This window comes from Strongylocentrotus purpuratus, unplaced genomic scaffold (genome assembly GCF_000002235.5).
Source record: "Strongylocentrotus purpuratus isolate Spur 01 unplaced genomic scaffold, Spur_5.0 spur5_scaffold_10, whole genome shotgun sequence".
NCBI lineage: Eukaryota > Metazoa > Echinodermata > Echinoidea > Camarodonta > Strongylocentrotidae > Strongylocentrotus > Strongylocentrotus purpuratus.
The window spans coordinates 18450740-18522828 of NW_022145595.1; the positions used below are offsets into that span (position 1 = coordinate 18450740).

General features: G+C 39.9%; 1 protein-coding gene across 1 annotated transcript; it reads left to right on the top strand.

Moving 5' to 3' along the window:
* The first annotated feature begins 20520 nt into the window (after positions 1 to 20520).
* On the top strand, positions 20521 to 59870 carry LOC105441111 (sushi domain-containing protein 2-like). Its single transcript, XM_030979138.1, has 17 exons — positions 20521 to 20524; positions 21545 to 21725; positions 23403 to 23670; positions 26635 to 26794; positions 28342 to 28469; positions 29085 to 29384; positions 29826 to 29963; positions 33343 to 33480; positions 34392 to 34590; positions 38584 to 38890; positions 47661 to 47936; positions 48500 to 48632; positions 51830 to 51968; positions 53104 to 53238; positions 57284 to 57457; positions 58704 to 58961; positions 59602 to 59870. The coding sequence occupies exons 1-17, from the start codon at positions 20521 to 20523 to the stop codon at positions 59868 to 59870; spliced, it is 3207 nt and encodes a 1068-aa protein (XP_030834998.1).
* The last annotated feature ends 12219 nt before the right edge of the window (positions 59871 to 72089 follow it).

Here is a 72089-nt window from a genome sequence, read left to right on the forward strand (position 1 = left end):
AATTATTCAATGATGTTTCTAAATTAATTAATTATGTTTTTGCCCTTAACATTTACTATTTCGATGAAAGTTGATGCGATTCTTCTGATGTGAACATCCACACTTGGTTTGAAATTGAACTCGTCATTAATGTATAAAGCAACCCCACCTCCTCTTCCCGGTGCATGATCTGCTCGACTCAGTGTAATTTTCTTAATTAATTAAGGGCGGGGAATTTTTAATCAGCCATGTTTCGGAGATGGTAACTACAGTTAAGGGAAGAAAATCTAGGGTGCGTAGGAAAGTCTCAATGAATTCATTTTTGCATCGAGGCTTCTTGCATAACAGTGTAGGATACTGAATAAGGTTTTTCTACTGGCATTGTCAATGAATTGGGATACAACAATTTCTGGAGCATAAAAGTCAAGTTGCGATTGATCGCAACTCAGTTCAAACGCAAATATCATAGGCAACTTGCAATCGAACGCAACTGCGCATTGCATAGAAAGAGTTGCGATTGAAATCAAACGCAACTTTACGTTTGGTCATATATATTTATCATTAGATTGCGTTTGCTCTGGAAAAAATTGCGCTTGAAAGTTGCGTTTGAAATCAAACGCAACTCATTATGCAATAGATTTGCAATCAAACGCAAAGTTGCATTTGATTGTTAGGACTTTTGATTGCGTTTGATTTTCTGAGTTGTGTTTAAACGCAACTCGTTAGGCAAAAGGGCTAGGTAGCAGTATTTTAGTTGGATCAACGCTTCCGACGATAAGGGAAGTTTCCTTCGAAACATCTTTTACGGTGACTGTTAGTTTTGTGTAAGGTATCTTCTTGAGTTGAGAGTGATAGTATTGCAGAAGGAGATTAGCTGTCCAGAATGAAGGAAGTACAGTGTTAAGGCACGTGTAGAAATATGTAGATGAAGATGAAATGAAGAGGAAAAGTAAATAACTAAAATTCAAAAGGAATTTCATTTTCCTATTTCCTGGATGTTTAACATATATATTGGTCTCCCCTAATATAACATATAACATATAATTCGCCTTTGAATACTGAAAGTAAATAAATGAACTATTGCGATATAGGCAATATTTTTATAAGATGGCCAGTGGTGTTTCCTGATGTAAAATTCATCATAATTGGAAAGAGGAGAAAAACGAAAACGGAGGGGGAAAATAATATGATTAGTCGAGTTCACATCTTATACACCACTCCAAATTTCATAGTGACGAGTATGATAACAGACATGGTGAAACCGATTACTAGTGAGTTAAACCGCGTATTCCCTAATCAGATGCCCATATTTAGGTTATTGGGTTGTACGACCTGTTTAAACTATCTTACATTTAATCAAAACATATATGTATAAAAATATATATTTAAAATGCCATTTCCAAGTTCTTTAAAGCCGTCTCCGAAGATTATTTGAGACTCGAGAGTCCGTACACAAGTCAATGAAAGAGACATTATTATTGGTGGTGTGATCGAGCTGTATGGTTAGTGTAATTCTTGTATCTGTATTTTATTAATCTCACTGGTGTGACAGGGTGTAAGCGAATAGTTAAAGTTGCGATTTGGAAATTGTATTGTTAACGTGGCACGATATTCTGCCGCAATAAATATGGGGTTTCCCCTCAGCATTTTCCTTATCAGTTTGAAAGGAAAATAAGTATAGTTGTCATGATAACCAAACAGGAGGTCCTACGTCAACACCTCTAGTTCTTTCTGCAGGCTTTGTGACTTACTTTGTATCTATCCAGGGGTAAAACTTCGGCTTTCTCATCCCTTTTGTAAGGGTATTCATCGCATGCCCTTTTTCTTCTTTTCCCATCATGTATTTGTCTCTTCTATCGCCTGTAATGATATACGCTTGTATATAATTACAATGGACCATTTTCGGCGTGATTTCTTATTTGTGCATGTTTGTCCCGGAGAGTCCTCTGACGTGCGAGCTCATTCGACTATGCCGGTTATATGTGTCTCTTTTGTCGGGGCTTGTTTGTTGTACAATAATTCATACTGCTGGTTGCTAAGTCAGATAAGCCTAGAGCTTGTTTGACCTGACAACGGTAGACTGATCAATGTATGCGGAATGAGCCCCGGTGGTAGAGACCCGGGGATCTGAGGCGGGCGGGCGGGTGCGTCTGGGGTCTCTCTGGAAGCAGGCATGCGCAAGATTTGATACGCCCTGATGATAGTCTAATTTATACTGGGAATCTCGCTCAACAAGCCTAGCTTTCCAGAGATTCCCTTTTTGTTCCACTGTTAGTAATACCAAGCAATATTAGATATTTTGTCTTATTCTCAAACTTAAAGGTAGAGAACGGTAGTGGTAAAATTGCAGTTCAAGGGTTTTGGATGTAAAATATCCATTTAATATTGTTTAAATATTGCCTTCAGAGGTTTAGATGGCCATATTTCAACGTAAATTCGCAAAATAAAAAAAAAATATATGCCCAAATGTCTAATGTTGAAGTGCACTCGCGACATCTATCCAGGCCGGATCGATATGATCATTTACCAAATATATCACTTAATAGGCGGTATCCCGGCAAAATGTGTATTATCACGTATTTCATAGTCAAAACATATTCTTACACCTGATTGATAATAAGACCTTCCATTTCTTTGTTTTAGAGGAGGGGGGGCGGGAGTATCCAACACTGGTCTATACCTTTAAATGTACTGTGTAAACTTACTTTGTTTCTTAGAAATATACTCATAAATATTCGTTACTTGTATAATTTATTTATTTTATTATATATTTTTATACTGTATGGTTTATATATGTTATTTTAATTTTGAAAATTTGAGCGGGAACAAAATAATATCAAATCAAATCAAATCAAATCGAATCAAACAGCCAACTGACGATGTTATCCGAAGTGGGAACTTACTTTTTGACGACACAAATCTGCCGAAACGTATGGTAGTACTATACACACATGGGAAATTTAAATACTGATCCATCATTATCCCTCATTTCAAGAAATAAAATGTTATAATACAAGCACGCATGATGGGTAGGGCACTTGGTACTATTGTTCAGATGAGAGAAAATGGTTCTGAGGTTGTGACTTCAATGCTATAAATGTACAATTACAGTAAACTGAAAGTTCGACTGAAAACAGACTATTGTTGATGATAAAAATTGAAGAAAACTGATCTGATCGATTCCTCAGTTCTCCCAACTGTATCATTATAATCTAATTTAATTTTGTAATCATCATCACAAAGCAATGGATTGGCTCTACGTATCATTTCAAACATGTAAGTCTTAAAAGATTGTTAAAAGCCTGTTCAACGTCTTATTTTCATGGGAAAACGGTTGGAAAAATTCAAAAGTTGGTTGGGCGACTTTACTGTTAGAGGGTGCCGCACAGTGACGGCTTCAAATGAAACCATAAAAATGACGTGGTTTGAGAAATTATTTAGTTAGAGGGTCAGTATAGTAGAAATAATATGATAGGTTACATTTCATACACAGATTACGCAGTTTTTTCATCAACCCTCAACAATGTTACCGGTTCACTTAAGGAATATCAATTACATGTACACTGTACATGATAATAGCACATGTAAATAAAAAAACAAGGACAGCTACATATAGCCAATGTTTACGGATTTGTAATATTAATTTTTAACAGCACCTCATTTTGCCATTTTACCAGGTGTCATAAGAACGATATTTTAACCTTCTTACAAGACAATTATGACATTCTATATGTTTGGGGTGATTTGTCGTAATAGTTTTGAGCCAAATGTGTTATTTTCTACCATATATTAAAAAAATATGACTTTCGCCAAAATTCATATGTTTTATCTATATTCAAAAAGTAATAATCACTAATGCAGAGGCGTCGCTCTCACGGGTTGCTGCTGTGATAAATATGCTATCCAATTTTGTCTATTCATGCAATTCCTAACTCGGATGACTGAACACCAGGGTTTTAACAAAAAGTGCCCCTTGTTTCCCCTTTGATCTGATCCCATTTGTACCTTATAAAACATATCGTACTTCATCTTTGATGAATGACCTGTTTCGGTATGAGCAATACCCATTTTCAGCTCTGATAAATGCCCCTTCTTAATAGACAGGTGCCCCCCCCCCCCATCCTTTTTAATCAACGTTTATAAAGTGAGATGAAAAATAGAATATATCGCGAGTAGATACTATCATTATGCAGACGAAAATTTGATAGTGATCTACAGTGCGTATCAAAAAAAGTTTACCCAACTTTGGTATCTTCATTAAAAAAAGCTACATTTTTTGTGGTCATGAATAATATTAAATATCATCCCCTCGTCCCTTAAGTTTTAGGTGTGAACAAATGGCAACCACCGAGTAGGACTTGGGCAATGCAACAGTTACCGTATTAGTTATCACTCTCAATCAGATGCGTTCACAGTTTTCACACCTTTTAAAAAATGTTTCTGGAATTCATATAATGATACATGTATTGTGTTTATTATTTATCTAATGAATTCTTTAATTTCCTCAGCCAAATCCTTTCTCAAATATAAAATTAATAAGAATGTGTACAGGCTTACCTTGAAATAACTGAAGAGACAAACGGCCACTGTAAAGGCCCGGTCACACAGGGAGGACGCATGGGGAACGCACGGCCAGCGCATTGGAAATTTGCAATTTGGGCCAGTGCGTTGTCGTTCGCTAGGCGTGCGTCATCATTCGTTACTCGTTCGTCGAGCGCGCTGGACCAACGCTGGACCAGCGCTATGCATGCGTCGTCATTCACTGTGTGCGTCGGGATTTTTTGAGCATGCTCAAAAACGTGCGCCGAGCTCGACGCATGAATATACACGCCAAAGGCACGCCAGACATGCGCCGGAGCGCGCTAGACCAGCGCCAGACATGCGTGGAGCGCGCTAGACCAGCGCCAGACAAACGCGGAGCACACGCCCTGTATACGCACAGCGCGCTAGCTACACGCCGTGCATTTTGTGTCAGCTCGCTAGCTTTTCCAAAATTATGACAAAAGTTAGGCACACGTTCTTTTCCGATTTCCAATGCGCTGGCCGTGCGTCGTAGAACGCGGTGCATGCGTGGACCATTCGTCCAGCGCGCTAGCAACACGCTGTGCATTCGTGGAAGTTGTTTTCATGTGCGCTCTGTGTGCGCCCTGTGTGCGCCCTGTGTGCGCCCTGTGTGCGCCCTGTATACGCCCTGTATGCGTCCAGCGCGCTATGCATTTGGTGTCAGCTAGCTGTATAGCTTTGACAAAAGTTGGGCGCACGACAACGCACTGGCCAAAATTGCAAATTTTCCATGCGCCGGCCGTGCGTCCCCCATGCGTCCCCTCTGTGTGACCGGGCCTTAAGTCTTGAACACGCCAGGTCTGGAACTTCAGTCTTCATCTACCCCCCCCCCCCTCCCACACTCCGGGGTCGGAGGGACCGCATACGCGTTCCTAAAATCTCCAGGAAAGGGGTATTTTTTTCGCGCGACAAAATCCAGCCCGAGAATTGTAAAAAAAGGGGGTGTATTTGACTTTTCACCCCAAGATTTCTTTAAAAAGGGGGTGGGTTTTTTCTCTCTCTCTTTGGACTCCTGAGAAATGTAAAAAGGGGGTTATAAAATATCTTGAATATCATAGAAAAATTGATGCTAGCTTTGAAAGCTCATTCAGGATTATTTCATTTTGAAAAGTAAAAACATTGGCCCCAAGCCCCCCAGTCCCCCTCGATCGACTAGACCTCACCTGAAATTTGGGGGGGGGGGTCTCCAAGGCAGGAAAAGCCAGCGAAAAGCCGGCGAAAAGGGGATTCAGAAATGTTGGCAGTCCTGAGATAGAGGTGGGGGTGCTTTCAAAGGGAGGGAAGGAGCATACGCGTACCCTAAATAACACTGAGTGGGGGGGAGCCGGGCATCTACTGTACATGATTGCATTTTTTAAGCGCTCGCGCGCTGGCGCACTTTACGTCTAGGCTATAATAATACCTTGCAAAATAACGAAAAATTATTCTGAAGTTTTTGAAGTGCTTGTTCGCGCACGTCGCGCAACTACTCTTAATGATCGTGACATACTGTATACGTGTAGGCTATACAGTTATACATACATTTAAACAAAACTCATTTCTCATGCATTATGCTGAAAGTGAAACCATCATTTTTTTTTCTTCTTCTTCCTTTTTTTTTTCCTCTTTTTTTTTGGGTGTAATCTCAGGGGGGATGATTGTACAGGCCATCCCCCCTACTTCAGGCCAGGGGGATGCAGCCTCGCACCCCCCCCCCCCGGGATTTACGCCCCTGAGCTCAATGTACAGAGGGATAACACATAGTTGTAATGTGTGCACTGAAGGTGCATTGGGTAGAGTTGGGACTTTTCTCCATAAAACAGCGTTCAATAATCTCATCTCTTCTTTTTTATTTAAATGTGAACATCACTGTTCAACAATACAGCCAATGTAATTATCGTTGACATAAACAAATGCAGGTTCATTGACACTTGGTCTTTATCTCAGATCGTCTAACTTGAGTGTGGGTAATGTCAGAGTATACATGTATAATTTACGATTATACCATTTTGTATTATTTTGGGGGGATATTTTTTTGGACAAACTTACCAATGGCATGGACTTGTCCGGGGACTTGACAATAACAGATCCAGATCCATGAGTCATGACACTGGTTCAATGAATCTCACTCAGTCACAGCGCATTGCCAGCCAGTGCGATGCAGATACACAAACGTAGCAGTGGCGATGAAACTCCCTGTGCAGACATGGTGCGTTCTCAGTCCTAGTCATGGCGTGATATGACGGCATGACTCTCTATGCTGTGGTATTTGTTTGTATGTAAACCCCCCCCCCCATAACCCCCCTTCCCCCCCCCCCCTCAACGAAGCAAAATGTCAAATTTTCAAATTTCGAGACCCCCCCCCCCAAAAAAAAAAGTGTCCTCTTACCCCCCCCCCCCCCCCCCCCCCCCTTCAAAGTGCATGGTTATTTCTCTTATTCTTATCTATGACATTTTTAGTGCCCTTTTAGAACCTAAAATTACTATGAAGGTAATTTTAGACCCCAAAATGTGTGAAATTTTGCCAATACGATCATACCAATTCAGCTCCACTGTCAAAACAACACGGTGACCGTTAATTAATTATTTAATTAAAAATAACAATACATGGACTGGCTGGTTGTGCGTAATATAAGCAACACGAAAATGCCAACAAAAAATCCAACATCGGCATTGGCTGGAATACGACGTAAAAGGCATTATTTCGTTTTGTTAACGGTTTTTTCAAATTTTTCAAAATATCTAATATTTGTGGTGGTACACATTAGAAAACTTTACATTTCAGCCGTCTCTGAACCGATTTTGACCAAACAAAGATGATTTTGTCATTTAAATATTATGTTCTTTCAAATTTGAGTTTTTCATTATCTAACGAACAAAAAATATTTTGTGTAGCGCCCTCTGCAACAGAACTCAAATATCCTTTTAAGGTTTATGTATGGGGTGCAGATTATATTTATTCACATGATTCCTCATTTTTCAGCTTAGATTCAAGCGCTAGTTCTGTTACTGTGTTGGATACTCAAATCTGTGTGTAATGCAATTATAATATTGGCGTGAAGTCATGTACCGCCATGGTAAAATGATACATGTAGAAATGACAGAATCCCATGTTAAATAAAAGCCACGAAAAATGCATAATTCAAACGGTTTCGTCGTAATCGGAGTTGCTAGGCATTAATGATTTAGCTTTTTTTATGACTTCAGCAGCACCAGTTGGTTCGAGAAAAAAAAAAACTTTTTGCAAGTGGGTTGAAAAGAAATTACTTTTTGAGTTATCGCTTTCAATGTTGGCAGATAGCTTAGGCCAATGTTCATAAAGTATGAACTAACATATTGCTGCCCCAGTAGGGTCTGAGATTTAACGGCCATTTTTATATAACTTTGTAGTGCTCGAGTGTGAGTTTGAGTTTGAGTTTGAAGTTTATTATCCAAACAAAAAGTACATAACAATCAATTGGAATGGTTAACATTGAGAGGATAAATGGGACCAGAAAACAGCATTTAATGCTAATCATGTCTGGTACCACTAACACATAAACGTATCGCAGCAATGTAATGAATTAGAATGTAATGAATAAATATGAATGACTATTGAATGCATACTTAAACTACAAGCTATTCTAGGGTAAATATGTTCTGTTATTAAATACAAAGCCTTGGTATTTTACACTAAATAAAAGATTTTAAAAAAGTATATAACATAATATTTACAAAAAGGCAAGAACCTTGGTTCAAAGTTAAAAACAACTACTCTATTGACATTTGTGAGATTAGAGTTCTACGAAAGCAAGACACTGATGCTTTTTCCCGTACAGATAGGGGTAGATCATTCCAATAGCGTGTGCCTCTGAATGACATGGACAATTTACCCTGCGTTTTCCTTACTTTAGGCACACTCAACTTCTTACTTTATATTTTTCTAGTGATTAGTTTTCTTCACAATAATCCCATTCATTATATTCAATGTTGATTATATATTCCATACCGATTAGTGGATGTAATACATGGAAAGATAATAGCTCAATCAGAGTTGCATTAGCGTCGGTTTTTAGGGAAGGCAACATTTCTACATTAAAATCACCCATTGATATATTTCCTTTTTTTCTTGAGATCGTATATTCGATGATGTTTCTAAACTGTCATCAAGTGATTCAAAGTAGTTGTTTGGAGGTTTGTGTATTGCACCGATAATCATGTTTTTGCACTTTATAATTGTTTTCAATTTCACTGAAAGTTGATTTGATTCCTTCAATGTGAACATCGACTCTTGGTTTAAAATTGAACTCGTCATTAATGTATAAAGCATCCCACCTCCTCTTCCTAATGCACGATCTGCTCGAATCATAGTATAATGTTCTAAATTATTTAAGGGTGGGGAATTTGTATCAAGTCATGTTTCGGAGATAGTAATTACAGAGAAGGGAAGGAAGTCGAGTGTGTATAGGAGAGTCAAAAACAAATTCACTTTTTTATTGAGGCTTCTTGCATTACAGTGCAGGATACTGAGTGAGGTCTTTCTACTGGGATTGTCAATGAATTGCGATACAACATTTTCTGGAGTATGATATTGACAGTCCTGTTAATTACCAGGTAGCAGTATCTTAGTTTGATAAACGCTCGCGACGATAAAGGGAATTTCCTTTCATTTTGGTGAAAAGTATCTCCCTAAGGTACGGTATTGCAGAAGGAGATATAGCACTAAGGCACGTGTAGAAGTACATAGATGAAGATGAAGCGAATATGAAAAGTAAAAGACTAAAATTGTAAAGGAATTTTCTGGATGTTAACATATACATTGGTCTCCCCTTACGTAGCCAAAGAGCAAGATATAAATGTAAATCGCTTTTTAAAAATATATATATATTAGTAAAAAAAAAAAAAAAAAAAAAAAAAAAAAAAAAAAATATGCATGATGGCTGACGAACATGCAACAACTCTTCATGGAATGTAAAGGATATGAACGTGACAATAGTAAACATTTAGAAATAGATCAATGGACGCCATCACGCCATGTATAACCAATGTTAAACGATTATATTTTTGTTTGTAGTTGACTTTTTGTTAAATTAATTTTTAACAGCAGTTCAATTTACCAAGCTATGAGGTGACGTATGAGCAAAATGTTAACCCTTCAGCCAGATAATGAATTGTATTCAAAACTGTGGGGGATGATTTCTTTCCAATTTTGAGTCAAAATTGTAATTTTTTACCATACATTCAAAAAATTCAATTTTCGCTAAAAATTGTTTTATCAAAAGGAATTATCACTAATGCAGAGGCGTAGCTCCGCTTAGGAGGGGGGTAGCTGGGTTGGTATTTGTAGTGTAATTGTTGCACGATATTATGTTGCAATAAAAAGGGAATATTTTTGTTCCTATAAATCACCGCATACAAGTATTGTCATTTTCAGTTTCAAAGTTGAGTAAGGATAGTTGTCATGAGAACAAAACACCAGGTACTACATAAATTTTTCTATTTGTTCTCTTTGCGGGGAACTCCTACACACAGGCTTTCTAAATATCTTTTCATCTGCCTGACAGTGTTGGCCAAGGCGGGAAGTTACCTTTTGACTACACAAATCTGCCTAAACTTAGAAAAGTATTATGCACATATGAGAAATGTAAATACTGATGCATTATCATATGCATGATGACTAGGGAACGTGCAACAACTCTTCATGTAATGTTAATTATATGTAATACTATTTGAAAATAATTAGTATTTAGAACTAGAACAATGACGTCATCATGCCATGTACAACCTTTTTTTGTGTAGAGTAAACTGTTTAAGTATGAGCAATGCCCTTAATTTTCAGCTCTGACAAATGCCCCTTTTACCATGACAAGTGCCGCTGTTCCTATTTAATTCAGATTAGTGCCCATATTACCTTTCTACACTGTCACTCATAAAGTTGAAATATATTTTTTGTTTTTCCCCAGTTTATGGAATTATTTAAAAAATAATTTAAAAATAATAGATCTAGATAATAGTATACATTCTTAGATTTTATTGAATAATAATTTGACAATGTGTGTTTTGCGTGACTGCTAAAGCATGTGTATGCTACTATGCTTATCAACTAGGGGACCTACGTCATTAAGTCATAAATGACAGTAATGAGGATTAATGCCCCACAAAATGGCACTAATAGCACATCGACACGGTTTTGATCATGGGGCCTCACAGTTACGAGGCCATTGCTTTGTCACTGAACCATGACTGTTCGCAGTGGGGGCTAGGGTAGGGGGCAGTTTCCAAAAATATTTAAAAAAAACAGAAAATGCAATACACTTTCAATAATTTATTGCACTTTACCTCGGTCCAACGTAAACAAATCCTCTCGGCGGCCATGCATTATGGCTCAAGGCATGGGCACACAAATATGTCAACTAATGTATCACTAGAAAACTGGTAAGCTAACAGATGGCCATCGTACAAGTTTTAGGTCAACTACATATCGGGTGATTTATAAAAATACAAATACAACCACCTCCATAGCAGCCGGGATATACTAGAGATTCGCCGGAAAATAACGATGTTTTAATGACGTCACTATATGGACCAACACTACCCAAGCAGACGACATCCCATAGAGAATGAACATAATTGCAAAGCTATTATTTCTCAAATTATAATGAGTTTAGTGTATATCAATGTAATGGCACGTCAAACCATTCAAAAGGGGATAAGACCGGATTCTGATAACTAAAATCTTTTGCTTCTAAATACACAGGATAGGGGTTAATTAACAATCAAAGAAAGCAGACTTTCAAATTGAAAACCCCCCAGAATGATATTAGGGACGGCATTTGTTCCCTCTTGAAACGCCGAACATACCCTGGTGTGTGCAGCTGAATATACAATGGGGTCTTATTTTGTTTACAAGCGACAGATTTCTTTATTTTTGTATCGCTGCATTTGTCATCAAAATAAAAACATGCGCGGGGTTTAGAGTGAGGCAGTAGATTATATCATTTAGCCTGACGGTAGTGAAGGAAGAGAAAGAACTCAAGAGAAGATGAAAACACAGGCACTGAAAATGTGTGAGATGTCATGGGACATCGTCTGCTTGTGCAAGTCATGTCCATACTGTGATCTCACACATGTCAGCAGCGTTCGGAGAGCTCTTCATGCTAGGAGTCCACTGGGCCGGCGCCAGTTGGTGCCAGTTCGCGCCAAAGATTATGTGAATGGCGCGTAGTGGCTCGCTGTGGCGCCGAATTAATGTTCGCTCGGCATGTGTCGCCAAGTGGAATAAACTGGGTGCCATATGGCGTGCGCCAAATGCCACCCGGCTTGCTCCAAAATGTTAATAATAATAAAGTAATTTTTATAAAGCGCATAATAATAAATTCTCTATGCGCTTTACAACAATCAAATATACAATAAATTACTTGATTGATCTAAAGATTTAATTATACATGAATTAACAGAAATACATATCGTATACAATGATGACAAAATAAGATATAATATAAATGATATAAACTTATGAACACAATTATAATAGTTAAATAATTACGATCTTTTATTGTAAGGAAATAACATTATTTGACATAAACTAGCATATATATATAATTACAGACTATTGGGTAAACATAAATGTTTTCAGAAGTGATTTGAATGAGTCGACTGTCGGGGCGTTACGAATATTGAGGGGGAGGTTGTTCCATAGAGTGGGTCCATAGTAGCTGAGGGATCTTTCGCCGTAGAATTGAGTATGGGTGTGTGGGACTTGTACGAGACTTTGTTGCTGAGATCGGAGAGTGCGGGCAGGAACATAAGGATGGATTATCTCACATAGATATGACGGGGCTTTGCCGTGGAGTATTTTGTATGTGAGAAGTAGAACTTTTAAGTCTATTCGTTTTTGTACAGGTAACCAGTGGAGACGAAGGAGGATGGGTGATATGTGGTCTGACCGTCGGGATTGCTCTATCATTCTGGCTACGGTATTCTGGATGCGATGTAGTTTGTTGATTTCTGAGTCTGGCAGGCGACAGAGTAGGGAGTTGCATGAGTCTAGTCGTGAAATGACGAATGCATGGACGAGTTTCTTCGTTGTTTTAGTGTCGAGGTACATCCGGATCTGTCCGATTTTGCGGATGGCGCCAGTTTGCGCCAGTTCGCGCCATTACACGGCCATTTGATTCCAAAATTCACCCTGTTGGCGCCATTCGCGCCAATAGACGGCTACTTTGCGCCACTTGGTGATTAGTTTGTGCCAAAGGTCGCCAAATTGGTTTGAACTTGCCGCTGCCTCGCGCTACTTGCCGACTATATAAATACCGGCCATCGGCTACCTGGTTCAGACCCTCCTCAGCTGCTGTATGAACAACATCTCTACTAAATATTTACAATTTTGATATGTCTGAGGCTTTTGATAATGTTGGAGTGATGATGCTGTTCCATCAGAAGATGATGAGAGATGCTGAGGTGGCCACTGCCTATCAACTTATGCTGGCCAATCCTGAAGAAGAAGAGCCTCCTAAAAAGAAAAGGAAGCACAACTGGTGGTTTAGACTCATGCTCCACCCACAGTTGAGGGCCGAACGTGGACAGGACCACACTTTGATGGAAGAGCTGAGGGAGAATGACAGGAGGAAGTTCAAGAACTACACCAGGGTGTCCCCAGAGATGTTTGATGACCTGTTGGTCAGGCTTACACCCCACTTGCAGAAGAAGGACACCCACATCAGGAAGGCCATTCCCCTGGTCTCAAGTTGTCCGTCTTCCTGCGCCATCTCGCCACCGTGGGGCCACCTATGCCGAGCTGTCTTACAACTTCCGAGTGGGCAAGGAAACCATCCAGAAGTTTGTCCCTGATGTAGCCAGAGCGATAGTGGATGAGTATGTTGTAGAAGGCATCTCCCTCCCCACAACCAATGAAGGCTGGCTTGAGGTTGCAGGTGATTTTGAAGCCAGATGGAATCTTCCTCACTGTCTGGGAGCCTATGATGGAAAGCACATCCGTCTCCAGAAGCCCAACAAATCAGGCAGCCTTTACTTCAACTACAAGCAGTTCTTCTCGGTTGTCCTGATGGCTTTGGTAGATTCAAAGTACCAGTTCCAGTGGATCGATATGGGTGGGGTTGGCCATCAGTCTGATGCCCAGATCTACAACAACAGTGAACTGAAGGAGTGCATTGAAGCTGGCACTTTAGGCATCCCAGATCTAGCTCCTCTTCCCCATGATGATGAAGAGCACCCTATGCCTTACTTCTTCGTGGGAGACGATGTTTTCGCCATGAGGACGTTCATGATGAAGCCCTATGGCCGTCGTAACATGGACCAACAGCAGAAGATCTTCAACTGCAGGCTGTCCAGGGCAAGGCGTGTGGTTGAAAATGCCTTTGGTATTCTGTCTCTGTGGTTCCAGTGCTTCTTGGCCAGATGAGACAGGAACCAGACACAGTCCGCCTGCTCATTGAAGCTGCCGTCATGCTGCACAACCTCATCAGGAAGCGCTATCAGGAACTGGACGTCGGCATGTTGGACCAGGAGGATGCCCAGCACAACCTCATCCCTTGAGCTTGGAGAACTGCCGTCATCACTGTGAGAAAGTCCTGCGATGCCGCCCTGCTGTTATAGGCGGCAAGTGGCGCCGAATGGCGGGCAACCAGGTGGCATTTGGCGCGAAGTAGTCACCAATCGGGTGCCGTTTGGCTCGCGTAGTGGCGCAAACAAGGTGCCCCTTGGCGCCAAGTGGCGCCATGTGGCGCGAAATCTCATTGGCGCAACGTGGCGCGCGCCATTACATTCCAGTGGATTCCAATAGGCGGATTGTTTGCGCCAAAGGGCGATATGTTCGCGCCATTTGGTGCCACTTGGCGGACACTTGGCGCTGATTGCTCGATGCAAGTGGCGCGACGAAAATTTCAAACATTTTGAAATTTTCTTGCCGCCACATTCAAATTTGGTGCCGTTATGCTAGGAGTCTACTGGGCCGGCGCCAGTTGGTGCCAGTTCGCGCCAAAGATTATGTGATTGGCGCGTAGTGGCTCGCTGTGGCGCCGAATTAATTTCCGCTCGGCATGTGTCGCCAAGTAGAATAAACTGGGTGCCATATGGCGTGCGCCAAATGCCCCCCGGCTTGCTCCAAAATGTTGCGCCAGTTCGCGCCAATTTGCGCCATTACACGGCCATTTGATTCCAAAATTCACCCTGTTGGCGCCATTCGCGCCAATAGACGGCTACTTTGCGCCACTTGATGATTAGTTTGTGCCAAAGGTCGCCAAAGTGGCTTGAACTTGCCGCCGCTTGGCGCTACTTGCCGACTAAATAAATACCGGCCATTGGCTACCTGGTTCAGACCCTCCTCAGCTGCTGTATGAACAACATCTCTACTAAATATTTACAATTTTGATATGTCTGAGGCTTTTGATAATGTTGGAGTGAAGATGCTGCTCCATCAGAAGATGATGAGAGATGCTGAGGTGGCCACTGCCTATCAACTTATGCTGGCCAATCCTGAAGAAGAAGAGCCTCCTAAGAAGAAAAGGAAGCACAACTGGTGGTTTAGACCCATGCTCCACCCACAGTTGAGGGCCGAACGTAAACAGTACCACACTTTGATGGAAGAGCTGAGGGAGAATGACAGGAGGAAGTTCAAGAACTACACCAGGGTGTCCCCAGAGATGTTTGATGACCTGTTGGGCAGGCTCACAACCCACTTGCAGAAGAAGGACACCCACATCAGGAAGGCCATTCCCCTGGTCTCAAGTTGTCCGTCTTCCTGCGCCATCTCGCCACTGGGGCCACCTATGCCGAGCTGTCTTACAACTTCCGAGTGGGCAAGGAAACCATCCAGAAGTTTGTCCCTGATGTAGCCAGAGCGGTAATGGATGAGTATGCTGCAGAAGTCATCTCCCTCCCCACAACCATAAAGGCTGCCTTGAGGTTGCAGGTGATTTTGAAGCCAGATGGAATCTTCCTCACTGTCTGGGAGCCTATGATGGAAAGCACATCCGTCTCCAGAAGCCCAACAAATCAGGTAGCCTTTACTTCAACTACAAGCAGTTCTTCTCGGTTGTCCTGATGGCTCTGGTAGATTCAAAGTACCAGTTCCTGTGGATTGATGTGGGTGGGGTTGGCCATCAGTCTGATGCCCAGATCTACAACAACAGTGAACTGAACGAGTGCATTGAAGCTGGCACTTTAGGCATCCCAGATCCAGCTCCTCTTCCCCATGATGATGAAGAGCACCCTATGCCGTACTTCTTCGTGGGAGACGATGCCTTCGCCATGAGGACGTACATGATAAAGCCCTATGGCCGTCGTAACATGGACCAACAGCAGAAGATCTTCAACTACAGGCTGTCTAGGGCAAGGCGTGTGGTTGAAAATGCCTTTGGTATTCTGGCTCTGCGGTTCCAGTGCTTACTTGGCCAGATGAGACAGGAACCAGACACAGTCCGCCTGCTCATTGAAGCTGCCGTCATGCTGCACAACCTCATCAGGAAGCACTATCAGGCACTGGACGTCCGCATGTTGGACCAGGAGGATGCCCAGCACAACCTCATCCCTTGAGCTTGGAGAACTGCCGTCATCACTGTGAGAAAGTCCTGCGATGCCGCCCTGCTGTTATAGGCGGCAAGTGGCGCCGAATGGCGGGCAATCAGGTGGCATTTGGCGCGAAGTAGTCACCAATCGGGTGCCGTTTGGCTCGCGTAGTGGCGCAAACAAGGTGCCCCTTGGCGCCAAGTGGCGCCATGTGGTGCGAAATCTCATTGGCGCAACTTGGCGCGCGCCATTACATTCCAGTGGATTCCAATATAAGGAGGATTTGCGCCAAAGGGCGATATGTTCGCGCCATTTGGTGCCACTTGGCGGACACTTGGCGCTGATTGCTCGATGCAAGTGGCGCGACGAAAATTTCAAACATTTTGAAATTTTCTTGCCGCCACATTCAAATTTGTTGCCATTACGGGCCACCACGAGCCAGTTGGGAGGCAGTTTGAGCCACTACACGCCACTAAGCACCTCATTGGCGACACTAGGCGCCACAGTAAATTGCATTGGCGCAAACTGGCGCCGGCCCAGTGGACTCCTAGCATTACGGGCCACCACGAGCCAGTTGGGAGGCAGTTTGAGCCACTACACGCCACTAGGCACCTTATTGGCGACACTAGGCGCCACAGTAAATTGCATTGGCGCAAACTGGCGCCAACTGGCGCCGGCCCAGTGGACTCCTAGCATCACAGACCAGGTAGCAACAGAGGATGCTATCATCAAGTTAGGAAATGTCTTGCGTTTTCCGGAAAAGAACGAGGGATAGAGGTATAAATTCTGACCCCCAACTGTGCAGTATCTCTCAGTTGAATACTGTGTCCTATCTTTGGAACTCTGGGCCCCGTCTGAGGAGTCTAATATTCATTGTGCGAACTTCTTGAAATCAACACTAAACTTACTTTACTGAGTATTGAATATGACGCCTAGTGCTATAATGAAAACTACGACCCCCCCCCCCCTACCTTATCTATGTAAATTTACAGGCGAGGCTAAGGAAATTTGCAAGGGAGCGCAGTAAACGAGTGGTAGGCCAATGTTGTGTTATGCATTTTGGAAATTGATAAGTGGTTTTATATTCATTCCTTCTGCATATGGTAAAGACAATTAACAAAAACTGATAGTACGAAGTCTGCGTATCCCTTATTGATTTCGTCAAGATTTTTTTTATTTTTTATTATTTATTAATTTGCCATTATTTTGTTCTCAGGATATCTCAAGACTGAATAAAGTCAAAGTCTTCGAGACGTCATTAAGGCGCCATTTTGCGAAAATCAACTTATGATCATATCTTCATTACGTAAAGTAATATTTTATTCATATTTATCATGATTAAGATAAATATCCGTCTGGTCAATTTTAGGTCAATAAACGTGCGCAAACGCGCGCGTACGCGTTCGTCCGCGCGTTTACGCGCGCGTACACATTTAAAATGCTCCAAATCATCCCAATTTTTTTTTGCATACGTTTCAGGCCATTTGAAGCATTCCACACAAAAAAAAAGCGCACACGCGCATGCGCGCGCGTTTTCGCGCGTACTGGCATTTTGCAACATTGAATCGCCAAATTTTCTCTTTCATCATATTTGGCATATTTTTTCAAGCATGTTGATAACTTGTTCACCTTTTAATAACGCAATGGACGTTCGTCAAATTTGACAGCACGCGCGGATCTGCGTTATCTGTATCCACAATACATGGGCAAAACATGCCTATACAAAATTCATTGTAACTCGTCAGAATGGATGGGAACTCCCAATATCTCTTCATATTTGGATATATTATGAGTTGGAGATATGATTTTATGTCTCATTTAACCGTCAATTTACTCATGACGTCATCATAATGGCCTCCGAACTCAAAATTTCAATTTGCATATTATGACGTAAGCATATTTTTGGAAAATTGATTGTATCTCTGTAAATATTGATCTTTTTTCTTCCAAATTTTGATATGTTTTAGCTGAGACAATTTTCTACAAATACAGTTATCATGATTTTTTAATTTTTACAAAGGCATCATGGCGTATTTTTGCGATTAAAGGAGACGTGTCAATTTTTCACATTTTGCGTGTATTCTCTATGGGACATGACTTTTTCTCAAAACTGGATTCTACATTTTCGTGTTTCGCGAGCAATATCTCCCTTGTCTGAGCTTGTTGTAGCTGAGACAACAAGCTATCTCTAGTGTGCACTTTATTGTTCGATCAGATGCCGGGATCATGCTCATATTTCACTTGCAAAGTGGGATTTGAGAATTCCATTTTCCGTTTACGTGTAATCGCTAAGGGAAATGTTTTGGTATATCGGTAACGTACTTGACTTCCGACCTTGTGATCCCTGGTTCGAGTCCAGGCGTCTCCAACAATTTTTGTCTTCACTTTTTTTTTTCTTTTTGACCTTTCACTGTACCATCTCATTTGATTATTAAAACAAGCAGAATCGTCAATAATGTAATAAGCAACCCTATTTACTTTATTATTACCCTATTTACACTTAATCTTTTTGCGTGTAATCCCCATGGGAGATGACTTTTTCTCAAATCTGGATTGTACATTCCTGTCTTTTGTGAGCGATATCGCCGTTATTTCTGCTTGGATTTTGTTGATGTTTGAGTATGTTGTAGCTGAGACAAGTTCCCACAAGATTTATGTAGGCCATTTAGCATTATCATGATGTTATCAAAGTAAGAAAATCAATCATAGGTAACATGTCAGAATTTTCACAATTTGCGTTTTATGCCTATGGGAGGTGACTTTTGCTCAAATCCTGATTCTACATTCCAGTTTTGTTCGAGCAATATCTCAATTAATTTCGCCGTTGGTTTTTTGTCAGATCTGGATGTGTTGTAGCTGGGAAAATTCTCTACAAGGAGGGTGACCTTTATTGCTTAATCAGATGTTGGGATCATGGTGATATTTTAACTACAAAATGTGATTTGAGAATCCCATTTTCCGTTTACGTGTAATGTCTATGGAAATATTTTGGTCCAAGTTGGTTGAAGCACTTGCCTTTTATTCAATCGACCAAAGTTCGAAGGTTCGATTACCGGTGGGTCAATATTTTTTGTATGTGTTGTTGTTGTTGGTTCTGTTTTATGATTTCATCAACCTTTTCAACTTTCATTAGATATACTATTACAAACAATTAAAATGCCTAATTGTGTGAGCTTTTACTGTGTGTAATAAACCTAAAGAGTAGGTCTATTGTAAATATTTCTAAAAATATTATACATGAAATTAATAACGGAATATTATATCATGGATTATTTATGGACCTATCTAAGGCATTTGACACCATCGACCACCATATTTTACTTTAAAAACTGAACCATCACGGTGTACGGGGTATACCTCATCAGTGGTTTTCTGATTATTTGTATAATAGAAAACAATATGTGGTGGTCGATGGTGTCGAATCTGATTATATGGATGTAAATAATGGAGTTCCGCAAGGATCGGTTCTAGGACTACTTTTGTTTATCATATGAATGATATTATTAGCTCATCCGAATTACTTTGGTTTTCATTATTTGCTGATGATACAGTTGTTTATTTTCTCATTCCAATGTAACATGCTTAGTTTCTATTTTTAATGAATAGTTAATAAAATTGAATGATTGGTTTAAATGTAATTTAAACAAATTGAATTAATAATCCAAAAAATAAATATGTAGGCCTAATTTTTCACACAAAGAAAAGGAAAGTTCCACATTTCACCAATCCTGATTTTTTTTTTCTCTCTCTCTGTCTTTCTACACTTTCACTGCCATGCATATTAACACTCATTTCTAGATTGAACACCTTATAGATGTTGAGTTATGGATGGGTAAAATATTAGTGTCTTACTCATATTTTTTATTAAATCAAACTAAATAAATCACTGTGTACATGTTTTAATAAAAAGAAAAGTGTTAAAAACTTTATTTGCTTGTTACCTCAAGACTTGACAGATGGCAAACGGAAGAATTGACATCCATAGTGCGTCAAAACGCTATTAAAATGGTAGATCTTTCTTTCCAATACGGCACGGTCAATATCGTCATCGACATAGGCACACTTTCATGATCGTAATTTAAGAGCCTAATTATGCTAGAAATAGTGAGGCATCTCCTCCCCCCCCCCCCCCTCCTCTGTCTCTTGCTCTGTTTTCCTACACCTCTTCTGTTCTGCCCCTCTCCTTCTCTTGGTCTCTCTCTCTCTGCATCTCTCTTTTTCGATCTCTTTTTACATTTTTACCCTCTTCTTCTCTCTGTGTTTCCCTCTCCCTCTCTTGCTCTGTCTCCCTTTGTCTCTGTGTCTCTTTTTCTACTCTCTCTCTCTCTCCTCTTTCTCCCTGCATCATCTCAGCTTGTATAATTTATTAGTTTACTTCATGTATAACCATTACATCAAAACAAAGTTGAGGCAATTTCTATCGTTTAGCCATTCACTGCCATGCAAACTAACCACCATTTATAGATTTAACATCTTATAGATGTTGGGTTATGGATGGGTACAATATTAATATATTACTCATATGTTATATTAAATTAGAACTAAATAAATCACTTTGTACATTTTGTAATATTTATTAAAAAAGTGTTTTGAGCTTGTTTATTATAAGTAAACAGTTTAATCCTCTATCGAAAACCTGAAGGGGGCGCTGTGCCACTTTCAATCATGGTCAACATTCTAATATCGTCATCATCGTATTCATGAACATAATCGTCAACACTTTCATGATCAGTATTCAAAAGAGCTTATCTGTGCTAGAAATATGGAAGGCATTGTTCTCAATTGCATATCTCTCTCTCCTCTGTCTTGCTCTGTTTCCTTTCTCCTCTCATGTTATGCCCCTCTCCTTCTCTTGGTCTGTCTCTGCATCTCTCTCTCTCTACTCTTTCACCCTCTCCATCTCTCTCTCTCTCTCTCTTGCCTCTCCTCTCTCTTATTCTCTTGCCTTGCCTCCCTCTTATTCTATTGCTCTGTCTCCCTTTGCCCTACACAGTTGAAACTTGACTCATGGATACACCATAATGGGAGTAGTATTTTATAACATAAGATGAAATCGTGAAAATGCGTTCTTCATTATGTTACAAATGAGCATACGTATCACCTAATTCGTCAAAGTGACGAATTAAAGTCTAGTATTATTATTATAATCATTATTTTATCAGGCCTCCATCTCACTTCGCATACATAACTCGATTCACCAGTCCTTCTCAGGACTTCTCTCACGAAAGAAGAACTCTCTCATACATTTATCTACCTCTATCCGTACAATACCAAATAATTCTCCACATGACAAAACAAAAATAATAACTCACTCTCACTCTCTTTTTTGTCTATCCCTTTTCAAACCCAAACAGTTCTATTAGGACTATCCGTATGGTGAAACTGCAAAGTTATGAATTTATGATAAATAATTATTCTAAGAATACCGGTAAGTTACGAAGCAAAAAGGTCGTTTCGTATAACCCTTGACTCTTGGCTGTAATTTATATCTTTTGCAACATAATTAATTTCTTCACAGATCTGCTTGATACCAGTATCTGCGGGACACACCCTGCCTATGCACCCGACCAATCCAGGATTGTTGGTGGTATCAATGCACGCCCAGGGGAATTCCCTTGGATTGGATATTTGGGGGGTAAAGTCTTATGCGGGGCTACTTTGATTACCTCACAATGGGTGCTAACGGCAGCCCATTGCATGTAAGTATTACACAAGAATGTCCCTCTGTTCTAACACCCATCTTTCTCAACATCCTTATATCCTATACCCCTTTAACCTCACACCCATAAACATTAATACTTCATGAAAGTTCACCTTTATTGGTGATCAGGGGTGGCCGAGCGACTTCCTAAGTGGGGGCACCTAGAAAAGGGGCACTTTCTGGAAAAAAGGGCACCTACAAAGGGAAATCTCAAAGTGAAAATATACAATTTGTTAGACATTGGTATAAACCCCTACATTGTGATTACAATTACCAGGGATGCTTTCAATACTTTCTAACTTTGTACACCAAACAAGATACGGCTTATGCATCATGTTTTGCATTTGGGTTTGATTGTCTGCGAATGTTTGCGAGCGAGGACAAATTTAAAGATGTGTGCTGTCGAAGTGCGAAAAATTACATCTTATCAAGAGGTAAAACCCAATCCTAATGGGGTTATAACCACATTCTAATAACGGAAGACTGAAAAGACCTTTGATAAGTAACGTAAGTATATCATCTATACAGTCGCGTACGCAGGGGGGGGGTTAACCCCCCCCCCTTCAGTTTTTGTTATGTGTATTTTTTTTTGAGAACCCCCCCCCCCCTTTGAGGGTTTTTTGTTTTTGTTTTTGTTTTTGTTTTTAGTTATATTACAACAAAAATGACCTTAAAAAAGATGACCTCCCCCCCCCCCCCCGACGGAACAGAATGTCGATCGGTCAAATTTTGGGGGCCGATGTCTTCTTACCCCACCCCCCCCCCCCCACTCGCTTATTCAGTCTTGGAAATACACCTGTATCTTGTTTTAGAATTAACCATGCCTTAAATACCAGATTGGGTTAAAGTTGAATTTACACGGTAAATCATGAAATTAGAATTAGTACATCAGTACCTTCAATTTCAAAAATCAGTGCCTTCAATTTCGCCTCGCCTCGTAGCGAAATGAAAGTTTTCTAACGTACTACCGTGTCTGCTAAAAAGCAAAAAAAAAAGCAAAGCGGAGATTTACGGTATGTCATATAAATATGTTTGAAATAGTTGATTTGTTGCTTTCGTGTTTGATTGAAAGAAAGAAAAAAAATCATTTTAGTAATTGGCGTATGGGTTAAGTGCCTTCACACGTTCAATCACCGCAGGAATAACGCTGTCGAAGTGACGCATCGTGTGCCGTTGGCGGATCCAGGGGGGGGGGGGGGGGGGGCCCGGGGGGCCCGGGGGCCCCCCGGCCCCCCGCCCCCCCCCCCCCCCCTTGAGAAAAAAATCATGTAAATCACGTGATTTTTTACCTTTTTGGGGGGTGGGCCCCCCCCCCCTGGCGCTCAAGGGGGGGAGGGGTGCAAATTGAAATTTTTTTGAGGATCAAAAAAAAAAAAAATGCTCACTACCCCCCCCCCCCCCCCCCCCCCCCCCCTGAGCGAATTTTTGGCCGGCGCGTTTTTCGAATTTTCGGGAGCAAAAAAAAAAAAAGTTGGGCCCCCTCCCCTAAGAAGTCCTGGATCCGCGCCTGTCGTGTGCAACGGTTATACCGACGAAAAAATCGTTTTTTATTAGGTTTGATTATCATATAACAACGAGGTGACAATGGCGTCTCGCGTGCAACGCGCATTATGGTTTAATCGCAATTATGCCATAGGTGCTGAATTGCTCTTTACTTTTTATATTTTCCTCCCAGAAACGGCTCAATTGATCAGGTGATCTTCGGAAGCCTTCAGCTGTCAGTTGGGTCCGAGTACGAAGTGATTGCCGAAGTGGACGCTACGATTATCCATCCCGACTACAACGCCGTGTCCAACGACAAGGACATCGCTCTACTGCGCCTGACTGAGCCGGTGTCTTTCAGTGATTACGTCAGGCCAGCATGTATAGCCTCATCGTCAAATGAATCGAGTGATTATCATCGATGCCTCGTCGCTGGTTGGGGGGATACCTCTGAAGGGGAAGTACGGCATTTTAATGTTTGATTTTTTAACGTTGATGAGCCTATGTTCTAAAAAAGCCTACGTTCCAGCAATATGTATGTGACTGCATGCATTGATAAGTTTTGCGTAGACCGGCCCATAGAAGAATTGGTTAATTTAGCAAGTGCTTGCGCGGCCTGTGTTGTACGCAAGGCGACACATGGGGTCGTTGGAACAGATGGATGTCGTATGCCATATGTAATAGGAGAGCGGTCGGCAGGTGCGGATCCAGGGGGGCGAGCGGGCCTTGCCCCCCCCCCCCCCGCAAAAATAAGGAGAGAGAGAAGGAAAAGAAGGGAAAGGGAAAGAAGAGAGAAAGGGAAACAAAGAAAGAGGAAGAAGAAAAGAAAAGAGGGAAGAAGGAGATCGGGGGGCAAAAGGACCTGCCTTCCAGGCTGTTGTCTCCCCCCCCCCCCTTCCCCCAATCAAAAAATAAAAGAGAAGGAAGGAAAGGGAAATAAAAAATAAAAAGAGGAGATAAAGGGAAAGACAAAAGAGGAAGAAGAAAAGAAGAGAAGGGGGATATCAGTTGCAATTTTCCCGCCAACAAGTTGTGGATCGGGGGGGGGGCAAAAGGCCCTAGCCTCCCCCCCCCCCACCCCTCCGTCCACGATAAAAAAAAGAGAAAGAAGGAAGGAAAAGGAAAAGAGGAGAGCTAAAAGGGAACAAAGAAGAGGAAGAAAAAAGAAAAGGGAGAAAAGAAGCGGAGATCAGTTGCGGTTAATCCCGCCAACAATGTGTGGAGCGGGGTGGGGACCAAAATGACTACCCCCCCCCCCCCCCAGCAAACCTAAAAGAGATATAAGGAGGGGAAGTGAAAGGGAAAGAGGAGAGAAAGGTACAGAAAAAAAAAGAGAATGAAGAAATGTAAGGAATATCACTTGCAATTTTCCCGCCAACAAGGTGTAGATCGGAGGGGGGGGGCACTGGCGCACTGATAGGGGAGGGGGGTTTGGAGAAATAGAATTCAAACGTGGTTTATTTCTAATTCCATAACGGTGGTTTACAAATAATGCTGAAATGAGATAATTTTCCGAGATTTGTCCTCACTTTATGCGTTTGTTGGAAAATGCCAAATTCCTAAATTTACAGCCAGGCAAGAAAATTCTTCTTGAGATGCCTACATATCAGGGCCCGCGAAACGGCGGGGATCGGGATCCTCGGCCCCCCCCCCCCCCACCTCCACACATCTTCCGGGGGCTCTGCCCAATGGACCCAACCAAGAGCCCTTAGGAGGGCCCCTTGATACTCATCTGACCGTAATTGAGTGCCTAAAACCCTTGAGATTCCGGGGCTCCGCCCCCTGAACCCCAAGCCAATTAGTGACCTTCCACTGTAACAATTAGGTATCAAAATAATGCTCATCTGACCGTAATTAAATGCCTAAAACTCCTGAACTTCCGGGGCCCTGCCCACCTGGACCCCGCTTAGGGCCCTAAGGCGGACCCCTGAATGCTTATCTGACCGTAAATTAAAACCTTAAACCCCTGAGCTTCCGGGGCAGACAAGGTATCAACATATGTTCATCTGACCGCAGGCGTGTAGCCAGAGGGCGGTGGGGTGGTCCCCCCATAAACGCCGGCCAAAAAAAGAGAGGAGTGAAAAGGAAGAGGAAATAGGAAAAAAGGGAATAGACAAAGAACATTTTTGAAATTCAGACTAGGATTAAGGGTCATAACGGTACAACGAATCGTCTTCTTTCCCTAATGATTTAATGAAACGTAAAAGCTTTCACGCTTCTCGCGAGATGGGGGGAAACATAATTCAGACGAGGATTATTTGGGGGAATGGTACCACGAATCGTCTTCTTTCTCTAATAATTTATTTAAATGTCAAAGCTTCCGCGCTTCGCGGAGGAGGGAGGGGGAAAACTCGCCCCTCCCTGCACCCACCCACCCCTAATTACGTCAGTGCTGGTCACCATTACGTATCAATATTTGGCTCGCATAATTTCAAATTTGCCCCCCCCCCCTAAGAAATCCTGGATCCGCGCCTGGCGGTCGGAACGTAGGGGGTAAAAGAGGACCGCATGGGTAAGCCCATACCACGTAGGGGAAGGGAAAGGGGAGTAAACTGAAACATAGGGACGGAAAACATAGGGATTACGAAGAATGGGGGTAATAAAACGGGGGTTACGTAACTTAGGAATTTCAAACATATAGGGTTGTCGAAACGTAGGGATGTCGAAATATAGGGTTGTCAAAACATAGGTTGTCGAAACATAGGGATGTTGAAACTTAATGTTGTTATTGTAACCGACCTTTTGTTGAGTGATAATACAACAAAAATACGAACAGTTTCGTAATATGGAAACATGGATCATTTTATTTACTCATCAGAATGATCAAGAAGGCTAAGTTTATGAATTTTGTATACAGATTGGTCGGAGACTTTACAAATAGCGGTGGTAAACCTTCTGGACCAAAAATGGTGCAATTCCTCCACTTCCGCCTTTTACAACGGTAGACTGACGGATAACATGATATGTGCTGGGTTCAAACAAGGAATGATTGATACCTGTCAGGTAAAATAAATCGCAAATTACTATAATTCGTAAAAAAAGAGGGATAATTTTTCGCAGTCTCCTATGATATACATGACCCTACGTCTGAATAGTCCAGATCTAAGAACGAGGAGGTGACGGGAGATGTTGAAGAATGAAGAGTACGATGAGGAAGGAGTGGAGAGGAGGATAACAGTCAGCAACAACTTACATACACCCCAATTGAGAGACGAATGCACACATGACAAATGTCTATGTATGTTCAAAGTGACAAGGCGGAAGGAAGAGGATTGGAAAAAATGAGGGGTAGAGGAGGAAGAGAACGAGGAAGAAGGGGATGAGGAGGGGACGAGGAGGAATAGGAGGAGAAGGAGTAGAGTAGAAAGAGGGGAGGAGGAAAACATTCTTTATTTCCAATAACATTGTTTATCATATGTCGCCAGGGCGACAGCGGTGGGCCTTTGACCTGTGAAGGTGATGATGGTCGATGGTATCTGGTCGGAGCAACAAGCTTTGGAGATGGATGTGCAAGAAAAAGCTCCCCGGGTGTCTATACCCGAATCTCAAAGTTCCAAGATTTTATTACAGCTACGGTTTCGAATGGTAAGTATATAGTCGGGGCTGTTAAGGTTATATAGGGGATATTTGGTGCATATTCTTCTAAAAGCACCAAATTTGGCCCAGAGGTAGCTTATACCATACTATTACGATTTCTGCGGGCGCCCAAAAAAGCGTCCTCTGCAAATCCAAAATGGCCGCCATCTGAGTTACAGGTCAAGCGTAGTTCCAAAAGGAAAACGGCTTGTATGATAATAGTTTATATATTTTGGCGTATAATCGCAAATAATGTAATAAACAACCCTATTTACTCTATTATTACCCTATTCATCTATTACTTTTTGCGTGTAATCCCTAGGGGAGATGACTTTTTCAATTGCATCTCTCCCCTCTCTCTCTTTTCTCTCTTGCTCTGTCTCCCTTCACCTAGTCTTGTTCTGCCCCTCTCCTTCTCTTGGTCTCTCTCATCTGCATCTCTCTAGTTCTATCCCTCTCTCTTACACTTGCACCCTCTCCCCCTCACTGTTTCCCTTTCCCTCTTCCTCTCTTGATCTGTCTCCTTCTGTCTCTGCCTCTCTTTCTGTCTCTACTCTCTCCCCTTTCTCTCTGCATCATCTCAGCTTGTCTCATTTATATATATAACAATTTAATCCAAGGAAATTCGAGGCAATTTCTATTGTTTGGCCATTCACTGCCATGCATACTAACAATCGTTTCTAGATTTAACATTATAGATGTTGGGTTATGGATGAATGGGGCGCTGTGCCACTTTCAATCATGGTCACCATTCTAATATCGTCATCATCGTATTCATGAACATAATCTTTTTTTTTTTTAATTAACTGTCATGATCAGTGTTCACAAGAGCTTATTTATGCTAGAAAATATGGAAGGCATTGTTCTCAATTGCATCTCTCTCTCTCTCTCCTCTCTCTTGCTCTGTTTCCCTTCTCCTCCTATGTTCTGCCCCTCTCCCTTTTATGGTCTGTATCTGCATCTATCTCTCTCTCTCTACTCTACTCTTTCACCCCCCCCCCCCCTCTCTTTCTCTCTCTCTCTCTCTCTTGCCTCGCCCCCTCTTATTCTATTCAGGCATAAGCACTTATTTATCAATTACATTTTCATTTCTTTGAATAAGATAAAAATCGTCAAAATGCGTTCGTCATGATGTAAATTAGAGTCAAAGGTGTAACTGGTTACTGCACAGAGTCAATGATCATATATTGTCTCAATCTATCTTCCCTAGATCCATAATGATCAAGGGATCGACACATTTTAAACTTGACATATGGATAGATCATAATGGGAGAAGCATTTTATAAAATAATATGATATCGTGTAATGCATTCTTCGTTATGTAAACCAATATCATACGTATCACCTAATTCGTCTAAGTTACGAATTCAAGTCTAGTTATTATTATTATTATACCTATTATTATTATATTTGACACGTGGTATTTTTTTCAGCCCGAGGCGTGCGAACCCTAAAAGTTTTTTAAATTTCAAAGGATTTCCTTACTTAAATTATAATATAAAGTATAATCATAGTTGTTATTAATATTCCCCCCCCCCATGTTCCCCATTGTTCAGGTCTGTTTTTTCCATATGGATTAAATGAAGGGGACGAATTCCTACCAGCCAACGATGATGGTTCTACAAACGAGCTACCAATTTCCGTCGCCTTCCCGTTCTTCGATCACGACCATACTAGTCTTTTTGTAAGTCCCTCGTTGCTTGAACCACAATATTTTGTTTAAAAGAAATCTGTCGAACCCGTTACTTGATATCACATTTAGGAACACATATCATAGATAAGATTTACGTCACATTTTGGTACATAATCATCTGGACACAATCGATGTCCCATAAACATGATAAAGATATCGAAGGCTAACAATTCTTTAACTTATTTTAAATTTTAAAAGGAAATACAATTTTTAAATAATCCCAGCGTATTTTACATCCAGGACTTGCTGCGATTGTTACCCCCTAGTGCAGTCAAAGGACTAAGGCATCGTCAACAACTCCTACGTTCGGCCCCCCCCCCCTCCTCTCTCTCTCTCTCCCTCTCTATGTGTGTGTCTGCGTGCGTGTGCGTGTGTGTATATCAGTATGACCTGATTAATCTGTTTTCTTTTTAATTATTATATCACCGTTCGTCTTTTTCAACTTTCCAGATGAATTGGCCATATTTATACTTAATACCGCCTTCACTATCTGTCTCCCCATTTCTTTGTTTTCGTTTATGTGCTTTCCTTCTAATTCTCTCTATGATATCCCAGCCTTGTCACTAAAATTTACTACCAATCGCTTTTCTATAAACGTTGATGCAGGTCAACAATAACGGTGTCATCTCTTTCTTGGAAAGAGTTCCTCAATATACCCCCGATCCGTTTCCACTCGCTCTTGGCCGACGGCTTTTGACTCCATTCTGGGCTGATGTCGACACGACTAATGGTGGGACTCTATCCTATCGACAAGTCTTACGATTCGCCCAAAACGACGCCACATTCCTCGAAGCTGATGGAGTGATAAGAGCAAAATTTGTTGACATGAGAGATTTTGTGTCGTCATGGATGTACATCGCGACCTGGGACAAAGTAGCTTTCTTCCTTGCTTCTGATACCTCTATCGTAAGTAATAATCTATTGTTCGCCGCTGACCCTATTCATATTGATCATCTGTCGCCACTGTATTATAGATTTCTGGTACTGCGTCATGTTATGGCAATGTAATTAAAAAAATACCCCGACGAATTTCCACGAGAATAAAAATAAATCGGCATTTCTTATGACATCTTGCATCATACTAGACGACATTCGCCTTTTGGAAGTCATGTCGGCCAATTTGCAAACACGATAAAAGGATTACAGCAGATATTAGACCCAAGTACAAACCTCCTGGAAATCAAGCTGATCAAACATCTGACAATGTGTAAAACACGTCTTTATCTTTCACTAAAATTACTAACAATTAATAGTTATTTCATTCACCATCCTATCGTGCTATCCATTTTGTTTTAATGAAATATCATTTAATATTCATATCAAGATAATTTTGATATTTTACTTCAGAGGAATTCTTTTCAAGCTGTGATGGTGACAGATGGCCGATATTCCTTCGCCATCTTTAATTACGGTGATATCAACTGGACAACAGGAGCTGCCAGTGGTGGTAATAGTGATACTGGTCTTGGTGGTACCCCAGCTCAGGTAAATCATTAAATCGTTTGGTTTGTAGCTCCCTCTTTTTATAAAATGGATACACGCTTATAAATACGAGCTCATGTATTACATTTGCCCCTCCCAATTCTATGAAATAATACATCAGTCAAACCGCCAAACCGACTCCAAGTCGAGTCCAGACCGAGTAATCCTCCAACATTTGGTGTAATGTCATTTTTTGGTCAGTTTGATGTCGGTCACGTCGGTTGTGACTTTCGTACTAGGGTCTTAATTTTGAAAGATCCTTTTCACAATTTTGGTTTTAGTTTAGTCAGGAAGGCAAGTAGCCTCTTGTCGATGCCCTCGCGCTGTTGGAGTCTCTAAATTCTGACGAGCGAAGCGAGTCAGAGAAACCGAGGCGCTTGCGCGGAGGAGCCTCTTGTCGATGCCCTCGCGCTGTTGGAGTCTCTAAGGGTGCGTTTAATCGACACTTTTTCACCCTAGAATCACGGTTTCTAAAGACGTTTAGTTTAAAACGCAATGCGTTCAAGCGATTTTTTCGTCGGTCGTAAAAATAAACGTGTTTGAAAACACAAACATGAAACGCTGAAGAAGATGCGTTTTGTATCATGATTCAAAAGAATCACGGTCGCTAAAATTCGATTGAACGGACGGAGTTCTCAATCATGATTGTATGACGAAGCCTCTTCCGGTTTGGGAAAAACCGCGCGCCCGCTTTGCATGCAATTTGCGTTCACTATACCATCGTGGCCTGTTCCGTTATGTTATTCATTGTTTTTCCTTCTATCATTTTCTCTTTCTGTCTTTCCTTATGTTATTCTTTGTTTCTTCCTTCTATTCTTATGTTATTCTTTGTTTTTTTTCCTTCTATCACCTTTTCTTATGTTATTCTTTGTTTTTATCATTCTATCATTTGCTCTTTCTGTCTTTCCTTATGTTATTCTTTGTTTCTTCCTTCTATACTTATGTTATTCTTTGTTTTTTCCTTCTATCACCTTTTCTTATGTAATTCTTTGTTTTTATCATTCTATCATTTGCTCTTTCTGTCTTTCCTTATGTTATTCTTTGTTTCTTCCTTCTATACTTATGTTATTCTTTGTTTTTTCCTTCTATCACCTTTGCTTATGTAATTCTTTGTTTTTATCATTCTATCATTTGCTCTTTCTGTCTTTCCTTATGTTATTCTTTGTTTCTTCCTTCTATACTTATGTAATTCTTTGTTTTTATCATTCTATCATTTTCTCTTTCTGTCTTTCCTTATGTTATTCTTTGTTTCTTCCTTCTATTCTTATGTTATTCTTTGTTTTTATCATTCTATCATTTGTTCTTTCTGTCTTTCCTTATGTTATTCTTTGTTTCTTCCTTCTATACTTATGTTATTCTGTTTTTTCCTTCTATCACCTTTTCTTATGTAATTCTTTGTTTTAAGCATTCTATCAATTTCTCTTTCTGTCTTTCCTTATGTTATTCTTTGTTTCTTCCTTCTATCATCTTCTCTTATGTTATTCTTTGTTTTTATAATTCTATCACTTTCTCTTATGTTATTCTTCGTTTTAATCATTCTGTTACTTTCTCTTTCTATCTTTCCTTATGTTATTCTTTGATTCTTCCTTCTTTCACCTTCTCTTATGTTATTCTTTGTTTTAATCATTCTATCAATTTCTCTTTCTGTTCTTCCTTATGTCATTCTTTGTTCCTTCCTTTTTCACATTCTCTTTCTGTCTTTCCTTATGTTATTCTTTGTTTCTTCCTTCTATTTTTATGTTATTCTTTGTTTTTTCCTTCTATTACCTTCTCTTTTGTTATTTTTTGTTTCTTCCTTCTATTCTTATGTTATGCTTTGTTTTTTCCTTCTATCACCTTTTATGTAATTCTTTGTTTTAAGCATATTCTATCACTCTCTCTTTCTGTCTTTCTGTCTTTCCTTATGTTATTCTTCGATTCTTCCCTCTTTCACCTTCTCTTATGTTATTCTTTGTTTTAATTATTCTATCGACTTTATCTTTCTGTCTTTCCTTATGTTATTCTTTGTTTCTTCCTTCTATCACCTTCTCATTCTTTGTCTTATTATTGCGATCTATGCTCAAAACAGCAGTCGACAGTCGGCCGTAAACAATTCCAGAAAGCGCGCGCCGAAGTTCCTGGGCCATACTGCGCAGTGTGATGCGCAGTGGTTTGGCTCGCAATGAGCTAGAATCAGCGTTGATGAAAAATCGCTTGAACGCAAACCGCAGTGACCTTGCTTTTTGTAACGGCGTTTTGAATTGTGATTCTAGCTTCGAAAATTCGATTGAACGCACCCTAAATTCTGACTCGCTTCGCTCGTCAGAGAAACCGAGGCGCTTGCGCGGAGGGCCTCTTGACAAGTGATCTGAATTTCTTATGTTTTACTCTGGCGAATATTCCGACCCAGCAGAGTTCGGTGAAAGTCATCCAATCAGAGAGAGCTACTATGACGTAATATCTACCGCTCTGTGCGAATTCCTTCCGTGAGAGCGAGACTGGCCGCCTAGTTGTAGTCTGCAAGCACAAACCCTGGTCTGTCGTAAAAGAGAGTGTGCACTATAAGACTACCATATGCCATGTATTATAGCTGCTCCTGACCTATATTGGTACAACCAGTAGGTACCAGTAGATAGCTGGGCTAGGCTTCTCTCAAGGCACAATGATTTTTTGATAAAGTGTCAAATTAGAGTCTGTGCTTGCAGACTAGCCTTGTTGGGCAATTCCGAACACACACGTACACACACGCAATCGTTGCCGTCTAGACATGCATAATTCAGTAGGAAATCGGGTCTCATGAATATATAATTCAGATCACTTGTCAAGAGGCCCTCCGCGCAAGCGCCTCGGTTTCTCTGACTCGCTTCGCTCGTCAGAATTTAGAGACTCCAACAGCGCGAGGGCATCGACAAGAGGCTAGAAGGCAAGAGGCTGAAGTGAACTGTGCAGTCACATAGATTAAAGGGGGTGATGACCGTGATGCTCGGTTGCAAGTAATGTTGCACTGCTGGAACATAAAACCCTTTCAAATGCTATGCTGCATGTACAGTATCAATAAAAGGGAATAGACATACATGTTATAATCGTTACCTTAAAAAAGAGAGCAGGAGGAAAATCAAACCTAGTGTAGATCTCAATCGGTACTATTTAAAAAGAAATCTGAATCTATTTGGTTTATTTCCAACCAAAAAAAAAACTTTGCAGTGGCTTAGAGTCATAAGTATGTCAATTCAGTTTATCATCAAATAGATAATAAATAACTGAAGATCTTCACTCTTTATTTTTCTTTTCTTTTTTTTAGTCGGGGGGGGGGGTAATATGACATTAAATGAGACGAAATAAAACATGAATCGAACCCGTATCAAGTTACATTTGTTTCAAATTTTACATGCTTGACTCTGAGGTTGGATTCAACGCTGGTGACGGAATGACCTATTACAGCGTCCCTGGATCTCGGACAGCGGCCGTCGTCGATATCGAAACGACATCGAACATCGATGTACCTGGAAGATGGGTGTTCAGAACGGACAGCTCCAACATCGTAGGATTAGAATGTACAACCTCCGGTGCGTAAACAATCAACAACATTCTTGCTATTGCTGACGTAATAATCATCATCATCATCATAACTTTCCTTTTACTTTTACAAAGGGTTATTTACTTTCGGGTCATGATGACACCCCTTCTCTCCTTTTCTTCTTGTCTCGAGAAACTTCCCCATTTTAAGGTTTTTAAGGTTAGTAACCTTACTGCTTTCTTTCTTCACCATTTCTTTCCAAGAAAATTTCCGTCTTCCTTTGTCCCTCGTGCCATCCACTTCCAGATCCCATGCTCTTTTCACACGTTCATCGTTCTCTTTACTCAACTCATGATCCATTCATCTCAATCCATTCCTCTTTACCCCTTCCACCTCAGTTTATCCCAGATCCAACCATTCCATGTACTCATTTGTTTTCTTGCTATCGGACAACATTACACCAAACATCAATAAAGTTAGATTTGGTTCCTTTGTTTCTTTTTTTATATCAGCATGTCACATTTCCTTTGATATACTTTTACGTCTATTTCCTTTTAAAAAAGATTATCAGGATTTTATAACGTATCATAGATTCGGTCAATTAGAAGATATCTAAAATGATTATGTTTGTAGTCATCTCTTGATTTATAATTCAAAACCTGGTCAAATGACAAGGTATTGTGTGGAGGTGCGTAGGCAAGTGAGTGTGTTTAGTGCGTGGGTGGGTGTGCGCGTGTGTGTCCTTCTCTCTCTCTATCTCTTTCTCTCTCTCTCTCTCTCTCTCTCTATCCGCGTGAACTAAGTACACATATTAGCGTAATATTAGTATGCCACGCCCTCGTTCATACCACTTCGTTAACCAGAGGTTGGTTTTCCTCATGACAGGAGATATTTCCTTGTTCCCATTGGTTGGTTCAATGCTTGGCGGAACTCAGGTTCTCATCAACGGACCGTGCTTCAATTCAAACAACCTGATTATCTGTGATTTCGACGGATTCACAACTTCTGGAAGACTTCTGGAAGACGAGATCGCCCTCTGCGTTTCGCCGACTTTCTACAAGGTTGGACAGATTCCCCTGCGCGTGTCTCTAGATGACGGACACACGTTCGATTTCACAGGATTGTTCGCAATTAGTAAGTTCATATGAATAGCGTCTTTTGTACAAAGCTATAACATGTCCACCTTATGCTGTCATCAGGTCAGAATCGTAGGCTTATGCTATAGCTATGCATTACAAGAAATCTTGCCGAAATTCTTAAAAATTATAGTTCATGAAGAAATAAATGATACGTTCATGTTCTAAATCTTAATTCCAACCAATACACAACTGTTAATGGTTGTTAATTATACTTGCTTCTTCATTTGTTGGCATCGGTTCTAGGACACCTACCCCCTGGACATACACCCCCGGATATCCACCCCCAGTAAACTACCACCTAGGACAACTACCCCCTAGGGCAACCACCCTCTAGACGACTACCCCCGGGGAAACTACCCCCGGACAACTACCCCCAGACAACTACCCCTAGGACAACTACTCCCGGACAACTACCCCCCGAACAACTTTTCCCCGGGCAACTACCCCCAGACAACTACCCCCTACGACAACCATCCTGTAGGACAACTACCCCCGGACAACTATCCTAGGGGTAGTTATCCGGGAGTAGTTGTCCAGGGGGTAGTTGTCCAGGGGTAGTTGTCCTAGGGAGTAGTTGTCCGGGTTATTTGTCCGGGGATAGTTGTCCCAGGGGGAGTTGTCCTAGTGGGTCGTTTTCTGGGGGTATTTGTCAGGGCTCGATGTAAACTTGTCATAGGTAAAAATGTCAGTGGTAAAAATGTCAGAGGTAAAAATGTCAGAGGAAAAAATGTCAGAGGTAAAAAATGTCAGAGGTAAAAATGTCAACGGTAAAAATGTCAGAGGAAAAAATGTCAGAGGTAAAAATGTCAGAGGTATAAATGTTAGAGGTATAAATGTTAGAGGTATAAATAAAAACAAAATCATGTGGCAAGTTTTTTATGGTTACACCCGGGTTATATATTAGGCTTATCGAAAAAGAACAGCGAGGGATATTCTGCAGTCGTTATTTCACCGCTGCTTTATTTTCCACTTTTTCCAGTTGATCTATTTACCTTTTGGCCCCAAATTGTGACTTTTTGCCCGATTATTGCCGAAGGAAGACGGGGGAAGGGTATTCTTCTTCCGGGGCACGGTGACCCGGCTGCTCTCCCCCTTCCTCTTATATATATGCTTTGCTTTATATATCCTTCCGAACAGTGGTCAATGCCTAGGCAGAGCAGGCAGGCAATGACTATGTAATTTCCAAAAAATGCATATTTCCGACAATTCCACTTTCTTGTGGGCTTGGTATTTTGATACTCTGAAACAAAGCAGAAAGCCATGTTTTTAATGCTAACCCATCACATTCCCGAAGTGCGCGCGTTGCAATAAAATATTGTCGATTACTATTGCGGTATAAAATAGTCTGGGAGAAAATCAATAAGCAGCTTTGTTACTCCGATACAAAGCAGAAAGCCGCCCATGTTACATCAATTAAAGAGAAAGTTGAGTTCTGGGGAAAGGTGAACAATAATTTGTTAGCGTTTGTTATCATTCTTAGTTTCTAAGTGTGGAAGAACATCAAAGAAAAAAGTATTCCCTGAAAATCTATTTCAAAGGACTTCATATCCCATATATGACAAGTAACAGCTTTAAAATGAGGCCCGATTTGTATGCCATATGTTTGTGTAGTCCCATATCAATATCTTTCTGTGTATCCTGTACAGTACTTGTTACTTAACCAAGACTGGGCCAATTTTTTTTTATCATTTTGATGACTCCAAAACCTTGCACTACACACTAATACTTACATGTTTATGCTAGATGATCAACCTTTTCTAATTGCTTCCACACCGTTTCTTTCATGACTACCCTCAATGGATACATAATAATACAAATATGGAGGAAACAATATTGGCAAAAGGGAAGCAAGAAAGAGGGTGTACATTGGGTTATATTCAACGGAATAGTACTGTAAATGGAGTAAACAACTTTCTTTTTTGAGGGGGGGGGGGTAGCTTGTTCATCGTTACTATAGGACTGTTGTGCCCTAGTTCAGAATGTTTCTTTGCGAGTTCGTAAGTTTGGCAATGCATGCTCCGATTATCATTCAAATAATTACCTCCAGGATTGTTATATTTCCGGCCCATTTGCTTACTTCGGATTTAATAAAGATGGCGAGTGAAAGAGTTGTCTCGAAAGAGCACATATGTGAGAGCAGGCGCGTACGCAGGATTTTTTCAAGGGGGGGGGGGGGGGGGTTTAACATTTATAAATCGGGCCGAAAATTTCGCAACGACTCAGCATTTTGCTCCGGTGGGGGGGGGGGGGGGGTCATCTTTTTGAAGTCAGCCATGGGAATTTTTTTTTTTTTTTTTTTGTAAACATTTATAAATCGGGCCGAAAATTTCGCAACGACTCAGCATTTTGCTCCGGTGGGGGGGGGGGGGTCATCTTTTTGAAGTCAGCCATGGGAATTTTTTTATTTTTTTGTTGTAATAAAGAAAAAAAAAAAAAACACACAAAAGGGGGGGTTTTAGGGAAATTTAGGGGGGGGCTTACACACAAAAAAAATACCAAAGGGGGGTTAACCCCCCCAAACCCCCCCCCCCCCCCCCCCCCCCCCCCCTCCCCCCTGTGTACGCGCCTGTGTGAGAGTTATGTAAGTTACGAGGCCGATGAGTATTGCCGGAAAGCTAAACTCTGGAGGTTAAGTTCGCAAAATTAATAAAGTTCCTTTCCACATGAGTGTATGGTGCCGGGGATTATTTTGACGTAATGCGTCGTAGTGACACGCCCTTATAAGGGGCCACACGTGTCGTAGGGTTTAAAATGGGGATGAGCTTCTGAATCGAGACGGTCTTTTACTTTTTGGAGCGGGTTTTTAGTTTTCGGAGCGAGTTTTCACTTTTCGGGCGACTTCTTGGTTTTTCTCATTCTTACTCCACTTTCTTTGCCGCCAAGAGGTGCTAAAGCTTTAGCAGAGTTCGGGGCGCCCAGCCTATATATGTAACTTTTCGTGATTCCTCGTGATTATATGTAATTATTTGTACCGAATGCACTACTCACTTTAACACTTGACTTGTGTCGAGAACTTTCATTTCTTCGTTTGGACTTTGTTCGTCTCTGGAACGTTACACGGGCTAGGTTGTATAGGCTGCCACCAGCCAAACCGGTCCGTTTCACAAACATTAACACACCAACCAATTCAAAAAATCAAAAAATGTTAGACATTCATTCATATATGCAAGCCTGATCACAAACAACAAAAAAATTTCAAAATCTATTTTCTACATTGTATTATCTTCAGGACATGTACGAAATACAACACACAGCCATTTATAAAGTTAACATTATGGAAGAAAGGAATATAATAGACTAGCCCATGCACTAGCTGTACGTCTCGACATTCTGTGTGATAAAAGTGCTGAGATATTATGACGGCACTCATTTTTTTTTGGCTTGTACCTCAAACATTTTACCTCTGACATTTTTACCTCTGACATTTTTACCTCTGACATTTTTTCCTCTGAAATTTTTTCCTCTGACATTTTTTCCTCTGACATTTTTACCTCTGACATTTTTACCTCTGATATTTTTACCTGGCACCGTTGTCAGGGGGTAGTTGTCCCGGGGGTTAGTCGTCCTAGAGGGTGGTTGCCCTAGGGGAAGTTGTCCTAGCAGGTAGTCCTAGGGGGTAGTTGACTCGAGGTGATTATCCGGGGATGGATGTCCAGGGGGTAGGTGTCCGGATACGGTTGACATCATCTTGCTCGAATAATGCCTAGATATAACTTGAGTGATTTACAGTGCTTTGATTGGAGGTTGGGACTAGAGAGTGACTTGAGCACAAGTCTGAAAGATTAAACAGATTGCCTCGGTATCATGTTTATATACCTGGGCATCATTCACGAAATTGTCGTATGTACAACTTCGTCGACATCCCAATGAAATGAGAGTTGATTGTAATTTAGACATTTCAATGGGATGTCGACGACTGACTTGTATTTATGACGATTTTGTGAAACAATGCCGAGATTATCTAGACAATTAATTGTTTCCCCTACAGTCAGTGTCGAGTACGTTCCTGACAATGTATTTTCCTCGGTAACGGAAAGCAACCAAAGAGAGTCCGACTTCGAGATCACGTGGAACACAGATAACCTTGAAGGCGTGGACAAGGTTGACATCGTTGTCTACGGCTACCGAGAGGAGTCAGAAGACAATTTCGTGGAGTTTAGTGGACCTTTGGTCATAGTTGCAGAGGGAGTTGACTATCATCTCGGTCACTACAGTGTTGCAGGGTTACCAGACCTTGACATACATTACGACGTCGGTGTTATTGGGGTCATGGAATCTGAAGGTCAAGGAGGAGAGTAAGAATTAAATGAATTTTGATATCTTTTCCTCAAAATGTAGTAGTATTTGTATATTGTCTTAATGACTCTTTAAAAATACATGTATGCAATTTATCTTTTCTTCATGTTTATCCTCTCCGTTTTCCTGACTTCATGTTATATTCTGTTTTTTAAATTTTGCTGCCCAAGCAATCTTATCATATCAACTATATATACTTCAATGTTGACAAATCAATTTTAACTGTATTTTATGTTTGAAATATGCGATGAGTGTTTTAATTGTACACATGACCGATTCAGCCATTGGGCTTCGACACATGTTTGTTTAATAAACCTTGATTTGATTGAATGATAAGTTTATCTATCATTTCTTGGTAATTTATATAACGTGCATTGATTATTTTGAGCCTGGTGAACTATTGACCGAGATGTGATCTCGGCGCAGCAATTTTGTAGAGCTGAAGGCGAGGGAAGAATATATAGTATACAAATATACAATGAAACTCGAGGATCTGGGCCGAGGGGAAATAGTACTATTGATGTTCCTGAGTACGAATAGTTTTAGCTTGTTTCGAGAATGAGTCATTGTATATTTGTTTCATATCCCTTCCATCTGTGTCATTCCTTAGACACTACTGCGATAACATGTAATGTACTCACATTCACGTCACATTAAAACAAATAAAAGAAAAGAAAACTAGAAATGCAATCGTGTCACAACGATGTGCGTGCAATGACGCCATGTTTCTACGTGTCAAACGAAAGAACTTCTCTCGGACTATCCAGAGCAATTTGTACGAAATCTGTAGCTTCTACTGGAGATAGGTAGGGCGAAAGAAAGGCCTCAACAGTGACCTTGGTAGGATGGTTTATGCCTACGAAGTTTGAAAGAAATTGGGATAGGGGAAAGAACCTAGAAAGGGCTCGCAAGCACTGCGTGCAAAGACCAATGGGATTTGGTGCATGTTCGTCATTGCAATACAGTGGGGGCCAAAAGCGTGAACCCGATATGCCCCACAGACAATGCGTGTAATGCATGAGCGGAAAACGTACAGGATCTGTATTATGACCGGAGTTAAACTCGGCGGAATTCGTATAGTGACCCTTGTTCAAATGCAATTTACTCAAAACTTTCTGCGTGAACATATACATACTTAGTATCCGCATTCGAAAGGGCACTTCATTGCGGTCAGTTTGACACCATTGTCATCTGCGCGCAACGTACTGCACGCATTGAACGTGCTATTACGTATAATGCATAGTAAATTCCTCTTGTTTGGCGATAACTTTGCGCTGACGTCTTTAAATTTTACCAAACTTGGCAAACAGATGTCACGTATATAGATACATATGTCTGGCAAGTTTCAAAGACGTAAGTATAAGGATCGTAATTTTAGAGCGAGTCAAATTTTTTTCTCAATTTTCTTGAAAACTGCATATTTGGAGGGCATTTTTCGCAAAGTCGGTCAGCGTAAGGGTATATAATTTTGCATTTGGCTGGAAAGGGCATATGTTCAAGTATCTAAATCCAAAAAAGGGTACGGGTTTGCCAAGACACAATAGAGATACGGCCACAGAAAGAAAGCCAATTCCAGAACTTTAGAGGGCGCTATTTATGTTTTGCATGGCCATTCGAGCGTGCATTTTTGCATAGCTATGTGCAAATGTCAGATAAAGATACTGTGAGATTTAAATACAAAAGGAAATTTAAATGAGAAAGTTATGGAAGTTTTAGACTTTAAGGAGTCAATTTTTCAAAAATGTTAAAGATTTTTTATGGAGTCGGTTTCAGATTTGAATTTTGAGTACGAAGATGGCATTTTGAAGGTCAGGTTATGTCGCAGATAAGAGAACATCTCTTAGACTATCCAGAGGAATTTGTTAAAAGTTTGTAGGATCTAGGATAGTGAAGATAGGAAGGAAGGAAGAAAGAAAGGCCTTAAAATGGACCAGAAATGGACAAAATGGAGCCTGTACGGTTATGCATGAGTGTGATTTCGAAAATCGAAGAATCTAGTGACCTTGATGAGATGTTAGAGATTATGCCTATGAAATTTGAAAGGAAAAGGACATGAGGAAAGCATCTAACTAGGAATAACAAGCACCATGTGTAAAAGGAATGCGATTTCCTGACGATAAGGAAAACAAAGAGAATACTAGAAATGCAATCGTGTCACAACGATGTGCGTGCAATGACGCCATGTTTCTACGTGTCAAACGAAGGAGCTACTCTCGGACTATCCAGAGCAATATGTAAGAAGTATGTAGCTTCTGTGATAGTGGAGATAGTTAGGGCGAAAGAAAGGTCACCAAAACGACCCGAAACGGAAAAAATGGTGCCTGGACGGTCACGCATGAGGGTTTCCGGAGAACGAAGAATTCAGTGACCTTGAAGGAATGCTAGAGACTATCTCTACGAATTTTGAAGGGAATTGGAGTAGAGGAAGGGATCTAGAAAGGGCTCGCAAGCACTGCGTGCAAAACCAATAGCATTTGGTGCATGATGAACATGTTGCGACGCGTGCTTTGGCACGAACGGCCGCCCATACTAACACAACCAAATAACAGTCTTAAAAAATGACGTCATAGCCGAAACGTGTTATAATAGGGCGGAAACTCGGCGGAATTTGTATAGTGACCCTTGTTCAAATGTGATTTACTCACAATTTTCTGTGTGAACATATACCATACTTGGTATCATTCGAAAGGACACTTCATTGCGGTCAGTTTGACACCATTGTCATTTGCGCGCAACGTACTGCACGCATCAAACGCGCTATTACATAATGCATAGTAAATTCATCATTTTTGACGATAACTTTGCGACGAGGGCATTAGAATTTACTAAACTTGGCGGACAGTTGTCACGTATATGAATACATGTGTCTGTCAAGTTTCATTGATGTAGGTATAAAGATCGCCATTTTAGAGCAAGTTGAAGTTATTTCGGAATTTTCTTGAAAATGGCGAATTTGGAGGACAATTTTCTCAAATTTGGTCAGTGATAGGGTATATAATTTTGTATATGGCTGGAAAGGGCATATCCTCAAGTATCTAAATCCAAAAAAGAGTACGGGTCTGCCAAGCCATAATGGAGATACGGCCACAGAAAGAAAGCCAATTCCCAGAACTTTAGAGGGCGCTATTTATGTTTTGCAAAGCCATTGGAGCATGAGATTCGGCATGGCTATGTGCAATTATAAAATAAAGATACTGTGAGAATTAAAAACAAAACGATATTTATATGAGAAAGTTATGGCAGTTTTAGATTTTTTAGGGGTCAACTTTTCAAGAATTTGAGAGACTTTTGACGGAGTCGGTTTCAGATTTGAATTTTTAGTACGAAGATGGCATTTTGAAGGGCAGGTTATACGTCGCAGATTAAAGAACATCTCTTAGACTATCTAGAGGAATTTGTTAGAAATGTGTAGGATCTAGGATAATGGAGATAGGAAGGAAGATAGAAAGGCCTTAACATGGACCAGAAACGGACAAAATGGCGCCTGGATGGTTATGCATGAATGATTTCGAAAATCGAAGAATGTAGTGACCTTGAGGAGATGCTAGAGAAGATGCCTACGAAATTTGAAAGGAAAAGGACATGAGGAAAGCATCTAACTAGGAATAACAAGCACCATGTGTAAAAGGAATGCGATTTCCTGACGATAAGGAAAACAAAGAGAATACTAGAAATGCAATCGTGTCACAACGATGTGCGTGCAATGACGCCATGTTTCTACGTGTCAAACGAAGGAGCTACTCTCGGACTATCCAGAGCAATATGTAAGAAGTATGTAGCTTCTGTGATAGTGGAGATAGTTAGGGCGAAAGAAAGGTCACCAAAACGACCCGAAACGGGAAAAATGGTGCCTGGACGGTCACGCATGAGGGTTTCCGGAGAACGAAGAATTCAGTGACCTTGAAGGAATGCTAGAGACTATCTCTACGAATTTTGAAGGGAATTGGAGTAGAGGAAGGGATCTAGAAAGGGCTCGCAAGCACTGCGTGCAAAACCAATAGCATTTGGTGCATGATGAACATGTTGCGACGCGTGCTTTGGCACGAACGGCCGCCCATACTAACACAACCAAATAACAGTCTTAAAAAATGACGTCATAGCCGAAACGTGTTATAATAGGGCGGAAACTCGGCGGAATTTGTATAGTGACCCTTGTTCAAATGTGATTTACTCACAATTTTCTGTGTGAACATATACCATACTTGGTATCATTCGAAAGGACACTTCATTGCGGTCAGTTTGACACCATTGTCATTTGCGCGCAACGTACTGCACGCATCAAACGCGCTATTACATAATGCATAGTAAATTCATCATTTTTGACGATAACTTTGCGACGAGGGCATTAGAATTTACTAAACTTGGCGGACAGTTGTCACGTATATGAATACATGTGTCTGTCAAGTTTCATTGATGTAGGTATAAAGATCGCCATTTTAGAGCAAGTTGAAGTTATTTCGGAATTTTCTTGAAAATGGCGAATTTGGAGGACAATTTTCTCAAATTTGGTCAGTGATAGGGTATATAATTTTGTATATGGCTGGAAAGGGCATATCCTCAAGTATCTAAATCCAAAAAAGAGTACGGGTCTGCCAAGCCATAATGGAGATACGGCCACAGAAAGAAAGCCAATTCCCAGAACTTTAGAGGGCGCTATTTATGTTTTGCAAAGCCATTGGAGCATTAGATTCGGCATGGCTATGTGCAATTATAAAATAAAGATACTGTGAGAATTAAAAACAAAACGATATTTATATGAGAAAGTTATGGCAGTTTTAGATTTTTTAGGGGTCAACTTTTCAAGAATTTGAGAGACTTTTGACGGAGTCGGTTTCAGATTTGAATTTTTAGTACGAAGATGGCATTTTGAAGGGCAGGTTATACGTCGCAGATTAAAGAACATCTCTTAGACTATCTAGAGGAATTTGTTAGAAATGTGTAGGATCTAGGATAATGGAGATAGGAAGGAAGATAGAAAGGCCTTAACATGGACCAGAAACGGACAAAATGGCGCCTGGATGGTTATGCATGAATGATTTCGAAAATCGAAGAATGTAGTGACCTTGAGGAGATGCTAGAGAAGATGCCTACGAAATTTGAAAGGAAAAGGACATGAGGAAAGCACCTAACTAGGAATAACAAGCACTACATGCAAAGCGAATGGAATTTCTGGACGATAAGGAAAACAAGGAAAAGGAGGAGAATACTAGAAATGCAATCGTGTCAGAACGATGTGCGTGCAATGACGCCGTGTTTCTACGTGTCAAACGAAAGAGCTTCTCTCGGACTATCCAGAGCAATTTGCACGAAGTCTGTAGCTTCTGTGATATTGGAGATAGGTAGGGCGAAAGAAAGGCATCAACAGTGACCTTGATGGGATGGTACTATGCCTACGAAGTTTGAAAGAAATTGGGATAGGGGAAAGAACCTAGAAAGGGCTCGCAAGCACTGCGTGCACAAACCAATGGGATTTGGTGCATGTTTGACATTGCAATCAAGTTCGTTCTGGGGGCCAAAAGCGTGAACCCGATATGCCCCATAGACAATGCGTGTAATGAATGGGCGGAAAACGTGCAGGATCTGTATTATGGCCGGAGTTAAATTGTTTTTTCTCTCTCTCTTTACGTCTCTTTATGGGCCGTATTTGGTATCATTAGAAAGAGAATTTCATGGTTGTTATTGTAAACCACTCTCTTTTTTTCTATGATAATCCTATCGAAACACGTGATGTAAAATAGATTTATAGGACAAAATGGCGTCTTAAATGGCCCCATTGACCAATTTCAAAAATCCGGCCAAGAGGTGCCCTGCGTATTGGAACTCGGCATGTCACTGCAAATTTTCAAGGAAAAAAAAGGACGTTTAAGGGGCGAAAAGCAGTCTGAAAAATTACGTCATAGCCGACACGTGTTAGATTCGTGCAAAAACTCGGCGGAATTCGTGTAGTGACCTTTGTTCAAATGCGATTTACTCACAATTTTCTGTGTGAACATATACTATACTTGGTATCATTCGAAAGGGCACTTCATTGCGGTCAGTTTGACACCATTATTATCTGCGCGCAATGTAGTGCACGCATTAAACGCGCTATTATGTAATGCTTAGTAAATTCATCATTTTTGGCGATTACTTTGCGCTGACATATTTGAATTTTACCAAACTTGGCGGACAGTTGTCACGTATATGGATACATATGTCTGCCAAGTTTCATTGATGTAGGTATAACGATCGCCATTTTAGAGCAAGTTGAAGTTATTTCGGAATTTTCTTGAAAATGGCGAATTTGGAGGGCAATTTTCTCAAATTTGGTCAGTGATAGGGTATATAATTTTGTATATGGCTGGAAAGGGCATATCTTCAAGTATCTAAATCCAAAAAAGGGTACGGATTTGCCAAGCCATTATGGAGATACGGCCACAGAGAGAAAGCCAATTCCCAGAACTTTAGAGGGCGCTATTTATGTTGTGCAAAGCCAATGGAGCGTGAAATTTGGCATGGCTATGTGCAATTATGAGATAAAGATATTGTGAGATTTAAATACAAAACGGAATTTATATGAGAAAGTTATGGCAGTTTTAGATTATTTAGGGGTCCATTTTTCAAGAACTTGAGATTTTTTTGACGGAGTCGGTTTACGATTTGAATTTCGAGTACGAAGATGGCATTTTGAAGGTCAAGTCATATGTCGCAGATGAAAGAACATCTCTTAGACTATCTAGAGGAATTTGTTAGAAGTTTGTAGGATCTAGGATAGTGGAGATGGGAAGGAAGAAAGAAAGGCCTTAAAATGGACCAGAAACGGACAAAATGGCGCCTGGACGGTTATGCATGAGTAATTTCGAAAATCGAAGAATGTAGTGACCTTGATGAGATGTTAGAGACTATGCCTATGAAATTTAAAAGGAAAAGGACATGAGGAAAGCACCAAACTAGGAATAACAAGCACTACGTGCAAAACGAATGGGATTCCGGACGACAAGAAGAAGAGGAAGAAGAAGTAAGAATATTAATAAGAAGAATGTGAACGAAAACAAGGCAATGACGAAGGTTCGTCATTGCAATAATAATTGCACTGCTCAAATGAACATTGAAGGATGTAGTAGTGTAGTGCAGTTACGGCACAGCGTAAATTACACGGCTGAGCGCCGTGACACCGCGGGAGTTGACAGTGCGGAGGCATTTGATATCCTGTATACGCTCGCTAAGTTTTGCCAGATCGAAAGGGGGCGGGAAAACGAATAGTTAACATTTTTCCCTAGGGAAAGGGTGAACTATTCGTGACGTCAGCAATAAAAATGAACTATTGGGCAGGAAACGTCTTTCCTAGTAAAACTTTTCTTTTTCTTGCTGTGTTAACTCCTAATGCAACAATCTTACGATAAGGGATATTACGATATAGACGATTTGTGCAGGTACTACAAAGCTTGCATAAGGTCTGTTTTGGAGTACGCATGTCAGGTCTTTCACGGGGGCCTAACCAAAGAGCAATCTAATTTATTGGAATCAATACAGAAACGTGCCTTGAGAATAATCACCCCCAACGTACCTTATACTGACGCTATAAATGTACTGAACATTGATTCTCAAGCTTATCGTAGAAATAATATATGCTTGCAATTATTCAACCAAATACAGAAACCTGAACACAAACTAAATGACCTTCTCCCAGCAAAACGAGAGACAAGATTTAACCTTAGGAAAAGTAAACAAGTGAGTCTGCCCAGGTGTAAAACAAACCGATTTAAGAATAGTTTTATCCCTTGGTGTGCGTATAATTTACAATAAGCATGTAATTAGTGCAATATACATTTCCAACCATTCAATATTCTTTTGAACTTGTACCCCGACACATGCAGCTGGTTTGTAATTATATATATATATATATATATATATATATATATATATATATTTATATATTACTTTTACTTTAGAGTATCAATTTGAAATAATTATTCAGTACATGCAGTTTTTCAGTTTATACCCATACGTTGACTTTCTTTATAATTATATTATCTATTTTGATATTTGGATGTAGAGTTTACTTGATTGATCATTGCAGCTTTTCACTTCTTTACTTTCTTTCTTTTCCTCTCTCCTGCTCCCTGTTCTTGTCTATCCAAGCTTATGTTGTTTCCCCCTTTTTTTTTCTTGTAATTATTTATTTGTAAAATGATATACCTGAATGATTTGTAATGTTCTTTGTAATGATCTACATGTATTTATTTTCATAATTTATCAATTTCATTGTACTCAATTTAATAATGTTCATAACCATGTTGAAAATGTATGTATTATCAATCCAACCCTTTGGTTGCTATGAATAAATAAATGAATAAATAAATAAATATTATACCTAACATACCTGAGGTCACTTAGGCGATGATAGTTTCCACCCGCACGAGGAAAGGGGGTTCATAATTTGTTTGTTTCCCATATAGATATAACGACTGCTTTGATATTCGAGGAATAGTTTCTAATATAATGCTCTCGGGGACGTTGCATCTTGCTATCACCCCTCGGTACGCCTTGGGTGATAGTAGGATGCAACGTCCCCTTGAGCCTATAAAACAACTATTTCTCTCATAGTAGGCATTATATTTATACTATCACGCCAAGATAGAAAATAATAATATCACACCAAGAATAAAGCAATCCACCAGTTTCCATGTGACCTTGTTTAAACCAATCGTGTTGCAGGATTCCTGATAAGTGGGATAGAAATATGTATCTACTTGGTTCCCTAATCGTTATTTTCTCGGGTTCTTTTAGTTCTAACCGGGCTGCCCTCTGGAGCAAGGTCCATGTTCTACAGTGGCACAACGGCGATGACGTCACAAATTGGTGCAACGATTGGATTGGAATAGAACTTCTGTCTGATATTTCCTTTCTGTCCGTCACACACTCGTGCCCATGTACACTTGACCAGGCCCAGATCGACATAGGGAGGTTTAGTCCGCATCCGCTGTGCGATGTTGGCATCTCGTCGCCTAGCAACTGTATCCATAAACCTGGGGCGATACACTGCGTACGAGCAGACACACCGAGGTATTTCATTTTAATTATTAATGTGAAAGAGCTAGCTTCTCCATACTATATTGGCATGATTAATAATAACCATTACGAATCCACTTACAACTCTTATAAAGCACTTCACCAGTAACAACTTAGCCAACCGAAGCGCTTAAAGTATTATTAACCTGGAATCAATTACGATTCTACACACACACACATGTACATTTCAACGTGCACACTCTCCACTCCACTTGGGTGCATTCCAGTCAAACGTCTGTTTTTAGGACGCCAACATGCTAATCCAAATCACATAATTATGACGTCCACATACTAGCGAGGAGCCATTTAACATCCGACTGGAGAGTTAAAGTGCCTTTCTCGAGGTTTTAAGTACTCAAGGACGCCTCAACTATATTCGATATTAAACTGATTTCACTTGTTAAATACGACAAAAATAGTTTTGTACAATTTTCGTTTTTATACACTACAGTATGACCTGACCTTTTCAAAGTGTTAGAATTGAACAAGATATGTATAGATTTTAAGATGAATATCCTGCATGGGGGGGAAGTAAACGTCAACTTCTGCTTTTTCAGCACACTAGGAGGGGGACAGGAGTGTTGCTATGGTGATGAAGGAATGATCATTAATGTAGTTGATAGTCTGGGAGGGGGCTACAGCCATCGTTACCACCATGGGGGCGTTACCCCATATGGAGAACCTAAAAAGGTATGTACCTTTTCGTATGATTATGTATTTGGTGTGACTCTTTGTCAAACAATTAGAAGAAGAAAGGAAGAGGATTATACAAATTATACAAAAGCGACGAAGAGAACAATTCAACCACACACACCCACCGACGCACACACGCACACACACACACATACACACACAGGCAGTATTAGTCCTGCTCGGAGTTTGAGATAAAAGGCAAAAATATAACAAATATTAATCTTCCGTGCAAAAAGAAATTGTTTTACAAGTTTTCGCCCTCAAGGAATGATTTTATTTGACTTTAAGAAACGTTATTCGTCAAAACATGTGCATCCTATCCCCCCATAAAATGTGGCGGTGCGCAAAGAGAGAGAGAGAGAGAGAGCAGGAGTAATTACGTCATATAGAGATAAGAAGGCAGAAATAAGGAAAAAGGTAATGCTACATTTACACTATGTTCCCGGCGGCCACGGCAACCCCGTTTGACCGAAACGTAGTGCGCCGTGGTAATTTGGCCGTTTTCCTCTCTGTATTCAAGTTTAGTTACGTCTTGCCAAGTTTTCTCACGGTCTACCACGGTATCCGTGACGGGCCGTTGGGGAGGCTCCAAGACGCACTACGGTTCGGCCCGCGTTCTACCACGGATGACAGAACGTTTCCTCCCGGCCCGTCACGTTTTGATGGGGTCCCTCACGTTTCTCACGTTCTGATCAAGTTCTGACACGTTTTTCACGTTCTGTCAAGGCTTTCTACGGATGAAACGTGGACGCCGGGCAGCTTTGGAGCACGGTTGTGCCCACGGTATAAAAAGAAGGCCTCCCAAGCACTTCTGGTGGTGGTGGTGGTGCAGGACGGAGGGTTTTCGAACGAATTGGCTTCTTCGGTGGCATAGCTTGACCTTCTTTCATCGTATTGTAGATGCAGTAATGTGTCGTCGATTGCTCAGACTCGAATGAAGCTCCTGCCGTGTCCGTCTTTTATATACTACCTCCCGACCGCGTGCGACGTGTCAGAACGCAACGCGCCGCTTCTGTAAACCGTCATACGCCGGGATGCGCTGTGATTAACGCGACAAAACGGCTACCATACACCCTGGCCTGCCGTGAGAACCGTGGCAAACCGTGGCAAAACGTGGCAAAACGGGAGAAAATGCGCAGCAACCGTGAAGCAGCCGTGACAAAACGTGCACTAAACGTGGCAGACCGTGACAAAACTTGAACAGACCGTCAGATGCCGGGGAATGTGCGGGCCTCCCGACCCACTACGGACCACCTCCAAGTTTTGTTACGGCCTATTACGGACTGTCACGTCTTGTTACGTTCACCCCGTTTCGTCCACGGCGGCCTGAAACGTGGTTGACGTGGCCGCCGGGAACATAGTGTAAACGTAGCATTAAAGCAGTAATAATACGCCATAAAGAAAGCAAATGAAGACAGAAAAGGAAAGCACAATACAGAAGACCTGAATTAACAGTTAAGTGAAGTGGGAAGAAAACATACAAAGGGAGAGAGAACAAAAAAAAAGAATAATAGAGAGAAAAGGGAAAGACAGAAAAAGCGAAGATATAAGACAAAAGTTAAGAACTGGGAAATTAATGAAAGTGACATTGAGTCCATCCGGCTGCAAGCAGCCCAGCCGATAATGATTTGTTCTTCCCGGAGCTTACGATGAACATTTGTACTTAAATAGCATCTGACAGCTCCATAAACGTTGATACACATACTTAACATATATTATACATAAGTATAAATAATATATAAATGTGTAGCGGCTCGTACATTCGCCCTACTTTTATCGTACATTCATGTCTCCAGTATATTTCCATCACGCTACTTATTTATATTCATTATTCGGACCACGGGTGTTCATTCCTTCAATCACGCAACGTGTTTCCGCGCATTCCTTCGCCCGCGTGTTTTCAACGCCACGAGGTTTTACTCCACTCCCGCTCTCACCTTGGTCGAGTCCACACGTCTCTGTGATCCTCTCTCTATACTCGAGATTTCTTCTGTGCCTTTCGCCTATTCTACGGCACATTTACATTTTCTCTGCCGTGTTCATCGGGCTACAGTCTCCCAGTGGAACGTTATAGTCAGCACCGACATGGCGCCTGACTCTCCGCTGGGAGCTGCCAGTTTTCTTCGTTCCGGTAGCTCTTTCCACTCACGAGCTCATCAATTCACCGCAGCTCATCTAAACATTTCTTCATCAAAGTCCTGGTCATTCATCGAGCGACTCACTGCTCTTCTTAACTACCGGCTTTGCTTGTCTACATTTCTATTCTTCACCCCCACACGAGCACGACTCACATAGCTCATCTGAACAGTTCATCAATGAGTTCGATTCACCGCAGCTCTGATGAACTTCACATCAATCAAAGTTCGGCTCATCCAACTCATCGAGCGACTCACTGCTTCGCATCGGCACCGACTTTGTTTTAATCATTTCTACTCTTCGCCTCCGACATAGAACGACCCACTGTTCCGTCGTCGAGCGCCACATCTCTTCTCTTCTCTTCTCTTCTCGCCTGAGAGCTTCTTCACTATCTTCATCACGAGCGTCAGCGTCGAGATTCTTCACGGCTCTTCAGTCACGACTACGAAGCTTGATCTCCGCCTTCAAGCCTCCGCAGCATTCATCGCGTGAGCCCCTTCCTTCGTTCTCAACTCTCTTCATCTTCATTGGACTTTCGACGTCATTTCATCTATGTCGTAAGCTCTATTCATTCATGTACATCGCATTTATTCATGTTCATTCTCATCTTTGATCATTATGTAATCTCCGTGCAATATTCACATTTACCATTTATGCATTTTTATTCTGAGTCATTGACTTCATCGACTTGTGCTTGGCTACGCTTTGCAAGTGTACGGCCAGCCTCATCAGTACCCAATAAACATAACGAAAAGAGAATAATTTTATTCTTGTATTTTATTGTCAGTGCAACCTTGCTTCCTCGTAGCTAAAATAAAAATAAGAGTTATGTTGTGTGACGAGTGAACACGCGTTTACAATATTAATTCACAATACCCCCACACACACGTTTTACCACAAATGTAAAAAAAAAAGACCTATGTAACAGCTTTGGTAACTCCCGTGGAAATAAATACAACGCGAAAGGAAACTAGAGAACAATGGTTGCGTAGCTTGAATCATAGTTCGTTATTGTGTGGAAGTTATAAATAATATCATGTGACTCTTTAACTCTTCAGGTACCATATCTGTCGCACTACCTCGTCGACATCTTGCCCTGGACCTACTGCTGTACTTACGGTGGACCAGATGAGTGCACAAATTTTGGTCGCCAACGGCCTTCTCAAACTTGCAACAACTACGTACCGCCTCCTCCAGGTATTCTTTTGTTTGCATCAGTTTTATCGATCTCCGCATAACCATGATGACATTTTTGTGTCATTCGACATATTTGGAAATATATGTGTGTAACCAGTGGCGTACGCAGGATTTTTTCAAGGGGGGGGGGTGGGTAAGAGGACACTTTTTTTTGGTCTCGAAAGGGGGGAGCAAGGTCACTTTGTTTAGGTCAGCCATTGGCATAATTTTTTTATTTTTTTATTTTTTTAATTAAAAAAAAAAAAAATACAAAAAAATTACAAAAGGGGGGAGGGGGTTTTGATAAAAAAAAATACACATATAATACAAACATAACAAAACTAAAGGGGGGTTTAACCCCCTTTATCCCCCCCCCTCCCCCCCCCCCCCCCCTGCGTACGCACCTGTGTGTAACCATAAAACCTTGTTCACATCAGACGAGGTAAAAAAAAAAAAAAAAAAAAAAAACCTGCAGAAAAAAGGCTGATGTTATTTCACATTTTTTTCAAATAACAATATTTTCATGTCGACAAAGGAACGATAATTATTAAAAGCGTTTTTGTAAGAAAAAGATATCTGCATGTCTCTGTGCGCTTTACAAAACAGAATTCAGAAGGAGTAGAAATGGTGCACTGGGTTTATTGTGAGATTTTACAAAGTGCTAAATAAATATGTTTTCAAATTACTTCTGAATAGTTCGTACGTTTCTTCATTTCTAAGGTATTCCGGCAAGTTATTTCATACAACAGTGGCTGCATTTGAAAATGACATTTTCCTGTAAGGTTTTGTTATAGTTTGTGGGACATGAAATAAAGACGTTTTACTGGAAAGCAACTTTTTTCTGGTTTATACTGTATTAACAATTCAATGAGATATGATGAAGCAAACTGACGGAAGCATTGATAAGTTCATACCAGTACTTCAAACCGGACGCGGGACTGGATAAGTAGCCAATGTATATGTCTTAAGACTGGAGATATTGATTGATGTTTTTGGTTTGTGTTACGAGTCTGAACATATATTAGAAAAATCATTCTTGACACCCTCCCAAAACCTTTTTCCCCCTTCAATATCATGTACTATTCTCCTTTTCCCCTCTTTACCCCCCCCCCCTCCCACTCTATCTATCTCTCCCTCTCTCTTTGTCACACCATAGCATTGGGCAATGGCGATCCACATATTTCAACTCTTGACTCGACCACGTACACTTTCAACGGTCACGGTGAATTTACTCTGCTGAACGCACTGAATGACATCTTCATCTTACAAGCAAGAGCGGCTCCTCTCGTTGGTAAAATACTTTTTTTTTGCAATGACGACCTTCGTCATTGCCTTGTTTTTGCAATGACGACCTTAGTCATTGCCTTGTTTTCGTTCACATTCTTCTTATTAATATTCTTACTTCTTCTTCCTTCTTCTTCTTCTTGTCGTCCGGAAACCCATTCGTTTTGCACGTAGTGCTTGTTATTCCTAGTTAGGTGCTTTCCTCATGTCCTTTTCCTTTCAAATTTCATAGGCATAGTCTCTAACATCTTATCAAGGTCACTACTTTTTTCGATTCTCGAAATCACTCATGCATAACCGTCCAGGCGCCATTTTGTCCGTTTCTGGTCCATTTTAAGGCCTTTCTTTCTTCCTTCCTATCTCAACTATCCTAGATCCTACAACCTTCTAACAAATTCCTCTAGATATTCTAAGAGATGTTCTTTCATCTGCGACGTATAACCTGCCCTTCAAAATGCCATTTTCATACTCACAATTCAAATCTAAAACCGTCTCCGTCAAATATCTCTCAAATTCTTGAAAAATTGACCCCTAAATAATCTAAAACTGCCATAACTTTCTCATATAAATTCCGTTTTCTATTTAAATCTCACAGTATCTTTATTTTATAATTGCACATAGCTATGCCAAATTTCAAGCTCAAATGACTATGCACAACATAAATAGCGCCCTCTAAAGTTCTGGGAATTGGCTTTCTCTCTGTGGCCGTATCTCCATAATGGCTTGGCAAACCCGTACCTTTTTTTGGATTTAGATACTTGAAGATATGCCCTTTCCAGCCATATACAAAATTATATACCCTATCACTGACCAAATTTGAGAAAATTGCCCTCCAAATTCGCCATTTTCAAGAAAATTGAGAAATAACTTTAACTTGGTCTAAACCGGCGATCTTTATACCTACATCAATGAAACTTGGCAGACACACGTATCCATATACGTGACAACTGTCTGCTAAGTTTAGTAAATTGTAATGCCCTCTTCGCCAAGTTATCGCCCAAAATGATGAATTTACTATGCTTTACGTAATAGCGCATTTGATGCGTTCAGTACGTTTTGCGCAGATGACAATGGTTTCAAACTGACCGCACTGAAGTGCCCTTTCGAATGATACCAAGTATGGTATATGTTCACGCAGAAAATTGTTAGTAAAATCGCATTTGAACAAGGGTCACTATACGAATTCCGCCGAGTTTCCGCCATGACGTCATTTTTTAAGACTGTAATATTCGGTTGTGTTAGTATGGGCGGCCGTTCGTGCCAAAGCACGCGTCGCAACATGTTCATCATGCACCAAGTCCTATTGGTTTTGCACGCAGTGCTTGCGAGCCCTTTCTAGATCATTTCCTCTACTCCAATTCCCTTCAAAATTCGTAGGCGTAGTCTCTAGCATTCCTTCAAGGTCACTAAATTCTTCGTTCTCCGGAAACCCTCATGCGTGACCGTCCAGGCACCATTTTTTCCGTTTCGGGCCGTTTTGGTGACCTTTCTTTCGCCCTAACTATCTCCACTATCACAGAAGCTACAGACTTCTTACATATCGCTCTGGATAGTCCGAGAGTAGCTCCTTCGTTTGACACGTAGAAACATGGCGTCATTGCACGCACATCGTTGTGACACGATTGGATTTCTAGTTTTCGTTCACATTCTTCTTATTAATATTCTTACTTCTTCTTCCTTCTTCTTCTTCTTGTCGTCCGGAATCCTATTGGTTTTGCACGTAGTGCTTGTTATTCCTAGTTAGGTGCTTTTCTCATGTCCTTTTCATTTCAAATTTCATAGGCATAGTCTCTAACATCTCATCAAGGTCACTACATTCTTCGATTCTCGAAATCACTCATGCATAACCGTCCAGGTGCCATTTTGTCCGTTTCTGGTCCACTTTAAGGCCTTTCTTTCTTCCTTCCTATCTCCACTATCCTAGATCCTACACATTTGTAACAAATTCCTCTAGATAGTCAAAGAGATGTTCTTTTATCTGCGTCGTATAACCTGACCTTGAAAATGCCATCTTCGTACTCAAAATTCATATCTAAAACCGACTCCGTCAAAAATCTTTAAAATTCTTGAAAAATGGACCTCTAAAAATCTAAAACTGCCATAACTTTCTCATATAAATTCCGTTTTGTCTTTAAATCTTACAGTATCTTAATCTGACAATTGCACATAGCCATGCCAAATTTCACGCTCCAATGGCTTCGCACAACATAAATAGCGCCCTCTAAAGTTCTGGGAATTGGCTTTCTCTCTGTGGCCGTATCTCCATAATGGCTTGGCAAACCCGTACCTTTTTTTGGATTTAGATACTTGAAGATATGCCCTTTCCAGCCATATACAAAATTATATACCCTATCACTGACCAAATTTGAGAAAATTGCCCTCCAAATTCGCCATTTTCAAGAAAATTGAGAAATAACTTCAACTTGCTCTAAACCGGCGATCTCTATACCTACATCAATGAAACTTGGCAGACACATGTATCCATATACGTGACAACTGTCTGTTAAGTTTAGTAAATTGTAATGCCCTCTTCGCCAAGTTATCGCCAAAAATGATGAATTTACTATGCTTTACGTAATAGTGCGTTTGATGCGTGCAGTACGTTTTGCGCAGATGACAATGGTTTCAAACTGACCGCACTGAAGTGCACTTTCGAATGATACCAAGTATGGTATTTGTTCACGCAGAAAATTGTGAGTAAATCGCATTTGAACAAGGGTCACTATACGAATTCCGCCGAGTTTCCGCCCTATTATAACACGTTTGGGCCATGACGTCATTTTGTAAGACTGTTATTCGGTTGTGTTAGTATGGGCGGCCGTTCGTACCAAAGCACGCGTCGCAACATGTTCATCATGCATCAAGTCCTATTGGTTTTGCACGCAGTGCTTGCGAACCCTTTCTAGATCCCTTCCTCTACTCTTTTTTTGGGGGGGGGGGGGTTAGTGAGCACATTTTTTTTTTTTTATCCTGAAAAAAAATTTCAATTTGCACCCCCCCCCCCCCCCTTGAGCGCCAGGGGGGAGGGGGGGCCAACCCCCAAAAAAGGTAAAAATCACGTAATTTTACATGATTTTTTTCTCAAGGGGGGGCCGGCCCCCCCCCCCCCCCCCCTCCCCCCCCCCCCCTGGATCCGCCACTGTGTTCAAGTACAGTTCCTTATGATGTTATATGTCAGATTAGTGCCCACACATACCCAGTCGATTAATTTTGATTGAAATTCCAGGAGATTTTGCTCCATTTCCTTTCGCTTGCCTCCTTTAAAGTTAAGCGCTGCGTACTGCTCGTAGTATTAGACTAGTGATAGCGAAGAGTAATAATTATTACAAAAGCATATTTCCCTTTGTATGTGACCCGTTACTTTGCAGCTAGGCAGAAATCTTTTGTCTACGTATCTGCATAAAGATCCAATTAAACACATGCCTGACATATTGTCGCCTAGCGGCATCGAAGATGGTTCAAAGGGAATAAGCTAGATATGACTCCATCTCTTAAAACTCCTCGCTCAGATACAATAAAAATTTAATTTCTGATAGACTTTTACGTATTTATAGACAGGCATTTTTGTAACTAGCATTAAGTTATTATAATCTTCTTATCGTAAATTGGTTCTAAAAGAGTACTTGAATTTTGACTGGAGCTTCTTTAAAGCTATTTTTCAAGAAACCTACGTGAAAGGTGCATGTAAAAACCTTGGAATTTAAATTGTTTAACCTGTAGAGATTTTTAAATGAACACCATTCAAGAGATTCCTTAATAATCCCGTACACAAGTTCTTCGAAACAACTATTTAGGTTTCTAAATATGGGACAAGATTAGGAACCCAACCGGTGCTATCATCTTTTTTTTGTTAGAAGGGAAACACCTCTGCCTATGCTCAATGATGAAACTAACGCCAGGATATTTATCATATTCATAAATGAGTAAAGAAGTCAAAGGTCATCTTTCCGGAATGTCTGTACACTTCCACATCATTCTAAAGGAAAATATGATATTCATGTATTAGTTGAACTCATAACAAAATGTATTTCTTACTGTATCTTCCATTGCAGGAACGTCTGATGCAACGGTGTTTGTTGCCATGGCAGTACGATTTGGTGATAGTGATGTCATTCATGTTCAAACCAATGAACGCAGGGTTCTTGATGCCTATGTCCGACTAGCCGGAGATGGACAACACTTCACAAGGATTGAATTCGATCAAGCTTCTCGATGGTCATATTCAGGTATAAGAAATTATAAGGAATCTTATCGCACGTAGGGCGATATTAATAGTATACATTCATCAGTGACAGCGGGTGACAGCACGCGTGAGGGTGGCGTCTCTCTTGTGATGACCTTTTGCGGCATCTTGAGAGAAAACAACAACATGCCGACGCCCTTTGTGTCAGCACGGTATCTTTCATGTGCGCGTAGCTATAAACGGAAATAGTGCGCGGTATGTTTCGAATCTATGTATGGAATTGTATTAGCCGGGATGTATTGGGTTCCCACGGTGCTAGCGTGAGATTCCTCATTCTACTTGCGGTTTTGGTAGAGGATGGATGTAGACATTGATCGGTCGCAAATTAATTTACCCTCCACCACCCCCAATTTGTTTTTCCACCTCCTTACGTTTTCCAAGCGTATTCGATAGTATGTTTTACTAGCTGTTTTATTTTTACGGGCTGTGGGGAGGTGTACGTAATTTTTCGTCTTTTGGTGGACTCGATACAGAGAGTACTTTGTATTGGACATGGTAGCTCCATGCTCCAGTGTTTTCAGATGCAGATACTTGTATACAGTGATCAAAAGATTCGAAAGTAATACCCGGGTCTTTCCCTGGGGCGGATTGGAGCAGTGTTACATTTAAAGTAAAATTATTCTATATTCAGTTGGGAAAGTTTGTGTCGTAGTTGTTGCTATTGTCATGATGTTGATATTCAGGGTAACAATATTACATCCTCTATTAAATATCAAGTACCCACAAAACCCATTCCGTTTCATTTTGTTACTGTGAATGTAAACAATTTTTGTCCATATCGCTCCCGTTCTTGGGAAATATCACGTCTATCAAATTAACCTCTTTTGGGGGGGTTTTACGTCATGCGGTAAGATTTATATTAATTATGTTATGTATCCTAAAAATGTTTTCCCTCTTCTTCCTATCAAGAAGAAGCTGGGAAAGCAGTTAATTTTCTGTAACAGTTGCAAGACTTCTATGTTTTGACAAATTTGGTTTAGAGGAATATCGCACCACTGGAAAATATGATGTTACTTCGAGCCAAGAATGTCTAAGCTTTAGGAATACTGTTTTTTCACAAACTACTGAGCTCTCTCAAAATGAGCAGAACTATAATGTTCTGGATCCTTTAATCTGGTTTTCCTCTCATATTTTGCTTTTAATACCAAATGTTGTACGATAAGCTAGTCAATACCATGCATAGTTGACTTCTTTAGTATCCATCTTTTTGCTTATATTCGCTTTCTTAGGGGTCTCGGTAACCGGTCGCAACATTACCTCAGATGGAATTATTGTATCTTTCGACGGAGGGGTAGGACTGACGTTGAAGGCCTCAGAGGGGGCCATGAGCATTCTTCTTGTAGCTCCAGATTCCTTCCGAGGTCAGACGCAAGGCCTGATGGGAACGTGGAATGGTGATGCCAGTGACGATTTCGTAACTCCTCAGGGATCTTTTCTTTCACCTGATCTGACAACTGAGGAGTTGCACTACCAGTTTGGACTATTATGTAATATCAGATTTGTTGCTTTCAATAATGTTTTCTCCCAATGTATGTTAATATTGTTTATAATTATCAATAATTATGCTATAGTCTTCATTGCCTTTACTTATTTTAATTAATATTTTGCCCTTCATAAATAGGATTGTAAAAGAATGCAAGCAATTGTGAGGGTATTCAATATATAGTTGAGTTCTGGTCTTGTAATTAAATTTTGAAGGAAATCATCTAAAAGTTACTTAAAGGTTTTACTATTATCAAAACTACATTGGCTTGAATCACCTTGGCGACATCACATGCACTGCACCCCGAAATGGACATTTGGGACTATATCTACATGTCAAATGTATGTTTGCTCGAAACCTTTCAGATATTGCTTGTAATATTTCAAATGAGGACATTGATAAGCAATGTACGATTTTAATTGTAAGAAATTTTTCCGAATTTAATTTTACCATTAAAACAAAGGCTAAGAAAGCTCACAAATTATTTCATCACCTTAAGGAAACTTTGCCTTCTCCTTAACCTCGGGGATGCAAGACCATCCCCTCCCAAAATGTAACATGATCCTTTGAATACCCTCCATATCGTCAGCGTCTTAGAGTAATGATTGTCTTCATTCTTGTTACTCTTTTTTACTTCAACACAGGGGAAATCGACGCAGCAAAATCGTTGTTCTATTACGAACCGGGCAAGGACCACGAATCTCATACCGACCGTACTTACACTCCTGTCTTTGAGCCTGTCGCCAACCCTTTTGTAGACCAGAGCCTTGTGGTAGAAGTCTGCGGTACAAACCAGTTCTGTATCTTCGACTACCAGACAACGGGGTCGCAGAGTTTTGCCCGGAATTCAATGGAGGCACTTGTGCAGTATCAACAGGCAGTCGACAGCAGAGCATCGTTCGGTATATTTTAAAATGTCATACCGGTTAAGAGTATTTTTTTTTTGTCTCAAAAAAAATCGCAACGACTCAGCCAGCCGCTGAATAAGCGGGGGGGGGGGGGGGGAGGGGGGGTGGTAAGAGGACACTTTTTTTTTTTTTGGCCTCCAAATTTGAAAATTTGACATTTTTGTTCGTTGGGGGGGGTCACCTTTTTTAGGTCAGCCATGGGCATAATTTTTTTTTGTATTTTTGGTTATTATAATTAAAAAAAAAAAAAAAACACCCAAAGGGGGGGGGGGTTTAGGGGGGTTTACACACATAAAAATATCAAAGGGGGGGTTCAACCCCCAACCCCCCCCCCCTCCCCCCCCCCCCTGCGTACGCGCCTGATCTTCATCATATGCTGATTTCGCCGATATGCTTTTTTGAACCTGTATTTCCTTTGTTTATATTTTGTTCTAATTATCATTTCTTAAGTGAGTTGCCCAAATCTTCCCGCCCCTGCCATCGCGACGACCTACATGGCAGGGGACGTGGCAAGATTCGTGTGCGATGCCGGCTTCGAACTGAGTCACGTGGTCAACTTAACCTGCCAATCAGATTTAACCTGGAGTGCTGGCGATATCCCGAAATGTATCAGTGAGACTATGACGCCACTAGGGCCGGGTAAGCATTTAGTCAGGTCAATGTTGAATGAGCCCTCACCTTTTTGTTTAAATTTGTTGTTTTTTTCGTCATAGAAACGAACCAATCAAAAGAGAATAACACAAAATTATAAAATATATAAAAATACACAGAATATAAATTTTACATAAGCAAGGGGAAAAAATATGTTGGCATAAGATTTGTTTTAAATATTAAGAACGAAAGAATGCACAATAAAATAAATAAAAAGTGAAAACGGAAAGCTGAATAGCCCATTTTCAGCTGCACTTGCATAGTGCAGCTGGTCTTCCAGGGGTACCAGAAAGAAATAGAAGAAGAAGAAGAAGATGGTGAATGGAAAAAAGACAAATAAAACAAAACAAGAAGAACAATAGTATTTAAATAAATTATATTAAGGTCTGGCGGTAATAATTTAATTAGTTGTAACAGAGATCGTTTGAATAAACAGAGATATATACAATTGCTAATATGAATGAAAAAAATATCGTAGCCCCCATCCCTACCTGTAGAAAAAGGGCGTTTGCAGTTCGGAGTCTGGGAAGGGAAAGATTATTGTACCATAGCTGATAAGGTATTGGGGTATACAATTTGTTTACAGTTAAATAAAATGGTGTCATACTATTGAGGACTTAAAACATCATTGCACTGATATTAAATATCTGGTGCAATTTCAAAGTCTCCCACCGCAGTATTTCATGCATTGAAGTAACAGAAAAATGTAATTGAGGCTTTATTTTTAGAATAGTCCTTCCTAATCTATTTGTAGCTTTTGTAATTGATTCATATAATTTCCATAAGGAGATTGCCGTATCATGTCCGCAAAATCTAGTTGACGTAGAATAACAACTTGGTGTATGAGTTTAACTTTTAATTTTCTTCTATTAAGATGTTGCACTTTAGGTATTCGATTCTGGATCCTGGATGAAATAATGTTTGTTTTTTTCCTTACCCCTTTTTTATATAACTAAATACCTAAAAACTGCATAATTATCCTAACAGATAAAATACAAATATCAGTACATATATGAAGTTTTTAAGTCAAGAATAAAGTAAATCATTTCCTCTTTCTCTACAGTTATTTCGACACCCGCGATCATCGGAATATCTGTGGGATCGGTAATTCTGATCGTTTTGATCATGATTGTCATCATTTTGATCTGCCTACCAAAACAACGTCCACCGTCGAGCAGGTATGCTACATTTGTTTGTTGGCGCCAAAGAAATAAAAAAGCACTGTCATCATGATAGCAATGACCTTAACAAAAGCAACTGCCGACAATTTCTATACCCTATTGTACATCCAATATATACCATGTTGGGATCACGTACTGTATTACGTGTAGTGTTCGCACGTGTTAATATTTCATTGACAGGGCTATTGACGTTGCCTTGACTTTCAAGAAGTCATTGCCATCATGGGATTTCAGGTAGACCTGCATTTATGTGTCCTTGTACAGGGCCTTTTAAAGAGGGTGCTCCGATTTGTGAATGTGTCATAGTATAGTGGTTTGTTAAAAAGGGTTGAGGGCTCGAATCACCACATTGTCTGTGTATTAAGCTCTTTATCAAACCAGAATATTATTTTCCTTAAATTAGAGGGTAAGGGTTAGTGTTACAATTGGCTTGTAGGTTAGGTTTTGGATTAGCATTAAGTTTAGGTTGTTGGAATGTTGGGTACCGTGTTAAGGCTAAACATTCGTAGGAATTTACCGCAAAGGATACACATGGTCGACTAGAAAAGTGTCTAACAACTATCACGAGCTTCACCTAACACCATTACATAATTATTTAGCATTATCCCGTTTAATAATCCTAAATGTATTACTCATTGCGGATGTAGTATCGAAAATAATATCGCTAGTGATATTAGTTTATCTCGCAATGTCAACAAGGGATCTAAAAGATAACGACATTTCGTGCGCCGCTGCAACACTTCGTCAAGTAAAAACATATATTGTAAGCAAGCGTTTTTTATACTCTACGGGCGATCACCTGACAAAGTGTTGCAGCGGCGCACGGAACGTCGTGATCTTTTGGATCCCTTGTTGACCAACGTTGCGAGACAAACGACTCCCACTAGCGATATGTTTTCGATATTATCCCGTCTGTTTGTACACTTCCTTTTTATTATTATGATGACCTTTTCTTTCATCCTCAAACTTTTTATCGCACTTTTCATTTTTATTTAATTTCTTATTCTATTAGGAAGGTGAACTTTTCAAAAGACCAGGCTAAAGTTCATGGAAACCCTACCTCACCTAGTAAGTCCGTTTAAACATACAGCTGAGTACTGGTGTCAAGCAGTGGCATTGTGAAAGATTGATTATTTTATAATGGTAGTTATAGTTATGATGATAATGATAGTTATAGTAATGATGATAATGATACTAATAATGATAATTAAAATATAATTATTATAATGATAATAATATTATTAATAAATACTAATAATGATAAAAAAAATAAAGATAGACTTTTAAATTTCAAAATAGACTGGAAAGTCTCTTTATGCGTTAACCCCAGAAACAAAATACAATTTTATGCTAGCATATTTATACAGATTGATTAAAAAGATAACTATTAATTCCTATTAATTCCTATTAAATGTATTACAGAGGAGTAGATTCTGAAGTTTTTAAATGTTAAAAATGAAACGAAACTTGGCTCAATCTTGGCACAGAAGGGGTATATGGGACTACACGCACATTTGTCATTGACTGTTGGATGCAAACACTTTAGCTAGTACTAGTCATCTGCCGAATATGGGGGTACTTCAACTCTTCAAGAGCAATCATGTTCAGGGGGCATTTCTACTTTCTTTTAAAATGAAATGCAGGGAGTGAGGAACTCAGCTATCTCATTAACTTCATATGAAAGCCAAAATGAACCGACTCTTCCATAAGATTAACTTTCAATGTTAAATTTTGTTTCGCAATTCTGCACTTGGCCGCTCATAAACAATTGTAAATTAATTTTGTCTTCTATATTTAAATGATTGAGAAAACCAATGTCATGAAAATATTAATTATTTTATTTCAAATGGAACTGGAATCGTGTAGGCTTTTGTCCTTGAGTGTATTAAACGTTACGTCGGAGCTAAAGGCCGGGTAGTGATATCTTTAGTCCTTATGACGCACTTAAAAGTGTTATATCATAAGAATATGTGATATTACATAATAATTTTTGTTATTTCTATCATTAATCGTCGTTTTTCTTTGTCTCTCTTTCCCTTTCTTTCTCTGTAGTGCTTAGTCCTGGCAACTGATAAACTTAAATATAACGAGTGGATCGACGTGTAAGGACATAGCTATTATGTTGATATCTCTGCAATGCATGCAATTGAGCTGATGACTATATAAACGCTTTTTGTTGGCTCTTTTACTTTTCATAATTGTGTATTAATAGTTTTTTTAAATCACAGAAAACGTTTTGATGCTATTACTCAGATATAAATGACTTTGATATTAAGCACATAAAATGTACTATTAAACTATATATGTGAAGCTACGTCTTCTAAATTTTCCGATTAAAATCAAATTCGGCTGTCAATAGGAACTATATAGGTTGGCACCGTGTTGGTCAACGTTTTCTCAATGATAACCATTATCTATAACCATTGTCCATGTCATATCTTAATTGTGTGAAAATTTAAAAACGGTGATATCCAGATATCAATGTGATACCACTTTGGAAACGATAATCATTCAACATGAAAAACCTAATGAATCCTATCATAGATGTTCATTTTCTCGTAGATCCATTTTGTAATTCTAGAATGAACGGACATATGTTTCCTGTTTAGCATATCTATCTTTGGCTTATGGATCGCAACTTTATTCAAATTAAGCTTAATTGTAATTAGGGGGAAATTCTTTGAATTTACCCAATATAGGAATTACATCGGTATTTTGGGGATAATAGTAATAAGTATGTTTTTAGTTGTTTCCTTGTTGTTGCTTTTGCTTTTGCTGTGCTGTTTCATTAGTTTGTTTGGGGGAGATTGGTTAAGTTTTGTATTTTTTTTGTTTTTAATCCATTTGGGGCAGACATATTTTTGAAAAGGTTGATTAATCAGAGCGCGTTTCTATTTCTTTAAGAGCGCCATCTGCGAACAAAGAATGTCTAGCCATTTCTCTTGCATCGAGAATGACGTAGGGGGAGGTAATCCAGAGTTCGTTAGCTCCAGCTTGATTTAAGATCGGTGTAACAAAAACATTTAGAACACTTTGCATGAAATCTTATTGAGCTTTCTGTGTTTGAATATTAAACAAACTTAATTATTTACACAAATTATGAGTAGTACGTGTGTTTTGCAGACTTTTGAGGTGTGTTCACAATTTTATTGTTTACCATCTTCATTTCATCAGCATCGTCATTATCGCCACCATCACCAACAACATCACCAGAAACATCATAATCATTATCATTCTTAATATCATCATCCGTATCATTTCTATCAGCATTATAGTAACCATCATTATCAGCAGCAGCAGCATCCCCATCACCATTATCACCATCCCCATCACCACCACCATCATCATCACCATTACTACCACCATACTCATTATCATCACCATCATCACTACGGCCGCTAGTCATCGTTATCATTAACAGCAAAATCATCTCCATCCTCACTTAAATCTCCACCATTACCACCATCATCGCCGCCGCCACTATCTTCCGCATTATCATCATCATCTTCACCATCATTATTTTCGTCATTATCATCATCATTCCTTTCGTATCGCATGTCTTCGAAGGAAATGAACGATGAGCTGGTGACCTCTAGCGAATTAAACAGAAGAGAATACGATCGAACATGTCAAGGTGTTTTTCGCTTTTTATTACAAACGAATACCATGTACAAAGTATGTTGTGAGACATTTCCATGAAATACCACAACCATAATGCTTCACGAGTGAGAATAAGTGAATGATTGTATTCTTTACAAATTCATATATTATACGTTAATTTTTAGTATAAAACTAATCACAAAAGAAAAGAAAAAAGGTCAATAAATCAAAACATAGTCAGCATCTGTGGAGGAGGTTATATAATATGTAAAACATCTCCCCTTTTATACAATACATTATTAAGTAAGAATGTACTCTTTTGCAAGTCAAGTTGGATAATAAAGTCAAGATGAATTTGAAGTGTGTATATAAAAGACATGAAACTGTTTTAAAGAGGTTAGATAGAATAAAAGCGAGAAAGGGAGAGAGAGAGAAATAAAGAAAAAATGAAAATAGAAAGATAGAGAGGGATAGATGGGGGATGAGGGAATGGGTACGATTTTCTAGGAAAGTAGCACCCGTACACTGAAACGGACGATTATGACAGTTTTCCAGGGATGTACAATAAATTTCATTAATAATCAAAACAACAAAGGAATGCCTGTTATCACTCATATATTATGGAACAGTGTTGGTCGCAATGGGCATATCGAAATAGGAATATAAAAAAGAGATGATTTGGGATTTTAAGTTTCTACAAAGGATTCTTCATTAAATTTAGCCCCCACCCCCCCCCCCCCCAGGAAAAAAATTAAAAAAACAAAACATAATATTAATAATAATGATAATCACAATAATTATGACAATGATAATAAATAAAGAAATAACTTTTATAATAATAAATTATAAATAAATATAATCAAGTTTATATGAATATGGACACGTGTAAGTAATTATTATTAATGTTATGATTAATAATCACTTACACGTGTATGAATAATAATCACTTACACGTGTCCATATTCATGTAAATTTATTATATTTATTTATTATTGATTATTATAAACGTTATTTCTTTATTTAATTTGACATTTCAGTTTAACTGTAAATCCTAAACATGTTATAGGGAAGAGCAAAAAATACAAGATGACAAAATATTGAAAAAGTAACCATATACGGTGTTACAAAACATTTTTACTTCTTGATTTCACTGTTTATATGACCTATCTTTCGATCAAACCTTGATTTAATAATGTATTATTATTATCCTGATCAATACTACTATCCTCATTATTGTTTATTATTAATTTGTTCCCTTTTACCACGATGTTGGTCATAATCCACTATTATAATACATTACTATTCTTATTCAAAGGCATGTCTTTTAATATGTACATATCAAAAACTCTCATATCTTTAGTACGTGTCATCACATATTTAATCGCGACACTATTTCTGAGAATGAAAGGCATTGTGCAAAATGAGGAATGATAATTAACAATTCATAGAGAACTATATAGATAGGTTAGAAACTTGTGTATAAATACAAGACTGGTCGACTAAAAACAAATGTGACTCAGTATATTCTTTTCACCGTACAAAATTGTGTTTAATTTGTTCAAATTGAAAACAGATAGGTAATCAAACTCCCCAACTATTATACATTGAAGGAAAATATATGACCCGGTAAGGAAGGTTTGACGTGGTTGAAATTTTTATATTTTCAAAATAAGATAATTTTTTAACGAAATTAATAACATAAATAAGTATGATATATTACAAGATATAAACAAAAGCAAAACGCAATAGAGAAGAATGGTCGAGACTTAATAAGGCGGTTACATGTAGTGTGAAGGAGGACAAAATGAAATACATCGAGTGGAAGTGTTAGGACCTAGAGCGTCACAAGAACAACTCTAAGGCAGCATTCGCAATTGTGAAAGAAATCACAAAGAAAAGAATCTCAAGACTGGATGTAATTAATGATGACAATGGCAAAACACTGACGGAGAATGAAGACATCAAGGAAAGATGGGTGCAGTATAGTAACAAGCTGATTCCTGCACAGAAACAAGATGACACTCAGTGGGAGGAAAGTGATGAAATGGAGCCCCCTCCATTAAGATCAAAAGTGGAGCTTGCAATGAAACAACTGAAGGATGGCGAATCCCCTGGCTTTGACAACTTGACTACAGGTGAAGAAGGTACTGACCTGGTGTGGCGTCTCTGTTGCAATATCTGGAATAGTAGGGAGTGGCCTAAGGACTGGTGTAGAGCTGTTTTTACCTGTCAGAGTCACAAATAAGATATCAAACTATGCTCTTCTGACCGTAATTAAATGCCTAAAACCCCTTGACTTCCGTTGGCACTGCCCCCTGAACCCCACCTAGGGCCCTAAGGTGGACGGCTGGATGCTAATCTGACCGAAATCTATTGCCTAACACTCCTGAGCCTCCGGGGGCTCCGCCTCCTGAACCCCACGCCAATTCGTGACCGGCCAATGTCACAAATAAGGTATAAATATACTCATCCGACGATAATTTAATGTATAAAACTCCTGAGCTTTAGGGGGCTTGACCCCCTGGACCCTAAACCAATTTGTGTCTTGTCAGTGTCAGAGATAAGGTATCAATATATGCTCATCCGACGATAATTTGATGTAAAAACCCTTGAGCTTCTGAGGGCCCCGCCCTCTGGACCCAGTGGCGGTTCCCTGGGAAAAAACGTGTAAAGACATGTTAATTTTACCTTTTTTTTTTAGATGCCCCCCCCCCCCCCTGGCGTTCAAGTGGGGGGGGGGAGGGGGTGCGATTTTTCAAATTTCCGAGGTCCAAAAAAAAATTAGTGCTCACTACCTCCCTCCCCCATCATCCCTTTACCCCCCCCCCCCCCCCCCCACCCCCCCCCCCCCCCCCCCCCCCCCCCCCCCCCACTGAGCGAAATTTTCCGAGGGTGATTGCCCAGGGGTTAATTGTCCTGATACGACTTTTCCGCAGAAGATAATTACTCGCCTAAGTCATGGAAAATAGATGTGCAGTTCTGGCTTATAATCGGAAATGGTTGTTCCGTGTACTGTACATGTATTTTTTTTTAAAAACATGTTAATATTACCAGATAGAGGTTATTTTTGGATTTTTGGGTTGTGATTTAAAATCCCGTTCCCCCTATTTCCTCATAACATTCCAGAGTTACAACGCACAGGGCCGATACAGATCATGGCATTCTAATTGTTTTATAAGGTCATAGGTGTGTGCGAAAGTTTGCGAATCAGTAATAATACATTACATATCGTCTGCTTTTTAAACTTTGCTGCTTTATTTAAGACACGCTCTTACAGAGCACACCATCCAAACAAAACCCAAGAGAGGCAAACTGCTCCTTTGTCAATGACCAAAAATGCTTACGCAGTCGTTATTGTTAAAACAGCTGAATGTTCTCATTAAGATGCACATAATCAGAAGGATGCGACTATGATTGGATCAAACAAAGAATCACGTTAAATGTCCACCTGTAAAAGGTCCATGCATCTTCAAGACCCTTCATCTATCAACCTCTCCTTTACCTGGATAGAGTGTTGCATAATAACTTGGAATTCTACACCGAGGGTCATCGATGCAAACAACATCCATCTCGTTACCCGGGCATCTCAAACAGGTGATTTCTTTGAGCTGATCTAAGTACGTCACTCTTTTGAATAATTGGTTGAGCTCTGTCTGACCAAGCAAAATGTATGCATGCCAAATATTGTTTAACAAAAGAAACTGCTCATACAACTGTTCAAAATAGCTGGCCCAAAATAGAAAATAATTGAATTCAAGTTTTCTATTACAAATAAGAACCTGAACAGTATATATTTGTTTTACTTTTTTTAATACTGTTCATATTTCAATAATTCCCCGTCATTCGCGGATGGCAGGTCTTTTAATAGTTCTGCCTTAGAAGACCTAATCATAGCATGCCTTTCTCTGTCGAGTATGGCACCGATTGATCCCAATATAGTGACGTAAATCGCGACAAAAGAGATTATATAAATTAAAAAATTACAAATTAACAACAATTATCGGTATTCTGCCCCGGTGATTACATTTATGAAGGCCAATGAGACCGTAAACGTATGAAAGTATACAGAACTTGAAAAACAAAATATTGCGTGCCCCAAGTAAACGAGGAAGTGCAGGGACCACAACAAAAATCAATGAAGCATAAGCCTCCCATTACTTGCACAATAGTCGTGCTGCATGAGAGTATGGTGTGCCCCAAAATAGAAAATCATTTAATTCAATGTTTTTTATTGCAAATAAGACCATGAATAGCATTTTTTTTTCATTGTATGAATAATGCTCAGATTTCAACCATTTCCAAGCCCTTCAAAGACGGCAGGTCACTTTTATCTCTACCTCAGTATACCTAACCATAACACGCCTTTGTCTGTCGAGAACGGCACCAATGGACCCAAATAAGGTGACCTAAATCGTGACAAAAGGGATTATAAAAATTTACAAATTAAGAACCTTTCTGACTCGCAACCCGTGATTACACTTCAAATGGCCAGAGAGACCGTAAATACCGGTCTCATGGGATAACGGTCTCGCAAAACCTCTGAGAACACTTCAGAGGGGAGATGAGACCAACATTGCTGGTCTCATGGGCTGTCAATATCGTGAACCCTCTGATAACCTTTCAGAAGGCAGATGATCATAAGACCAACAATGCTGGTCTCATGGGCTATTAGTATCGTGAACCCTATGATAACACTTCAAAAGGCACGTTGTTGTTGTTGTTTAGTTTTATTGACGTGTATCATTCATTTATAAATATTTACGCAAGACCAACGTCGTATCAAGACCCTTCATCTGTCTACCTCTCCTTCACCTGCATACCATGTATAGAGTGTTGCATAATAACTTGGAATTCTACACCGAGGGTCATCGATGCAAACAACACCCATCTCGTTACCCGGGCATCTCAAACAGGTGATTTCTTTGAGCTGATCTAAGTACGTCACTCTTTTGAATAATTGGTGGAGCTCTGTCTGACCAAGCAAAATGTATGCATGCCAAATATTGTTAACAAAATAAACTGCTCATACAACTGTTCAAAGTATCTGGCCCAAAATAGAAAATAATTGAATTCAAGTTTTCTATTACAAATAAGAACCTGAACAGCATATATTTGTTTTACTTTCTTGAATATTGTTCATATTTCAATAATTCCCACGTATTTCGCGGATGGCAGGTCGCTTTTCTAGTTCTGCCTCAGAAGACTTAGTCATAGCATGCCTTTCTCTGTCTAGTACGTCACCGATTGATCCCAATATAGTGACGTAAATCGCGACAAAAGAGATTATATAAATTAAAAAATTACAAATTAACAACAATTATCGGTATCCTGACCCGGTGATTACATTTCTAAAGACCAATGAGACCGTAAACGTATGAAAGTATACAGAACTTGAAAAACAAAAAAATATTGCGTGCCCCAAGTAAACGAGGAAAGTGCTGGGACCACAAATAAATTTAATGACGCATAAGCCTCCCATTACGTGTACTATAGTCGTGCTGTACGAGATTGTGGTGTTTCCAAAAATAGAAAATCCTTTAATTCTATTTGTTCTAATGCAAATAAGACCATGAATAGCTTTTTTTTTTATTATTGCATGAATACTGCTGAGATTTCAATCATTCCCAAGCAGTCAGACGGCAGCGTGTGCGATAATGAGGCTGTACGCTGATTTTTATTCAGCGTCTCTTTGGTAATCTCGTACATTCACGTGTGCTGAAATTCACGAGATTTTCGTGAGATTTGTAAGGGTGTACATGCAGCTGCTTTTGTGGTCGATAACTTCAATCGACATGGCAGCACGCAACGGTAATTACTCTCGAGATTTTCAGCTTCAGTTTGATATGAAACTTGCCATATTTAACAATTTGAAACAATCCTTTTTCACCACTTTTATTGTCGTTATTTTTGTAACATTTCAACAGCTATTTTGTACCCGGAATTTCGCTTTTGGTTCCTGACTTTGGTACATAATTAATTTGTTTACTTTGAGATTTGTTCGAAAGATGAAAAGTCACTGATCAAAATAATGTCAAAACCTAATTGACGCAAAATCATGTTCTCTTTATAATCATAGTAATTAAGACCCTAAAAACCCGGAATTACCAATTTGTTCTTTCTATGATGGCGCGAAATTGTGTGATTTCATACTCGTGTACGCTCGCGGTCTGAGCAATGGCAATGCATAACTGATTATTAAACTCCAGGGAGCTCCGCCGCACCACCGACTGGCCGAATAAAATAAGAAAAATGATTAAAAAAGAAATATTGTAGAAAATAATAATTTAGGTGGCAGGTGAGGTATTTGATCCTGGGTCATTAGATTGTTGCCATGTCAGCTTGTGCGCACGTGCATGACCGGCGCACGCCACAAGGCATAGTTAATAAACTTTGGTATTCAGAATGTTAATGAACCAAAGCGGAACATATGTAACGTAGTTGACGTACTTAACCAATCAGAACTCTCTATTATCACATCGGCAAAATTGACTACTTCTTTTAATTATTCATAAACATTCGCGTGATTTTTCTTGGTTCCTGACTCTGGTACAGCGTAAAATATAATAATGTTGATATCATTGTAAAGAAAAATATCTATGCCTTATGCTGATTATAACATCTTTGTGACGCAATAATGATTTCTATTTGAAATTCAGCCCTACTCTTAAGATAGATTTAGCGTTAAAAAAAACCATTTTCTAGGCGAAATATCTGTTCCCAAAATATATTTAACATGATTGTTATCTAAGTATACAGAAAGTGCAACGTCTTATCTGTAAAATAAGACCAATT

Bases quoted from the DNA above. Each gene is read 5' to 3' on its own strand.
- LOC105441111 (XM_030979138.1), top strand. The intron at 28,470-29,084 runs GTAAGTCCCTCG...ACGTTGATGCAG, and splicing joins ACGACCATACTAGTCTTTTT to GTCAACAATAACGGTGTCAT. The intron at 29,964-33,342 runs GTAAATCATTAA...CTTGACTCTGAG, and splicing joins TTGGTGGTACCCCAGCTCAG to GTTGGATTCAACGCTGGTGA.